A 72,089-nucleotide genomic window follows, 5' to 3' on the forward strand; every position below is an offset into this window, starting at 1 on the left:
AATTTAAAAGTGAAATATACATTATTATATTATTAAAAAAAGTGTCATATTTTTATGGTAGTGGCAAATAAACTTTTTTCTATTTTAATATCATCTCATCGTGTTAAAAGTTAAAAAAAAAGCGATCCACACGACTCTTCAATTTATTAAAGTTTGATCTTTACCAAAATCAAACTAAATATTACTAGGCCCAAATCTAATAAAATAAGATTTAAACAAAATTATTAATAAATCCCTAAAATTTAAGTTTATCCTAACAAAACTCACCATAAACTTAAATTTTTCATCGTTTATTTGGCTTTCCATGTGCATCATTCCACATAGGGCTTGTTTCATTCAATCATATTTGACTTCTTCTTTTTCCTTAGGACCTTCCTATCTTTTACATTGGTTATCCTCTCTAATGTTTTGACCGACTTTGTTATCACTAGTACAAAACGTGGAAAAGAAGGCGGGTAATACGTTGCGGTTTTTAGAAAACCGAAGTATATGTAAAGGCGGTGGCATTTTTGCAATTTAAACCTAGGAATAAATGCCAAATTACCTCGGTTAATGATTAAAAACGAGGCATAATCCTTTTTCAAATTGACCTACAACATCGGTTGAATTGGATAGAGACAGTAAAATGAGTATAGACATCGGCTTTAATAAAGAACCGAGTCAGTATTATTTTTTTAGACATCGGGTTTGATAAAGAACCGAGTCAGTATAATTTTTTTATCTTCAACCACGAAGTGCAGTACCCTAATCTCTAGTTCGTCTTTCTCTGCTCCGTGCAGTTCTTCTTCCTCTGCTCCCCCTCAGTTCTTCTTCCGCCGCTCCGTTATTGCCGCGCATCCAACCTGCTCCCGCGGCCCATGGCCGCATCGTCGTTGTCCCACCCCCAAACTTGTCACGCCTACCACCCCCGCAACCCTAACCCCACCACCAATCAGAACCGCCACTGGACGCGATCCCGCTCCGCCACGGGAAGCGATCTGGATGCGATCTTTCTCCGCCACCGGACGCGATCACGCTCCGCCACCGGACGAGATCTGGACGCGATCTCGCAACGCCACCGGACGAGATCTGGACGCGATCTCGCAACGCCACCGGACGAGATCCGGACGCGATCTCGCAACCCCACCGGACGAGATCTGGACGCGATCTCGCAACGCCACTGGACGCAATCTGGACACGATCTGGCTCCGCCACCAGACGCGATCTCGCTCTACCACCGGACGCGATCTGGCTCTGCCACCGGACGCGATCTGGACGCGATCTGGCTCTGCCATTTGTATTTCACAGAAATTGGGCAATGCCATTTCGTGATGAGTCGTGATAGTCTAGGAGGATATCTTTTGCATCTTGGTGATTTGTCTGATGTCTTGATTGAGAAGATTAACCTTGTTTCTTCTGTTTGAAGAGGTTGGCAACATTTGATATTATGATGATTATTGCACTACTAAGTGAAAACTGACAAATTTTAGATTACAGTATATGTTATATTAATTTTAGATTATATGATATTGATGTTTTATTGTTTCATTGTTACAGTATATGTTATATTAATTTATTTAAGATATAAAGTAGAGCACTGAAAGAAGGACTTTGTTTTATAGGATGAATGTAAATAGCATTTTTTTTATTGAATTTCTCAAGATATTACCCCGGTTCAAAAGAGAACCGAGGCAAAATCCTACTATTTTTGTTTCGGTCCACAACCGAGGCAAAAGGAGTAGACTTTTTACCTCGTTCGTATATGCTTCGGTTACAGAACCGCTGCCTATAGGCAAAAACAACCGATGTTGTATCTCTTTACTGCACTAGTGTATGCTCGACTTCTCAATAACCTTGACTAACTCGTTTCTGAACTTAGGCGATTTCTTAACAATCTTGGCTGACTTCTTCATCTGGTTCTTCTCAACATCTTCATCTTCCTCTTCGTCTGGTTCAAGAACACTAGATGTTTACTCTTTCTTTCCAAGAGCCATTTTCTTGAACTCTTCAACTCAACCCTTTGTTAATTCATAATTGCATTAGCTTCATCTATAAGTCTCCCTATCCGCTGAATCTCTTCATCTTTTTGTTTGATTTCCTTCTCCACATTTTTGGCATCATTTACCGAGATCATTTCATCCATTATTGGGACTGAACTCTCCATGTCTACTAATTCCACATTCTTCTTCATAATCTTCTTCCATGAGAAGGTTTCTCTCACTTTTCTTCTCAGTTTGACAAAATTTAGCATTGTGACTGGACTTACCACAATTGTAGCACTTGCTCGATCTGAATTCATTTGCATAGTGACCGTGCTTGCCACACTTAAAACACTCCATTCCTGACCGATCTCCTCGACCTTTCCCTTGTCCTCGGTCACGATAATTTTTATGACCTATTTTCTCTTTACTATCATTCTCAAAATTACCTCAACCACATCCACCTCGTGCTCGGCTTCCTCATCCTCTGCCTCTAGGACCTCGACTTTGAGTAATCTGAATTTCATTCAAGTCAAACTATGCTTGTAGTGCTTGGTCGAGAGGTTCAACCCTATTATCCAGACTTCTTCTCCTTTATTTATGGGTTTATAATGACCCAACAAGTTCATGTGTAAAATATCAACCATATTCGTTGTGAAGGTTATTTTGTTTATACTAATCGGTTTATAGTTAACTTTTTGCTAAACTCTTATTAACTTTTTGAAATAAAGTATTCTTTTAGATTTGTGACAAATATTTTAATGCGCGGTGATACTTTCACGGTGTCAAAATATTCATTTTACACTAAAAAAATAATATTTTGATTATATTTATCAACATCGAATTTTGTTGGAGTAAATAAAAAAATTAATAAAAGTATTTTTCATTTTATAAATATTATTTTTTCTCTATTTTTATAATAATTCTCTTATAATTACATGGTGTTCGATCTATTCATCATAATTTTATTTTATTTTTGTATGCTATTACAGTTTGTTCGCTGTCTAGTATATTATTTTTTAATGTGAATATGGTTGATATTTTGTTTAATGTTAATTTTAATTTGATTATAATATGAATTTGAAACTTACTTTTATTTGGATAATTAAAATTAAAAAAATAAAAATAAAATATATGTACATATATATAATAATAAAAAATAGAAAACATAAAAATAAAATTAAAGGCTCATCACCATGGCTCTTCCTTTCTCCTTTTCAGAAAAATAATAGTAATAATAACAAGTAAATATTAATTTTTATAGTTTTGTTATATATTTGTAAAATGAATGTATATATAACTCAAACTCATCAATAATTTACCTCATAAAAATAATAATAACAAAAAAAAAAACATAAACAAAAGAAAATAATTTTAAAATTAAATTATTCTCCCAGCTGTCTTCCACTTACCAATAATTTTGCCAACATTATTTATTGATTATTATTTTTGTTTTTTGAAAGAAAAGATACAATGAGAAAAAAATAAAAATAAAATATATGTACATATATATAATAATAAAAAATAGAAAACATAAAAATAAAATTAAAGGCTCATCACCATGGCTCTTCCTTTCTCCTTTTCAGAAAAATAATAGTAATAATAACAAGTAAATATTAATTTTTATAGTTTTGTTATATATTTGTAAAATGAATGTATATATAACTCAAACTCATCAATCATTTACCTCATAAAAATAATAATAACAAAAAAAAAAACATAAACAAAAGAAAATAATTTTAAAATTAAATTATTCTCCCAGCTGTCTTCCACTTACCAATAATTTTGCCAACATTATTTATTGATTATTATTTTTGTTTTTTGAAAGAAAAGATACAATGAGAAAAAAATAAAAATAAAATATATGTACATATATATAATAATAAAAAATAGAAAACATAAAAATAAAATTAAAGGCTCATCACCATGGCTCTTCCTTTCTCCTTTTCAGAAAAATAATAGTAATAATAACAAGTAAATATTAATTTTTATAGTTTTGTTATTATTTGTAAAATGAATGTATATATAACTCAAACTCATCAATCATTTACCTCATAAAAATAATAATAACAAAAAAAAAAAACATAAACAAAAGAAAATAATTTTAAAATTAAATTATTCTCCCAGCTGTCTTCCACTTACCAATAATTTTGCCAACATTATTTATTGATTATTATTTTTGTTTTTTGAAAGAAAAGATACAATGAGAACGGGCTGGATAAGGGATTATGGTGTTTGAAAACTTCTTTTTAACAACTTTTTATTCACAATATTTTAACAATAGTCTAAATGGAAACTTTTGATTGGTGCATTTAAAATATTTTTTTGAAAAAATTTAAAATGTGTCAATAAATATTTAACATGTAGTTATTATTATAAAGTTGTTAACTTTTAGTAGTTATCATAATATCATGATCCTCGTACATCTTCTTCCCATCAACAAATTCATAATCTTTAATCTGTACATGATTCATTCAAAATTTACAAAGATAAATTGTTTATCTGGAAATTCGTTATAAAACATGTATCCCATGAGCCCATACTTCGTCATGACACTAGTAAAAATACAGTTTTTTAACGTGCCTAAAACGCTTCAGTTTTTACAAAACTGAAGCATATTGAAATGCGATGCTAATTTTGTAATTAAGACGAACTTATATGCCCCAGTTCAGTGAGAACTGAAGTCTATACACTCTACTGTCTCGGTTATTTTATGAACCGATGTCATTTGGCATTTATGTTTTCGATCTGCCTTCTAACCGAGGCATATAGGTGAATTTGAATTTTTTTAGCTCTTTAGGCATCGTTTAGTAGATGAACCGAGTTAGTACCTCTGGTTCAAATTACCGAAATCTGAGAAAAAGTTTACACATTTTTCTTCTTCCGCTATGACCTCCACCACCACTGGTGAAACCCTAGCCACCTTGCCATCAGCCACCTAGCGCCTCCGCTAAGCTCCATTAACACGCCACCAAAATCGCGTCCTTACCATCTTCATTGCGACAGAGAATCTTCCATGGTCATCTTCACGAAGCTCCGCCGTCAGCCTTGCAACCTCCATCTACATCGCAACTCGATTAAAGAAATATGCACAACGACGCAAGCAGAACGCGCCACCAATCATCTTCATCACCTACAAACCAGAAATCAGAAAATCCTAAATTCCATGGAACCCTAAATTGAGCCGTTGTTCAACCTCGCGAGTTCGTCTCCTCGCAACAAAAACCATAAATCGCGAACTCTTCTTAAATCATATGCATGAGCCAATAATACAGTCAGGAGAAATGACAGCGGTTGTTTTTCCTTATAGGCAGCGGTTCTCGAACCGAGGCATATTCAGGCGAGGCAAAAAGTGTAATACTTTTGGCCTCGGGTGTGAACCGAGGCATAAAGGGAGAGGATTTGGCATCAGTTCAGGGGAACCGAGGCCGTAGAGTTTTTGGTTTTTTTATTTTTTTTCGTAGGACTATATGCCTCGGTTCATGGGAACCGAGGCCGTATTTCCCACCCTACTGCCTCGAATGTAGCTTGAACCAAGGCAGTAAAGTCCTTTTTTTATCTCATTCGCAAAACTTTCTACTTCTGGTGTGGTTATAACCGAGACCATAAGGTGCTTTTCTACCTCGATTTTGACTTGAACCGAGGCATATATCCTTGTTTTTTTTAAAATGAGGTCTGTTTCTGCAACATTCCCAACAACATAAACAGACCTGCATATATATTTACAGCCAGAACAGTCCAAAATAATTCAAAAACGTATATTTGAATGAAAATTATAATAAAACATAAATACATTCAATTGAATCATAAATCAACTTCTTAGAAGCACAAATCAATCCAATGTAATCATAAATCAAGTTTGAAGCATAAATCAATGTAATGTACAAAGTTAAACGAATAATAATGTAGAAAAGCATCAAACAACTTAGAAACATAAACTAAGAACTTACTATATCCTAATATCTACTACATACTATTATATAAATGAATTACATATTTAGCCAGTGCTTTCCTTACAAGTTGAAGTGACTTCTCTAGAATTGGAGCAGTCCTATTGAATCTCTGCATAAAATACAATGATTTCAATTAGTATATTTGAAATCTAAACTATAGGGAAAATAAAATTCAAACCTAAATAATATTGTTTCCCATCCACTGGTGTAATGTGCACGAATAATGGTCATCATCCAAAACATGACGTAGTAACCACATTCATATGACCCCGTTTGTCTATTACACTACAATATATCATCATAATTATAAAATGTTAAGTAACATCTTTTGAATGGAACCAAATGTAACAAAGTATGGACTAAAATACCAAACCTTAAGGGCAACCCATGCAAGCTTTTTAGTTGTAGCAGTAGATCTCCCAGATAACATCATATGTGTTGCAAGGGAACTATTAAAAAAAATTCCTTTAGCATACATTTATATAAAAAAAAGTCGAAACATTGAGATTCTTACCAATCTACTACAAGTCTAAGAGGGTTGGGAGGAGACTTCTGCAATGAACAAAACCAGACAATAGTGTTCTCCGGTATGGAGATCACAAGTAGCTGCCAATGACACTTAAAATTGGTAATAACTTATGAATCATATACCAAAATTAATAAATGAATGTGTTGAAGTTAACAAACTTCACTTACCCATGTATATAAGGGAGAAAATATATCTCCTTCCCCATTCCAAAGCAGGTGGTGATGTATGTTTGGATATCATCAAATTTATTTCTTTCATGAGTCATAGAGGGGTCAATGAACCCATATACATCGTTGAACCCCTTCTTGTTACTAACATCAAACATATACCTAAAATGAAGAAATAATATGATATAAGTAAGTTGATAAAATAGAATTAGATAAAAAAGTTTTCATAAACTTACATGATCCACAGCTGAATGAGTGTAATATTAATTTCTTCTCTACCCGACGCAAGCTCCCTAACATCTTGATGATGCAAGTACAATGGGATCTGAGCTTCTCTTCCAAATGTAGTAGAATCCCAGTGTACATTCATCGGCACATCTGAAATGATTTTAGCAATCTCGTCTAACGCACCAAGAGGGTCATCCTCAGATAAATGAGTCTTCTTCGGTGTAGGACTTCCCTCTTGACCTATCTTCTGTTAAATGCAAAAATGGTTATGTTATAACGTCAATTAGAAGTAAATATTAAAATTGAGAAGTATATAGTATGAGTGTTTACTGGGGGATTAGATACATCACCAACCAAATGTCTAGGTCAGGCGACAAAGGACTTAAATGCTTCTTCCACAGTGAAGAACTCATCTGTAGGCACAGGAAGAACGACATCCGCTATGACAACTTCATCCACTGTGACCTTGAACTCATCTTCTGAAAGTTGTACACCATGCACTACAGTGGCTGTCTCATAAACTGTACCACGAGCCACTAGCATGGTCCCAGTATCAGAAAGAATATATAACTGACATGGACGAGTTTCATCCATGTCGTCCCCTGGGGCACCAGCAGTTGAACAACTTCCTTTACCGCTTCTACCTGTCAAATTAAATGTTAGGTTATGCAAAAAGTAAATTAGTAACCAAAAATAAATCAGTTTACCTGTAGGGGGCACAACATGTTCCGCTACAGGAGATGGCGGAGGACGATTGCCATAATCCTCATAATGCTACTGGAACTGGCGCGCAACCATTTCAGCAACTTCATCATACAACTCTGCCCGAACCTTCTTTGTGATCTCCTGCGTCATCTCTTTTCTTATGTCCTCCTTCATCTTTTCGTATGAATATGGACGCGAGGAAGACCCAAAAAACTATCGTATGCCTATGCCAGTCCTAGCACCACGTACCCGTCCTAGGTGCTCAGGTCGTCCAATAGCTGTGGCAAGAATATCCTGACGACCTTCTTGTGTGAAATGACGTTGGGAGCTTTGCTCAACCAAGGAGTCCTGTTACATAACAAAAGTTCAAAATCATTAGAAAGATCTATGTAATATATATAACAACATTAATGTAAAAATATAAGAAATGACATCTTACAATTCTTTCAGATATTTCTCTGGCAGACTCGGAAGTGTAGGAGCCCGATGGTCTTATACAGGCTAACTTCCACTTCTCGTGCCGAGATGGTGGTGAAGGAAGAGGAGGAGGGTCACACCCTCAGAAAGTGGAAGTCTACTATCTGACTTCTGCTTCATTATTTTTTCTTCAAGCTTCCTATATCCACCACGAGACAGTAGGTGTGGATTTTTATTCTGAGCGCTTATTCCATGTGCTTTTGACCTTTTTTCTTGTGACAAAATGAAACAATTGTCATAGTAGAGAATTATGAATGATGAATTTAATGATTTTACTGCACTTACCTGCCACGCCTCGGATGAACGAAGCTCTACAAACTGACGCCATGTTTCTTCGTCAATTGTTGAATATTTGGAACATGGATTTTCATTACTTTTTGGTCCAAATATATATCTAGACGTCAATTTTGTCTTAAACCCTCGAAATCTTTCTGCAATTGCAGATAAACACCTATTCCTTAAGCTTTCGACGTTTGGCATATCAAATGTTATCTGCAAAAAAGAAAGTAATAACTTTATATCAATACAGATTTATCAATATAATGAATATAGAATTTGGAGCAATATTGCTTAACTTACCAATAGATCTTGCCAGATGAGTAAGTATAGAGATACGATCACGTGCTAGTACTCCAAGGTAAGACCTAAATACATCTACATTTGGGCCAGATACAACTCCAGTGACCACGTCAGTAATGACAGGTGTCCTCTCACCTGCATTTCTTCTAAGTATAAGCTGTCGTAACCTCGTTGCTCCTCTCGTCCATCTAGAAGTGGTGGGGACTTCATCGCCTGACGAATGAGGTGACTCAGCCATATATCTGTCACGATAAATAAGATGAAAGATAAATAAAACACTTATAAAATAACATATTATTTAACAAAAGCCATAAATATTTACACAAACATGAAATTCATACATAATCATATGGATTGGTCATATATATATTCCCTCATTGTGATCTTCTCGTATTGCTTGTATATCATCAATTAGAGGGTCGTCATCCAAATTTATTGTCGTTTTAAATGGATGGTTGTCAGCGATATGAAGATTACTTAGATTCTCTTCTTTATCTTTAATTTTCCTTTTTCCTTGGAGAGCAACATACCAATGGTCAGACGCAGGATCTTTGACATAAAAAACCTGACTTGCTTGATATGCCATGATGAACGGTTCGTCTCCATAACCAACCTTTCGAAAATCAACAAGTGTCATACCAGATTCATCTATATTGACACCACTCTTATTGTCTACCCACTTACATTTGAAGAGTGCAACGGAAAACTTAGGGTAATCAACTTCCCATATCTCTTCAGTTCTACTGTAATATCTCATGGATCCAACTACAGGATTTTGATCTTTGGATGTGGAAAACTCTAGCGACTCAGCTTCTAGACTGACGCCACTATTTTGTATTGTGCTTTTATCATCCAAAGTCTTTGTATAGAATGTGCAATTATTAATTTCGTAGCCTGTACATACAACATCAAACTTCAAGCCATTTGCTAACCACAACAAAGTCTCAGAGGACCGTGATTCTTTCGAAACTTCATATTTGAAACAGGACAAGAATGTTCTGTTATGCTCCATCAACTGCCATTTCTCTGATTGTCGTGGATAGTTGTCCTTTACAACGGCTTTGTGTGCTTCCAAAAATGGGATCACTTCATCTGTGTTGTTTAATATGTACAGATGTGCTTATATCAATTCTTCACAACTTTTCGTCACCACATTCACACCTCGGATGCTTTTACTTGTAGAATATCTACTCAACCATGATGTCCGAGGGACTCCTATCGGATTTGCTTTAGTCATATACTCAGAGCAAAACTCAATACTTTCTTCAGCAATATATCTTTCAATCATTGAACCTTCTGGACGATATTGATTTTTGACGTACCCTTTCAAAATCTTCATATAACGCTTAATAGGGTACATCCATCTTAAGTATACTGGTCCATACAACTTTATTTCTCTGACCAAATGAACAAGTAAATGCACCATGATGTCAAAAAAGGATGGAGGGAAAAACATTTCTAGCTAACACAAGATGATAATTTCGCTTTGAAGTTCATCCAACTTTGTAGGATCAATGACTTTACTACAAATTGACAAGAAAAATGAGCACAATCGAGTTATGGTCTGCCTAACTTTTTTGGGAAAAATTCCACGAATTGTCACTAGTAACAACTGTTGCATTAAGACGTGGCAATCATGAGACTTCAGTCCAACAAGCTTTAAGTCCTGCATTGACACTAAGCTCTTGATATTTAATGAGTATCCTTATGGTACCTTGATACTCTTTAAACAAAGACAAAAACTTATCTTCTCTTGTTTGGACATTGTGTAACATGCATGGGGCAAATAAGTATGTTTACCAATCTCTCTTGGTCCCAACTCTTCTCGGATCTTCACGTCAACCAAATCCAAACGCGCATTCACTCCATCTTTTGTTTTTCCCTGAATGTTTAGTAGTGTACCAATCAAGCTATCACAAACATTTTTCTCAACATGCATGACATCTCTGCAATGTCTAACATCTAACTTTGACCAATATGGATGATCAAAGAATATTGATTTCTTCTTCCAAGGGGTCGTAACAGAAGACTTCTTCGACGTTTTCCCAAATATATGATGTACTCTATTAACTTTCTCAACAACTTCAAGTTCAGTAAGTGGACTGGGTGCATTGTCTTTCTCTTGTTCTCCATTCAATGCTTTCTTTAACCTTCGATATGGATGATTAGATTGTAAAAATCGTCGATGACGCATATACATTGTCTTCCTTCCGTGTTTTAATTGTTGAGCTGTAGTGTTTTCTTCACATATAGGACATGTTTTATGACCCTTCACACTATACCCCGACAAATTACCGTAAGCTGAGAAGTCATTAATGGTGCAAAATAACATGGCATGCATCAAGAAAGTTTCTGAAGCAAAGACATCAAATATTTCAACCCCATCAATCCACAACAACTTCAAGTCTTCAACTAGTGGCCTTAGATAAACATCGATGTCATGTCCAGGCTACTTTGGACCAGATATCAACATTGACAACATCATGTACTTTCTTTTCATGCACAATCTAGGAGATAAGTTGTAAATTATCAGTATAACGGGCCAACAACTGTGATTGGTACTTAAATTACCAAATGGATTCATTCCATCAGTAGCTAAGCCAAACCTAAGATTTCTACATTCTTCACCAAATTGGGGGAATTCTTGATCAATAATTTTCCATTGCTTTGAATCAGCTGAATGACGAAGCAGCCCATCAGTTGTTCTCTCATCTGCATGCCATCTTAGGTTTTTAGCGTCTTTGGTATTCGCGAACAAACGCTTAAGTCTGGAAACTAGTGGAAGGTACCAAACTACTTTCAAAGCAGAACCATTCTTTTCTGTGTGACCATCATCTTCACTGTTGTTTTTTTACTTGTATCGTGATAACCCACATTTTGGACACTTTATCAAAACTTCATTCTCATTCCCATATAATATGCAATCATTCGGACATGCATGTATCCGTTTATATTCCATACCCATCGGACAAAAAATTTTTTTTGCATCATAATTACGATTGGGTAACGTATTTCCATCTGGCAACATTTCATTCAACAACGACAACAATTATGTAAAACTCTTATCACTCCGTCCATTACTCGCCTTTAAATTCATGAGCCTTAACACCGTTGACAACCGTGTGAACTTAGTTGAACTCGCATACAAAGGAGTCTCCGTATCAGTGGATATCGTTTCATACACATGCGCTTGGGTAAAAGCTTCTGCGCCAACATCGCGGATCATGTCCTCTAAGTTTTCTTCTTCTGCTTGATCTTCCATATCCATTGTGGAATCATAAACATTTTCAGTTGGAGAGACAATTGGAAAGTCTGTTAATTCGCCGTGCCATATCCATGTTGTATAACTTCGTATGAAACCATCACAGATAACATGTTCCCTAATATCAGTTGCATTCAACTTCCTCCCATTCAAACAGTTCACACACAGACATTTGAACTTGACTTCATCATCACCACTTGTACTCGTATTACATTGCGCAAATTCTATAAATTCTTCTACCCCTCTCTCGTACTCAGTGCTAATGCGTAAATTAATCCACCCTCTATCTGTACGCATGTTTACTGAAATTGTTTACACAATTTCAATAATCTTGAATGATCACTTTGATCGTGTTTGTATTCAAGGTGTGACCCTATCCCATTCAAGAAGATTCACTTTTTTTAGTTTATTAAACATATCAATTTTAAACAACATATCTTAAATTTCACGAAATTTTGCCAGCATTTCGCATTGGTCTTCAGGTTACACGAAATGAAAGTGATTATAAATCACAATCAAATATGCTCCCAATAATCAATACAAAACACAACGGTAAATTTTCATGAAATTTAAGACATGCATATTAAAATTGATATGTTATAATAAACTATGAAAAAGTTATTACTTTCTTAAACTGTCCAACCAGACAATTCAAAATTCAATACTTGTAAATTATTATTACCATCTCCTCTATTTTCATTTGTAAAAAGTACATTTGTTCAAAAATTCTGGAGATAGTAAATAATTTTTGTATTGAATCTCAAACGGGAAACTAAGACTAAATCACAACAACAATATATATTCAAGCAAACAAATAATTACATATGCAACATGCAATATATTCAAGCAAACAATATATTCAACCAAGAGTAAATAACGTCAATTGGTCTCAAAATCTATCTATCTTGTTATTTTTTCATGTCTTATATTTTGTTAACTACCTTGAGTTACACTATTTGAATCAATTCCTTGAAAAATACTCAGTCTTTACTTTTTCAACTAACTTCACTTCCTTTCTTTGAATTCCTTTCTTCTAAAAGACTTATTCTTCTTTTTAAATTAAAAAATAAATAAAAACCTAAATACATTTTCAATAACTCTAAGTGTTAGGCTCAACACCAATTAATCATCCCAAATTCCCAGCCTTCAAAGTTTGTTCAAAAAAACAACTCAGCTTAAATTTTATTAGGTAACAATGCTACAATTCAACGTGTCAATCACTACACTGTACATTTCTAGATATATAATTAAGATTTCACCGTTTTCCCCTATCAATTGTTTATGTTCTTTATGTCTTAATCCAACTCCCAAACCCCCAATACACAAACTGCCGAAAAAACTAACAAAGGAAAACTGCCAAAATTCCAAGCAGGCACCAATTTTATTATCAAACACAGCAAATGAAGACTACCCAAACATTACCAAATGAAAACAACCCAAACATAAAATTTATATATGAGCTTCTACCTCCACCAATTAATATCAGCAAGAACACAATCAACCAACCTCAATGCAGGTAGCAAGATTCAAACAGCTTTGGAGGCAGCACCGATAGAGGCAGCAGGGGCGGAGGCAGCAACAGCGGGGCCAAAAACAGCAACGAGCAGGGCCTTCCGCGAACACTGACAAGAGAAAGGCAGGCGAGACCAAGCAGCACAGTGGTGGCGGCGCAGCGAGCCAAGGAGTGGCAATGGTGGTGGTGATGGATGCAAAGAGGAAGAACATGTACGCAGAGGAAGACGACGACGCAAATGAAAGGTTTGGTTTAAAATATAAATTGGAGCTTATACCTCGGTTACTCAAAAAAACGAGGTAATAACATCATATAACACTGGTTAAAGACAAACTCGAAGTATAAAGTGCTCGTATGCGTGACTAACGACCTCGGTTCCTTGCTGAACCGATGCCTTATCTCTGGCGTAGCAGGCAAAGTACCTGGCAACGTAGCAGGTGCAGTTGTAGCAGACATTTAGGACTCGGTTGCCTGGCAGAACCGAGGCAATAGAGCCTTCTCAAAAAGTTGTCAGACAGAACTGTCTATTCTACAGTGCACTGTTCAGAGGTATAGGCTTCGGCTCTTGTTTTAACCGAAGCAATATGGTCATTCCGCCATGGGCCCTATTGCAACCGAGGTATACACTCTTATATGCTTCGGTTTTCCCATGACCGAAGCGTATATGGCGCGTTTAAAACCAAAATTTGTACTAGTGAGCCTCGCGCCGATATGAACCCTAGATTGCATCAGTTGAAATAGATCTTGGTCGGTTGTGACAACGTCCTCTGCTTTTCACTGTGACTGAAGCCACAAAGTAATCTCTTTTAGAAGTGGAGATGAGCCACGAGTTGAAGGAGACGTACGCGTGCATGCCTACGACGGAGCGTGGCAGCAGGAATCTGATCTCCGGCGACGCCAAGTCCACCTCCATCGTCTACACCAACGCCAGATCCGTGGTCTTCGTGAGCCTCGATAATTCCCTTCATGTCTCTTTCTACGGGGAACATGCCTATCCGGCCACCGTTGCACGTTTCTCCCCCAACGACAAGTGGGTCGCCTTTGTCGACGCCTTCGGTACTGAGTTGAAGAGTTAATAGAAGGTTGTTATGATTCAACCGAGTTGTCGCAAGTTCTTGGGGCACAATCAGACACTGTTGCTATATTTTACTCTTCAGGGACCACGAGAATAAGCAAAGGTGTGGTTTTAACTGATGCAAATCTAATTTCCATAATGAGATTGATTTTCTGGTTTGCTGATGTGAGTGGATCCTAAGATGATATTTTTTTGGCCTTTATTCCAATGTTTCACATATATGGATTTGCATTCTTTGGATTAGGATTGTTGTGTGCTGGTATAACAACAGTTTTGGTGCAGAATTTTGACTCCCAAGATATGCTTGATGCAATCTGGAAGTACAAGGTTAACAACGTGTCAATAGTGCCACCAGTGATCCTTGCGCTAGTGAAGTATTTAAGGAAAGTTAGGTGTGACTTTCCAGTGTTAGAAGAATGGGGACAGGTGCTGAACCTTTGAGCAAGGAAGTGTCACTTGAGTTCATTTCCATGGGTTGAACTAAGGCAAGGTTATGGACTAACGGAAAGTAGTGGTGGAGCAACATTTTTTGTCTTAGATAAAGATGCTAAAGCTTATCCAGATTCATGTGGGAAGTTGATTCCAACATTTTCTGCAAAAGTTATAGACACTGAAACGGGGAAGTCTTTGCCCCCTAACAAAGAAGGAGAGTTGTGGTTAAAAAGTCCTGTTACTAGGCTTTGAGTCATTTAGTTGGCTCAATTCTTGATTGTTGGAAGATCTACAAGCAGAAATTGTTCTTGATTTGTATTGGGAGATACTGCCTCGGTTCAATAGGCACCGAGGCGAAACGTTCTTCGAAAAAAAATATAAAAAAATTGTACTGTTTCGGTTATCGGTGAACCGAGGCAAAATCCTACCTCTTTTTGCCTCGGTTCACAACCGAGGCAAAAATCCTACCCCTTTTTACCTCGTCTATATATGCCTCGGTTGCGTAACGGCTGCCTATAGGTGAAAATAACTCCTGTCATTTCCCACGATTGCACTAGTGTGACCATCAAAGCTCTAAGCTGCATCTCACACAGTGTTAATACAAATCTTAGAAACTAAAATTTATAGAAAATGAAAGATCATTGTTCATATATGCACAATCTTCTTAAGAGAATGATACTATGACACCAAAATTTGACAATTGTAAATGAAATGTTTTAGGGGTTTGAAGTGGCGGGTTTTATTTTGAATAACAGAACATACATTTGGGTTTAAGAAAAACCTAGAGAGAAGCAGCACCCAACAGAAGCGTGACATGAAGAGATCTTTCATTTGAGTGACTTTTCATCGTTCAGCGAACTCACTCTCATTCACCAGAGTACTTTTCGTCGATGTTCCGCCGTTTGGAAGCAACAAAGCCTACCAAAACCCTCTTTGTTTCGCCGTTTTGTCGTTCCTTTCACCAATCCTTTGCTTTTATTCGGTGGATATGAGTTGTTTTTTAATTTTTTTTATCATTTAGGGATTGTTGTGTTGTATGGGTGTTATTCAGTTTTTTTTTTGCGTTGCAGCAACCGTGAGAAACACATGTTATAGGAAAGTGTTAGTTTCATTCTTAAAGGAATGGAATAAAGTGTCTGAGAAGTTTTATAATTTCAACTGACAAATATGTTGCTGAAATCAATAATTAAAATTTAAGTAAGGTTAAATTAATTTTGAGGAATTCAATTTCCTTGTATTTGTCCTCCCAAAACTAAGTATATTTGTTTATTTAGTTTTTATTCATTTATGTAACATCCCAAAAATATAGCATAAAACTATATACAGGTGTCATCATTTAATAATATGATAGAACAGTTACTGAAAAATAAAGTTAACCTTACAGTTATTACAAAATAACCATAAAATTTAAAACTTTACACAATTCCTATACTACTACAAAACTATACACAAAACCGACCAGAATATCTAGAAATATTACTATGACCGAACGATTCACCCAAAACTATAGACAATAATATGACCGAACGATCATAATTTAAATAGTAGGATTCTCGCCGTCCAACTCCTGCTCCAACGTACACTCCTCCCCCTCTGCTCAAACCCAAAAGGATGATCATCGCAAGAGAAAACCGAACGGAAAGATGGACAAAACAGGAAATAAGGGTAACCTAATGTAATTTAATTGTGCAAACATACATACATTTCATACAAGTACAAGCAATGCAGAACCGAACACTACAACATACCAAAACAAATAAAAGTAAGCATATACAAACTGAATACTATACTTCATGCATAAAACGAACACCTAACTTGACCATCTTCATTGTATGAATATGTAGCTTGAGGTCGTTCATGCACTCGGATGGTGTAGTAACTGGAAAACCATCACCCGAGGTTAGTTCGTTATAACTCACCCAAGAACCTATGGGCTAGGACCTCCTGTCATTCTCACACAATGCATTACCCATCTCTACTTGAGAATTGGTAATCATCAGAATATCAGGATGAACTCCGTGAATTTCACTGTCCATATTCATACTTTACCACTTCAATACACTTTTCACTGAGACATTCCTCCTTGGAATTCTCTTCCACGTTACCTGAAACATATTCCTTATTGGAATATCAATAAAATTTCTCATATGCAATATATCAATACAACTATCTCAAGCAATCAGAGTCAAACAGTGAAATTAGCATTTAAAATCCAAATAATCATTCATAGAAGGATAAAACCGAACGACAACGACATAACCCCTGAGTACGACCGAACGGAAACTCACTATTTCAGACAAAACCGAACACTACCAAGAATGAGTGCTAGTAGGAGACCGAGCACTACCAAGAACGAGTGCTAGTAAGAGACCGAGCGCTAACAATAGCATTACTGTCAGTATAAGACCGAGCACTAACACTAGCATAATTGCTAGTACACGACCGAGCGCTAACACTAGCATAACTGCTAGTACACGATCGAGCGCTTAAGAAGAAACCATCCACACACCTAAAGTCGAACGGTAATAAACAGGTAAGACTAAAAAGACCAAACCCAGTTAATGACCGAGTACCTGAACATGGTCGAGCTACCAATCAACATATGACTGAGCGAGTCGATCGCTATGACTACCGAATACTAGTGTATGACCGAACGTTATAATCCATCGATTACTATCAAAACCAAACACTAATACATAGTACTACTAATAACAAACTCTACCAAGAACAGTACATGACCGAACGCTATCAAGAACAGTATTTTTAAAACTGAACGTCAATATTAACCAAACAACACTAAGACAGAATATCACTACAAAACCGAATTACCGCTAAGCTTAATTAACTGACATGATCGAGCGTTCAACAACGAGCGCTCAACTTTCTACATAACTCTATAGAACTACTCAACCAGTTCACAGGTTTCGGTAATACACATAACTCAAGCCAACATCAAATTATCTACACATGCACACGTCCAACAATGTCGAATACCAATTCATTCACTTTTACACACATACATAATCATCAAACAACATTTTCATACATAGTAAATCATTATTAAATTAACTAGCTTCCCTTACCTCTTAATTGGACAAAAAACTCTCAGTTGCAGAAACTCTCTTACCACCAACAATCTTAGAAACGTAAGGTTCACTGATTGAAGAAAATAGACTAACCACAAGACTAGAAATGTGATCAGAATTTTAAGAGAAGAATATGATAAACACATGCAACCAGAAACTTGGCTTGCATGTGCTAGAAAACAGAATTTCTAAGAAGAAGAAGAACTTACCAGCTCAAACAACCACTTGATCGGTTCGAAAGAAAGCTCTTGATACTAGAAAAACTCAAGCACCACCTGATTGTTGATCAGATGAAGAGAACGTGTGAGGTTCTAGGGAGAGAGTTTAGAGATAAGGAGGACAAAAGAAGATTTTAGAAGGTTGGAGAAGAGATAGTGCATGCAGAAAGTGGAGCATGATTTGAAATTTTCATTTAAATACTACCGTCAAAACCGAACGGTCCACTCTCTTACAGCCACCTGTCTTGCACTAACCTACTTAAATTTTCTCACTCCTCACAATTTCCTTCTTTCATATTTGTTTCTTTAATAATTATTTCCTCTTTATTTTGTGCTAAATTGTAAGAAATTAGAAATAAAAATTAAACGGTTAAATTTTTGAAGAGAACAAATTAAGGTTAAAATACATTCAAGTAATTAAATATATATTTGATTATCAGATTTTAACAAATTCAAATTAAACGGTGAAATGATATAACCTGAACAAGGATGGGAAATTTGCCTCCTGAAATATAACCATAATATTTGACATTTTCTTTTTATTTCTAGTATGAAAAGTTCATTAAGTTCATTTTTTTAATATTGATAGGTTTTAAATATTGATTGGACTAGTTCTCACCATCATTTTTCTAATATTGATAAATGTGGAAAGATTATTTCCAAAAAATAGAGTTTCTTTTTTCTTTTTATAAATATGAAAAGTTTATTTTAACTTTAATAAGATATCAAAATATCATTTCTTAAATTTTTTAATATTGGTGAATGTGAAAAGACTATTTAAAAAAAATATATTGAGAACCTACATATTAATAATCGCGTCTCAAAAAAATATTTCTTAAACATTTTTATTGATGGATGTATTTCTCAAATATATGGAGAGCCTACATCATTGTCAGTTAACCTCTATGACACTAGTGCAATCAGGAGAAACGACAACGGTTATTTTTGTCCATAGGCAGCGGTTTTCGAACAGAGGCATATTCAGGCGCGGTAAATCTACTACTTTTTGTTTCGGGTGCGAACCGAGGCATAAAAGGGTAGGATTTTGCCTCGGTTATAGCCTTAACCAAAGCAGTAGATGTTTCTATTTTTTTTTACTTTTTATTTTTTGGTTAAATTATTGATAAAAGAAAGCCAAAGATTAGTGTTTGGCCTAAAGACGAGATCGGTGGTCGTCATCTTTTGTCTATTACATAGCACAGTGGTTGCAGCAACACCCCCCATCACTTACTATGAAGTTGTCCTTGAAGTTCCAGGGTGATGAAAACCACCACGAACACAGCGAACAAATCATGACGGCGAAGGTACCCATGACTACACTGAACAAGCCCTTTCTTTCAACTGTCACCGCCACCAACTCCGTTTCCGAGTTTTCCTTCTCACTCTCTTCAAACTTCACACAGGCCCATCCCTCAAAGTCTCTTACACGCCCACCGCCTCTCAACCCTTCTCCCTCTCTCTCAAGTCGTGCCTGGGCCTCTTGGGCTCACGGGCCCACTCCCCTCTTGTCTTCTCCGCTAACTTCTCCCTATCCCCAACCCTGACCCCTTTTTTTCTCTCTGCAATTCAAACCCCAATTCGGTCACTTCTCTCTCCACAAAATCGTTTTCTCCGATACCCCACCACCCCGTTCTCCTCTCCCTCCCACACCTCAAATTGTGTCCAACGAATCTTCCTCGGGTTGGCAGAATCTGAAATTGGAAGATAATAGAGACCAATCACACCCTAACATTTTGGAAAACTCTAAGAACGATGCAAAGCACAATCTCTCTCCTGTCATTAGGGTTATGGCTTGGAAGAAGCGACAATGGCGGCACCGACTAAACGCGAGCAATGGAAGCGAGAGCGAGGGAGCGAGAGCGAGAGAGCGAGGGAGTGACGAAACGAGAGCAAGAGAGCGACGGAGCGAGAGATCGACGAAACGAGAGAGTGACGGAGCGAGAGAGCGAGGGAGTGAGGAAAGTCAGATCTCGAGGAAGAAGGAAATGAACAGTAGGTTACGTTTTTTTGGTTAAGATACGTGCATATATGTCTCGATTCTATGCTCGGCTGAAACAAAACATGCATATATGTCTCAGTTCTACACCCCACCGAGACATATAGTCCTCAGAAAAAAATAAAAAAAAATGAAATGCTTATATACCTCGGTTCCCGCCTAACCCAAGGTATAAACACTGTTTCGCACCGGTTCTAAACGAACCGAATTCATAGGCTCTACACATAATTCAAATTTCAGAGACCTGTGAGGGGGCAGGTGGGCTTTTAGGCTTCGATTGTTGCTTTAACCGAGGTAATATGCCTTATATGCTTTGGTTGATTTTGAACCGAGACGTATAAGTTCGCTTAAACTATAAAAATGTCACCACATTTTGATAGGCTTCAATTTTAACCTAAATCGAAGCTTATAACGCACTAGTGTGAGTGTCGAACATCTCAGTAAATATGAGAACATTCTTCAATCATATAATAATATATTTAAATTTTAAAATAAAAGAAAATAAATAACATTAAAATACTAACTTTTTTAATAATATAATAATTTAGGGTGAGAGTTATTTATTTTAGTTTTTTGTTACCCAGCAGCAACCCATCAAATTAGGTTAGCAGAAAACAAAGTTAACATAAAACACAAGCATCATTTATATGCTTATGGAAAATGTTTTTTTTTTACACTTTAATTAATTGTTAATCCATTTTGGTCATTAAAAGTTTTTATTTTTGAAAGATATGTCGGTTATTAAAAATTTCAACTTTGTATTTATAAAGAAAAGGAATATATAAAAATAATTAAACCCTTTGATTATTCATTCAAGTGAGGTGGAGCTCATTTATTGTTACATGGCCGATACATATTTCCACGTTCTCTATATATATGAGCTCTTCCACCATACATTCATTTCACTTCATATTTATTGCTCAGGCTGTGCATCCACAAAGTGGGAATCGCTCTGCTTCTTTACCAGCTTCACAACCTTCTCACCAGATGCAGGGAATGTCACATCCAACACCTCTGTAGGTATCTCGCCGATCACATTGTCTTTCTCACCTTCAAATTTTCAATCACGAATTAACAATAGTAAATAAACAAAATCATCATGTGGCATAAAACAAACAACAACATATATTCAAATTTGAGGGAGATATATCATATAATCTACCTGCAAGGAAGTTCCTCTGGTTGTTCTCAGCATTGATACCGAAAGCAAAGAAATTGAGATTGGAGGTAGCGTTGATGGCAACCGGATATGTTGCTGGAATTACAAATACATCGTCTTCAGACAACTCAGCTCTATACCTCTGCACTTCCCAGCTTTCCTCTTGTTCTGCTTGCAGCTTGTTCTGTTGTTGTTCTCTTTGGCCAACAAGTTCAATGTTTGCTTCTCCTTCATTAATCACCAGAATCACTATGGCCTTAGAATTGTAGTGTGGCAGAAGAAGGCCTCCCTAATAAAGTTTTAAAAAAGAAACCATTATTTAATTATGGCCTCGGTACTAAGATTTTATAATTAAGACAACAGGGAATAATAGAACTCAATTGCTGATATCGTTTTCCTTCGTTTTACCTCTTTGATATCCACAGAACTGATGAACAGGTCCAAGTCCCTAAGTTGGGGGTTTTTCTCCGGGGTGATCTCATACCACCTTCCAAATTTGTTGGAGTAGATGGGTTTGCGGTTTCTCAGGTTGAATGGTTCATCTTGGGAGGAAAGGGCTCTCCTTGAACTAGATTTCGCATGTTTGATCAGTTCGCGAATCTGTTCTCTTTCAAGTTCCACAATCACTCCCTCTTGCTGACTCTCCTCGCCTTGCTGTTGCTGTCCCTCCTCTCCAAACAGAACCCTGTTTATCTCCTTGAACTCACTCTACAAAAACCGTGCAAATATATATATCATTCAAGAAGACTGACATTTTGACAAGCTAAATGGAAATAAATGTGTAATTAGATGCTGTGTTCTTGTTTACATCGAAGGAGGCCTCTAGAACATTCTTGCTGAACCCTTGCAAGTAGGATTGTTGGGCTTCTGTGCTAGATAAGAAAAAGTCCTACAGGACAAACATTCATCGTCACATTTAGAGAGAAAATGCAAGTTAGAATTTAAAAAGTTAGTTGGGAATCACAAAAGGTAGTACTTGAAATCTGTGAGGGTTGTTAACGGGTATGGCGATTTTGATTATTCTGAGATTCTCGTTGTCGTTAGGGTTAACCAAAAAGAAAATGGTTCCTGCAGGGATTTTCTGGGCATGGCCTTGCTCAAGAATGTAGGAGTCTCTACCGTCAGGGTTCACCAAGGTTAGTACGGCTCTCCCTGTAATTAACAAATTGATTACTATCATTCGTGCAGGAGAAGCTAGTATGATGAATTTCAGTCAGTAGCAATTAGTTGATTACTTACCGTTAAGGACCACTAGGAGAAAATCGGCATCAGCATGGTGAGGAAGAAGGAGGGTGTTGGGTTTGGACTTGAACTCTACAAGACGGTAGTTTTCAAGATTCTGAATTTGTTTGGAGCGTTGGTCAAACCTCTGGAGCACACGAAGGTGGCCATATTCGTTTCTGAATAGAGTATGAAACCTGTCAGAGTTGAAGTAGAAGGGGTTGTTTGTTCCTCTTGAATCCGACTCGTCCTGGCTCTGTTGGTGCTCCCGGTAAACAATGCCGAAGGAGACAGAAAGTGATGCCAGGAAGAGAATTCCCAACAACAGTAGCAGTGGAACCCTTGCTCTCATCATAGTATAGTATTGCAGAATATCGGCAGAGTTATAATAATACTTAATGATGGGAAAACACGGAGTGATTATGGGTATTTATATGCAAGAGAGAGGGCTCTTGATAACACGTATGGACATCTGGCATCGGGATTGCATGCAGATTGACGTGTGTTGAATTGAAAATAAGTGTGATGGTGGAAGAGATAGAACGAGGCATTGCGTTTGTGTGTGGGTTGAGATGGTGAGCGATTTGAAGTGCATGTTGACCACGTGTTGCTGTGCATGGCATTTAGACGTACATGGACGCGGCGAACGCGATCAGCCAGTGAATAAGTTGAGTGGGGTAGTGTGATTGAGTTTTGTTTCTTTGTTTTGTCTTTTCTATGTGTTCATTGGATTTTTCTTGCTCTATGCGTGCATGATCCAAGAGACTACGCAGTGCTACAGCAGCGAAGAGTCATTGTAGTCACGGACTTACATCAGAAAAGGTAAAGCAACAAGAAATATGAAAATAAAGCAAATGACGAACATAAAATTACACTTCTAGATAACAAAAATAACCCATAGAAGAACTCAGAAAATCAAAGTTAAAAGAAGTCACAAGATAAGTCAAATTCATTACAAAGAATTCAACTTTGATAAAACTAAGAGTTTCTAATACAATAATTAAGAAAATCTTTTTTCAATAGAAAACAAATATTCATGATCAGTGTCTACAAATCTACAATATTTGATGTTCTGAAGTAAATATTTAAGTCATTAAGAAGCCGCAAAAATAACCCAAACATGTCGAATCCATAAATAAATTAAAAATTCAAAAACAAACTACAAAATTAGAGATAGGTAGTTGAGCTTACAAAATTAAAATAAATTAGAAACACTTTAATTGTTTAAAATTTATTTTATAATTGTGTTCTAAGTCATATGAATTCATGTCTTTTGAATTACGATACTTCATGTTGTATTTATCCTTTATTATTCTTCTTTTTGAAGAGAATTTATCTTCAAATTCATACCTCTTGAAGATTTTTTCTCTTTTATATTGGATTAAGAGATAGTCATATATCATATCCTCCTTCTTGTATTGAATGTGTCGCGTATCACTTGAAGATTCCTTTTCCTTAGGTTCGGTAGTGGTATAAGTAGTTTTCTCTTTCTTAAATTTCTCCTCATCCTTTCATAGGATGGATGATTTCTTGTAGAAGCAACTTCTAAGTTTTTGTTCCTATAAAGATTATTAGTTTATCATTATTTTTTCATTCTTAGAGAGAATTCGTCCACAAATTATAGAAGATTATGTATGCAAACATAAATCAAAGATACAAATATAAAATAATCCAAAATATAAAATAATCCAAAATATAAATTATACTAAAATGAGATTTGGAATTTGAAAAGAAACAAATCTCCTATTATTAGAGGGTTAGAGGTTTGCCTCCAAGATTAAATATCAATCTACAATAAATATCAAACAATTTCAAATTACGGATGTTATGCTCAAAGAAAAGCAAAAGAATATTGTCTAGTCAAACAATCAAACTAGGTATTACTTTGAGTGCCCATAGGTTTATTTGGGATGGATAAACAAACAAACTCAAATGCATATATTTCCAAGCTTGTGTCCTTGCTCATAGATTTTTTGGAAATGAACAAAAAAGCTAATTTATGTACATATATTTCCAAGCTTGAGTATTCATTCTTGACCATACTTTTTTCTTTTCATTGTTGATGCATTGATAAATAAGTCTTTCCTAGGTATTATCATTCTTTCTTCTCCACATTGTTGATGTCATTGGTTCTTGGTGAACAATTCCTTGCCAACAAATTAATATTTCTTTCAATGACAAATCAGGATGTTTTTTCTTTCTCTTTTTCTCTCTCTTTTTGTTCTCCTTTATTTTTTCTTCCTCATTTTCTCTCTTTTCTTTATCTCCCTGTTCTTTCTTTTCTTTCTCTTCTCTCTATTGCTTTTCTTTCCCTTCTCTTTCTCTCTTTTCTTTTTGTTCACTCTCTTTTCTTGTTCCTCTTTTTTCTTGTAACACCTTTTCTTTAATTTCTTTCTCTTTCAACTCCTCTTCAATTTCTTTCTCTCTCAACTCCATCTTTCAAAATCTTTCTCTCTACTAACTTTAGTTTCTATCTTTTCATTTTTCTCTATCTCTCTCTCTTTCATCATAGTTTGAGTATGTCTTTTCCAATATTCATGAAACATTTTCTCTTTATCTCTCTTAGGTGTATGGTTTTTCATCTCCTCATAAAATCTTTTACCTCTCTTTGGTGTAAAACCATGCTTCATCATGAATGGGCTAACTTATCATGTCTTGCTCTACTTCTCTCCATGCCCTTCACCCTCATGCTCACATCTTCATGATACCTTTGGAGCCTTTCAAACTATCACTAGTGTAGTCAAGAGAAACGACAACGGTTATTTTCACCCATAGGTAGTGGTTCCGCAACCGAGGTATATACTAGCGAGGTAAAAAGTCTACCCCATTTTGCCTTGGTTCTAAACCGAGGCCAAAAGGTGTATCCTTTTGCCTCGGTTCGAATACAACCGAGATAGCAAAGGATATTCCTTTTTTGCAGTAGAGGGGTCTTATGCCCCGGTTTGTAGTTGAATCAAGGTACTAGAAGGTTTTTTTTTTCAACAGAGGCTGCAATAAAGGGGGTTTAAGACCTAATTAATCATAGAAATTATAATATGCTGCGTTTCCATTACTCATTACAAAGTTCTTCTGCACAATACGAATATGACAGTGTTTATACATTAAGAACCCAAAATCACTAATAACAAGCCATGTTATATTAGTAACTATATAATTCACACGTTCGTCACTTAGCAGAAAACCAATACTGAAGCTTATACTGCAAACAGATCCTTACCACTTACCGGTGCTTGCATGTTTGAAAAGAAAAACGCTTAAACGTGGTTTCTACCTTCTAACATCTTTCCAAACACACTTCAAATATTCACACCTAAGAACCATGATGAACGGACAAGATTAGTTCCCAGAATTGGCGCAAGGCTTCCCCGTGACGCTATCAGCGAGGCGACTCATGAGGTAAATCGCGTTGTTGGTGAACATGGAAACGTCGATGACTCTTTACTTGAGCTCCAACTTGATATTCCCGGCAGTGGCGATGACAACGTTAAAGCCGGATATGCAAGTATCGTCGTTGGTGAGGGCGACGATGGTCTAGATCTGGACGTTGCTCATCTGCCACTGGAAGGTTTCGTCGCGGAGGTGCCGCAACTTGTTCAATGTCTTGCTCAACTCTCTCACCGAGTCGGATATCTGCTGCACGTAGTCACTCACTGCAACTCACTACCTCAGTATGAAACCCTGTGATGCAGCTTTTAGTGCCCCATGGTAGGTGAAGAGACCACGCGTATGGGCCATACTAGCTCTGACGGCGGCCTAGGCCAGGTCGAGGGGCTTGGCAACGGTGTTGGAAAGGTTGGAGAGTGTTTGCATGCATAGAGCGGGGTACCTGGCCTGTGCGCATGATGTACGAAGTGGATCTGGTGGCAGCCTCGCGGCCAACATTGAGTCTGTCGTAGTGAAGAAAAGTTGCAGAAGCCTCAAGCTTCTGGATTTCGCATGATGAAGAGAGAAAAAAATGGATGATACCCAAGGGTCGTGAGAAAGGATACCTAAGGCCAAGTGTTTTCGAAATGAAATATGATTAGGGAAACCTTTCTGCCTTGGTTGGTCAGAGAACCAAGGCAGTAGGATAATTTCAAAAAATTGTCGGAAAGTCGCAGAACATTACGCCTCGGTTTAGCTTTTAACCAAGGTAATTTGGCTTTTATGCTTCGGTTCCCCTGCAACCGAGGAGTATAAGTTCGTTGAAATTGCAGAAATGCCACTACCTTTACATATGCTTCGATTTTCTAGAAACCGAGACGTATGACCCGCGTTCTTAACCCGTTTGCACTAGTGTATAGTTGAGTGTGTTGTTGCAGTTGAGCCATTTGTAAGTTGAGATTCTCAACCATAATTTTCGTAGTCTCAAATAATGGAGGATCACTATCCGGTGAAGAAGTCATGTCCTATAAGATAAGGTTAGTGGTTACTAATAATAAAAATAGATTTAGGATCTAATCACTCTTCTAGACTTTTTCTCAAATGTACTTTATTGCATGTTACCTCTCAAAATATATTTATCACTAAGAAAACCTCCAGTAGCTTAAGCAAAGAGTGAACAAATAATGTGAAAAACATTGCAAGATCTAAATCTTGACTCAAAAGGTCAAAGGTAAAAAGAAAACTTCAAGAAATTTTAAAAGACATAAAACAATAAAATTAAAAAAAAAGTACTACCAAAAATATTGAAATGAGACAACGTGGAAACTCTAAGAAAAAGACTTATTTCAATTCAATAGATCAATAAACCACAATAAAAAAATTGTAGCAAAAAATTATGTTTAATTCTTCATTTTTTTTCGTTTGAATCCTCACTTTTTCTTCTTTTCATTTCATATATATTTGTTTCCTTTTGACTTGGATCCACTATTCTTTCTTTTCTTTTCAATTTTTTCATTTAAAACAAACAAAGAAAATTAAACAGATTATCCTTCAAACACAAAAACGCATGCAAAATTAAAGTAAAGAGTTAATTGGAACTACAGTTAATAGAAAAACAAAACAAAAAACAGGTAATTTCCACACATCAAATGCAAAATTGAAAAATTATAAACGAAGAACACAAATAATTTAAAAACTCAAAGGACTTGGATAAACCTTTATGGGGTTTAATACTTACAAAATTTCAAAACTAAGCACAAAATAGAACATTCAATTTTTTTGGGTTTTCTTTGTAGGAAAGAAAAATTAAGATAGAAGTGGAAATTCAAATTAGAACCTTGCTCTAGATACTAGATAATAGAATCTGGACAACACATGATACGCTTTGATACTAGATGATACACTTTGATACCAGATGATACAATCATATCCAAGAAAGAGTATAATCGCTTTTAAATTTGAATCTCAATGTTTCGATCCCAAGTTCGTTGAGTGAAATATAGGATCAATCACCCCTTATCCAAGATATTGTTGACTTTGGAGTCTATACTCTATCGTAGTTGAAGTTTCAATTCATATAAATTATTAGTACTACATCCTTTTTATTTAAACTTAAAAGTATACAAATTTTCCAAAATATAAAAGGCAATACATAATTTTCGTATTGATTCTCAAATGGGAATTAAGGCTCATTCAATGCAACAATTATTTCGAGCAAACTAAATTTAAGCTTACAACAAATCATGCTTAAATGAAACATATATTAAATAACATATTAAAATATATATTATATATTCAAATAACAAAAAAATATAACTAAATATACAAATTTTAAAACATGTTTAAACCAATAGTAAAATAGAAAAACGAAAAAAAAACTTGGGAGTGTGCTTCAAAAATTGGAAGCAAGAAGCTTATGGTGTGGGCAACAAAGATTAATGTGAATAATTTGCATGTTGAACTGCACAATGCGAGGATGAAGGAAGGAGAAAGCGAGAGCAATGTAACAAGGCTTCCGCTATGAAGCAAGTCATATTCTTGATTGTAAACAACATTAAACAAACCAATAGAATTGCATGGAAGAGGAAAATGAACCACCAAGACTGTTGGACAAGCTCAAAATTGAAGAATATTTGAAGAAAATGGAGCTCAGAGTGTTATTGAAGAAAAATCACAACAACGCGACATACAAGTAAAAATTTGCATAATTTACCCTAGAAAAAGGGTATAGACTATGGTTATTAGATAAAATGTAGTTTATACTCTGCTAGCCTATACTTTGGTATCTAAACATTGATATGGTTGGCAAATGGACTAGAGTTAGATGTTCAATGTTACACACATTATGACATCAATAATTTTTCATTCTATATTTCGATGAGAAAAATATAGTAAAAAAACTATAGTTACTCTTCAAGTCAAGTTGCTACAATTTTTCACATAAAAGACCAAAATCTTATAGTTGGACCATGTCATACTATGGTTATACTAAGTTTTTTGTTCTAGTTGTCAAATGTAAGTGGATTAACAATAACAATGGCTTTAGAATAGATGAATTACGAATGTCATTAGTTCATTTTTAGAAGGTGGGTTATCGAGACAAGTCGTTCACCATGGCACTTCAACAATCTCAAGTTTTTTATATCAAATATCCTATGTCAACACATTGATCTATTGTTCTTCACAAGGTTATTGAAGATGATCTGAGTAATCTTCATATTGCTAACATTCATCCATTTAAAATGATGATAAATTATAATGACAATGATGTAGTCGATGATTTACTTGCAACATCTTGAATATTGTGAGAAGAAAATATACATATTACCATTGCATAACTTATGTATATGAATTTTATATTTTTGTATGAATTTATATGATTATTAAGTTATATGTTAGTTTTATGTCTATTATTAATGTTTTCAACATTATACTTTGAGCAGAGACATGACTGACGATGAACATGCATTTAACTCAGATATGCATACTTCTATATGAAAATGATGGAATTTCAACAAATCATCTTTAAAAATGAGTTTGAATTCATGGAAATGAGATATTAACACCTAAAATACATGATAAGATGCCAAACTGCAAAGATTTCACAATTATAATGTTTTGAAGTTGAAGTGTAGATATTTCTCAATCATAGCATTGTTCTAAAGAACTAAATTGACTCCTATTCATTGTTGATCTCTTCAGCAAGGGCGATGTTAACTACATCCTTTATGGCCGATATGTACACCAAGTGGGGTCTCGTTGTGTCTAATTTACACAAGATATGTGGGGATGTTAGAATTTTCATTAGTTTCCCAAAAATTAATTGGCATTGGTCATCCCACACAACCTTTGCTGACTTCTTCAATAGCTTGATCGTGGGTCGAGTCCATTATGCACTAGTGCAGAAAAGGCCTTTAACGTCACCCTTTAGACATCCGACCCTCGAATATCCAACGTAAAAAATGACTGATGGCATTTTTCGTAAATTAAACTGTATAGTCAGACGTCTGACTACGAGTCCGACGTCCCATTAACGTCACCCGTATAGACGTCAGGTCGGGATCAAATGTAAAAAGCCCACAATAACAGATGTCTAAAGCCTTTTCTGCACTAGTGCTATATGGTCTTGGTCAAACTTCCTTCTCCCAAGTTTATGTGAAGGTCGATGTATCCCCTAGCGGGTAATCTCTCCCAGGAGAATTCGTCCACCAGCTCCTCATATGACATGATCACCTCTTTTGGAAGCTTCAGCTTCTAGTAGGTTTTCCCATAGAGAATATCTACTAAACTATCTTGGTAGACCAACACCTTCCTAATCGCAAAGTTTTCATCCTCCATTGTAATCACCATGGGATCATCCTAGTTCGGGTCCATCCCCTAAAAAGCTGCATTAGTGAACGTAATGGGTGGCATCTAATAATATTATTGTTGATGCAATCAAATTAGTACTACTGAACTATAAAAACTTCAGCATTACTAAGATAGTAGCCAACAAAATAAAAAGGGTAAAGTCAATCCTAAGTCATCTTCCAACGAATACGAAATTGATTATTAAGAAATTAGTTCTAATAAAAACTACACAAAAGGGTTAGTAGAATAAAAATAATAAAGAAGATAAAGATAAATAAAATAAATAAAAGATTAAATGATAAAATAAAAAAGATATAAAGAAATAAAATTATAAAAAAATTTGAAAAGATAAAAACCATGATAGAGAATATAGGTTGATTTCACTACTTTTTCAAAATAAGATTCATCATTGGTTATCTAAAAATTATTATTGAGTTAATTATTGTCTTAGATTTTCAAATTAATCAATGTAAATTCTCAATTAATTTTTTGGCCTATTAACCAAACTACATTCTTAATTAAAAGCAAGAACTTTGTAAATTAGTCATAGTAAATTTAACCAAAGTATGACTGATCATGTCTATTCTTTTTACCTCTTATATCAAGTAAGAAAAATTCTTGTTAAAGTTTTCACCTTTAATCAAAGTACATTATCAATTATTGGCAAAAACACATTCAATCACATGAAAGTTTTTAACTTTAATCAAATTAAATTCACAATTAAAATTAAAAACCCTTGGACTCATATGATTGATATGTTATGTAGATTTAACACTAAGCTAAGTTGCTACAATGTAAAAATCATTACTTTTACTTGATTAAGAAGTAAAAGACATAGATAAAAATAAATCACAACAATAACCAAAAGAGCAAACAAATTTATTCATCTAATCTCAAAATCCAATTAAGAAATTATAGTAAAATCAATCTCAAAGGCTTAACACTCCATGGAATGTATAAATAATAAAGAAATATAAGAAGAGAGGGTTGAGAACATGAGAGAAGAGAGAGGACAAAATTAGAACCACCCAAAAGGGTTCCTATGCTCCAACTAATGTGTTTCACTTAGTCTCTTTATAAAGAAAATAGACTGAGCTTTGTTTTGGGATATTTTGTTATTACAATCTCCTTTCTTATAATGTAATCTCCCCCAATTATCTTCTAAATAATTCAATATCTTCAAGATAGATTTTATTATTGTGGAGATCTAAACATATTTGAGAAGATCTTTTCTAGACTAAAAAAGATTTAGCAAATATTATCTTTTGGTGTTTACTTATATTGTTAAAAAAGATAATTATTTAAAAATATCTAATAAAATATCTAAAGACATATATTCCCTAAATTATCTTTTATAAAAACATTTATCAATTATTAAAGTGTTTTTTATAGAAAAAATAGAACCACAATATCCAATTTTTGTTGCTTATTCCTTCTTCTTGGCTTGTATTTTTTAATTATTTTCTATTCTTAGATTTATCTTTAAGGTTTCATGAAACTTTAACCAATTTATTTCCACACCTCCATCAACTCAACCTAGTTGCAACTCCACTAACACACCTCAAAATATTCAAAGAATATTTATGCAACTAAAAAATTATTTTTAACATTTTTTTTCTATATCATGCTCAATAACCCCATTTATAATAAATACTAACTAAAACATTCTTATAAAGAACAAAAACAATTAAGAATCCAATATTAAAGGCTAAATAAGGACATAAGTATGCACTCATCAACATTCTTTTGCAATGAAGATTTCAAGACATCGTGTTCACCAATTGAATCACCCTTAAATGCTTCTTTCTTGTTCAGGATGATGGTCCCCCTTTTGTAACTCCTCCATATATAGTATTGATGGTGCCCTTCAAGGGAGGCTTGGCATTGGAACGCCTATCTTCATCCCAGGTCAACTCTTTTTGTTTTCATCCTTCTCCTTGTCTCTCCTTCCATTCCTTCGATCATCGTACCTCCAATATCTGGAGTGAGAGCTCTTCTGCTCATCACGATGTACAAAATGTTTCAAGTTCCTAACATGAATAAACACTTCCACTTTGTCCTAGAGAACGACGCACTCATTAGTGGTATGGTTGCTCTTATGGTGTTACTTACAGTATTTGGTCATGTCCACATTTGGCAGGTTCTAAGACTTGTTGGGTGGGGGGATGAGGTCCTCCAAAAGTGTTTTGTTCAACACTTCCAACCTTAGGGCGCTGAAAGGAGTATAACGTCAGAATTGGGCTAACTTGGGTTCTCTTGGCTAGGGGCTGCTCTTCCTACTCAAGTCCTAGTCACTACCCTTCCTTTCGGTGACTTACATGTTCTTGGTGTCAGGATAAGACAAGCTCGTCTAATAGAAACCTTGGTTTTGTAGTTTAACTAAATAACATGAGATGAAGAAGTCTTTATGTATGGAAAGTTAACTCCAAACTAGAAAAACACTTAGGAAATCAAATAGGATAAAACATATACGCTAAGGAAACAAACGACCTTAGGATAAAAAATACTAAGCTACAAAACCCCAAACCTAAATTAGGAAACACTAGTGCATAAAGGGCATTTAACATCTGTTATTTTGGCCTTTTAACGTCAGCTCCAGAACTGACGTCTTTGTGAGTGACGTTAATCAAACGTTGGACTCAAACAGGTTCGACGTCTTTATAGATGTCGGTTACTGCATGACACTGACGTCTAAGAGGCTCCATAGACGTCGTTTAATGCAATGTCCGATGTCTAAAGGGCTCCATACACGTCGGACAATGCAATCTCCGACGTCTATGTAGCCCCTTAGACGTCGGACATTACATTAACCGACGTCTACTACAGCTCGTGTCTTTGAGTAGCGTAGTAGCACCTTCTTTCTTTGCTAGTTTCGTCATAGAAAAGGTTGCGTCTTTTGGATCTCTTATGGCATTTCAACCGAAAACCGAATTTGGGTCCTTGCCTAGTTCCATTAAAACCGCTAATGAAAACGAACGGTGACAATAGAACTACACAAGGACCGAAGTTCGCTTTTGGGTTGAAATGCTATAAGACACCAAAAGACACAAGCTTTTCTTACGATGAAACTAGCAAAGAGAGAATGCGGTACAACGCTACCCAAAGACACAAGAAAAACTGCACCAAAACACAACAAAAACTCATTTTAATCCGTTCAAGTGAAACATAATTAAGCAAACACTAATATAATCGGAATAAAAGTACGTTTAAACGGTTCAAAAGAGACAAAAACGCACCTGGAAAAGCAATGTCGCGGAGAGAAAAGGCGAGAAGGAAGACGATGAACTGGTGCTCGTAACAGCGGGTTTGATTTAACAACAAACTAGACGTCGGCTCCCCATGTGAACTAACGTCTATTCTGGCCTAGACGTCGGGGCCCTCACTAATATGACGTCCAAAACAACTTTTCATCAGGCCATTTAGACGTCGGATGGCGTGATCTGACGTTTGTACGACAAAAAAAATTACTTTTCATCTACCTGTGTGACATATACACGTCCGTTGGGAGGGGCATCGACGTCTATAATTGAATATAGATGTGATGGTGGCAGGATCAAACGTCTCTAAGCCTGAAAAAAATGACTTTTCACCTACCTGTCAAGCATATATACGTCTGTTAAGGGGGGACCCGACGTCTATCATATTATAGACGTCGGGGCCCCGCCTAACAGACGTCTATATGCCCACTTATTTATGAAAATACCACCGGTCAATAATTTACGTTGGTTATTTTGTGGTTCGTCATCTACGGGGTGACGTTAAAGCCCAATTCTACACTAGTGAAACCAACCTTCAATTAGACACTAGGATAGAAAAACCTCAAGTTAGAAACCTTAAGATAGAAAACACTAAGTTAGAAAATCCCAAACCTAAATTAGGAAACCAACCTTCAATTACACACTATGATAGAAAAACCGAAGTTAGAAGACGAATCTTAAGATAGAAAACAATCATCAAATACTAAGATAGAACATCTTAATCCTAAGATAGAAACAAATCACTGAGGTAGAACATCCTAGAAAACTAACTCTAAGCTAGAAGAAATATGATATTAGAAAACCCTAGATTAGGATAGAAGAACACAAAGCCATGAGCCAAGAAAGGGAAATGAAACTACAATGGATCATGAAATAGAGTAGAAAATAAAAGGTCTGAAACAATAGGATAGAACTCTAACAAGAAAGAACATACCCAAAAATCTATAAATAACCATTTAGGAGAAAGGATTAAACAACTTAAGACTATAGAAAATAAGAAAACAACTTCGGATAGTAATCAGAAAAAACTTAGGATGAAAACAAAAGACTTTGAACCTGAAATCCAAAATACATAACTAGCATCCACAATATAGAAAAACCCAGGAAAACACTTAGGCTCACAAAACTTAGGAGTCCTCAAAAACAAAGAAGTTACACAAAACTTATAATCCAAAATACTCAACATAGAAAAACTCTAGGTAAACACTTAGGTCTTAGAAAATAGAAAAACATTTAGACACTCAAACGCATGACTAAACGTTATAGTGCCTAAAGTGTCTAAAGAGAGATTGAGTGAAACACTTAATGCATATAATACCTGGGGTAAGTATTCAGCTGCTCTAACAAAGAAAATAGGTCGACACAATGTCTCTTACCACTAGGAAAAATATGCTTTTTATAGCTATTTTTTATACTTGTTAAAATCCATCGGGTATAGAAACTGACACGGTAGAAATTTTGTAAATATAAAAAAAAATTCTACGCCGGTTACAATGAAAATAGGTATAAAATGTGGTGCAGTGATAAAATACAAATATTTTTATACCCATTACCATCAAAACAGCTATAGAAAGTCTTTTTTTATATACCAAATAATCCTAGAATAGGTATGAATTATTGGGTATGTGTTTTGCAACTAAAGGAATGTTTGGATTTGGGTTTGGGTTTTGCGAATGAATGAATAAACATTTGTAGAATTCGAAATTTGATTAGGAAAATTGAAACAGAGCCCTCCGAAAACCCCAAAACCCTATCTGGCTTTGAGTTTTGTTGTGGCCATGGATTTTCAAGTGGTGGTTCTCGGCGGTGGCGTCTCCAAGAAGTTCCTTCCCCTCATTTCCTAGGTTTCCGAACGGAAATGCTTATTACCAAACAATTTGTGACGCTACTATGTTATATAAAAAAGACTTATTTCTGACTGCAGGAGCTTCCAAACTCATTGTTTCCGGTGGCAAATCGCCTCGTTATCTCTTACGTTCTTAGACGTCATTGGAAAGGGTAAATAGTGAAATTGGTGAGGAAATTTAACTGGAGGTGGTTGAAGGCGAAGAAACTGCTCTTCGTGTCGGGGCTTGGATTTCAGGGGCTTATGCTGATCGCCTCCATGTTGAGGTAATCGGTTTTTTGGTATTACCTTTCATTTACCAATCATGATTCATTGTCGCTATGTATCTTGATAGTGACCGTAAGCATAAGCATAAGGGTGCCTAGGTCTTACGTTTTGTTTGGATGAACTTTTAAATAGTTATAGAGGGAAAAATTGAGATAGTAAAATGGGTAGACTGTTTTTTGGGGAAATTTCTCATTAATCACGTATGTTAGAAGAAAACAAAAGATATAATGAATTAATTTTTTGTGCAAATTAAAATCGTCATCTTCGAAGAAGTGAAATGGAACAGTTTTTGATAAATTAGCTTAAGTATAAGTCAATTTTGATTCTTCGGAGATGCTGCCTTAATTTGTTTTACCTTCTTATTATATTCTCTTATTAGTGCTTATTAAGAAGCTTATTTAAACGGGGTCTTACACTTCTTTAATAAGTTCAAAGTAACCTATGCACTTTATTTTTTATTGAAGCTCTCTCATCTTACTTCTTCAAAAGCTGAGGTGCACAAGTTGATTTTAACTTATGGAAGAAGTTTGATTAATTTTTGCTTTTTATTTTCTTCTTTTGTGATTGCTTGTTAAGAAAATGATCTAAATGATCTTATATATGTAGTTTTTTCCTAAAAGATTGATAATGCATAGACACATGTGATGATTTTTTTCTTTAACAATTGTTCAGGTTGCTTCAGTTCCTGTACAACAACTGCAATTCGGGCTATTTCTTATCACCTAACTACTAAAGACATTTTGGTGGAATATCCCTCCCTCCCTTGCCTGTGAACTCTGTTGATTTTCTACAAGTTGTCAGTGGTGATCTTATTACGGATATGGCACTTGGTGCTGTTGCAACTACTTATAGTAAAGTGGAAGATTGTTAGCAATTTAGTCACTTATATATATATATATATATATATATATATATATATATATATATATATATATATATATATAACAATTATTAAATGTATTAGGGTCATTATATTTTATTAGTCAACTTTATAAAGTGATCTAATTAAGATGAATATGGCTAAGGGTATATTTGTCATGAAAGGTATATTGTGTAGAGACCAGTAATAATTTTAATTTGTTGAAGGGGCCAAATTATAATTATTGAAATTAATGAATATTAATCGTCAAAGGTTATTTAAAGGGTCATGGTCCCCATGAACACATCGTATCATTCCTGTTTCTTTCTCTTAATCCCCATCAGAAGAGAAAATCCAGAGGGAACTAAAGGTCCTCTACATAGGGAACATCAGAGACCAACTCAGGTTATTTTATCATTGTTCTCAATGTCTAATTCAGGTACGCTTCCACTTTATTATTCTAAGGTATTGGGAACTGTTTTGATTATAGGGTTTATTGCTCATTAATTATTATCTGTCAATCACAAATTCTAACAAGCACGTGATAGGCTATAAAGTGTAGGTAGGTGTTGAACAAGGGGTAGAGGTGGAAAGCTGGGTTAGTCGCGTGTGAAACCAGCTTTGGGGATAGGGGCTTTCTCTAGCATGTGATCATTATGTGTTTCAAAATGATGATAAATTTTATGGGCAAGGGAGAATATTGTTCTTTGATAGGTTTTTATGTGAAAACAAATTAGCTTTTGAACTATGGGCCTTAGGGGTGCCAAATGGTTAGTAGTATAGCTAAAATGTCTAAGTGAGAATAAATTGTGTTGTTGAGAGTGAACAACATGTAATGCAGAAAGTGGCTTTTGGAAGGGGTGTAAGGTTCATGGTAGTTAACGTGAGAATTGGAAGCATTTGGAAATTGACTTTGGAGTGGAGCTTTGGTTTCACATAAAGGTAGCTTAAGTCTTGGAAAAATATGACTTTTAATGGTTGTGAGACCCGTGTGTGTAGGAGTGCATGGAAGGGTATATGGTGCTACGTAAAAATAAGGAGGAAAAAGTGTAAGGCCATGATGTTGTTGTGGATATTGGTGGAGAAAGATGGGTCCACATGGGAGGTGATATTTTCATGGTATATAAAATGAAACATGACTTACATAAATGAAGAAATTGAGTGCAAAAAATGGGTCCAGTTGAAAAAGGTGATGGATTTTAATAGTGTTATTTGTTCTAATTAGAAATTGACTATTGTATGATTTTTTGGTTGATTTTATATTTTGATATTTGTTTAATTATTGTCTTGTGATTTCTACTATGTGAGGGATGATGATTTTAATTGGGTAAGGAGACAACATGTTTTGTGTGTGAGGTTACCAATAGGTGAGTTTGTCGTTTGGTTGTAGGTATATGAGTATATGACAGGTTGTTATGTGGTCGTCTCGCTGTACCTAGTTGTACCTAGTAATTCCAAAGATGACTTTTTCGGTCGTGCAATCTGGGAAAGAGATTCTCTTTAGCTATGGATGTGGGAAGAAGATGGGCTCGAGTTCTGATGACTTTTTCGGTTGTGCGATGAGGGAAAACATTCTCTTTGGTCGTTCAATGCGGGAAGAGGATGTGTTCGAGTGTCGATGACTTTTTTAGCCATGCGATGCGGGAAAGAAGTTCTCTTCGACCACGTGATGCTGGAAGAGGGTGTTGAATGACTCAAACTGAATTGGTTATGATGAACAGGTGGTATTTAGGGTACGAGGAGATAGATTGTTGGTTGTGTTAACGTTGAGTAGTCGTGTATGAGTTACTAGTAACGGTATAATGTTAATATTGTGATGACTATTTAGCACTTGTGAGTTCTGTTATTTTGCTTATGTTTGACTCTCTGTTGAGGTCATCTAATCGTAGAATTAATCTTTTGAAAAATAAAGCAATCAGAGTTCAAAATGATGTGTGGCCTTCTTTCTTTATCCAAAAAGCAAAAACTATAACCATTGTTACCCCGTTTGAGCCAAAAATAAATTCTTTTTCAAAATTATTCCCAAGCAAGGGTTATCATCAGTATGAGTCAACTCGAGAAGCAGACGAAGAGCACTGAATGATCAAACGAGAGAATCCTTCAAAAGGGTAAACAAACAAAAACGAAAAACAAAAATAAAAAAACAAAAAATCACAAAGTGGTGATAAATGAAAAGAATGAAAAAACGAAGTTTAAGAAAAAAGAAGAGTGCTCAAAAGATCAAATAGTTGACACAATGCCAGATGATAACCCTTGTTTCAAAAAAAAAATAACCGACAAGCATTCATTTGGGCCTTTAACCCTTTCTTTCGATACCTTCTAGCCCTAGCCACATTACAAGCCTAATAAAGTCCACACAGATTGAATAATTTTTGCTCAAATTTTCATAAAACTTAATTTTGCCATATGACGAAATGACTTTCAATGTGTCAAAAAAAAAACAAAACAAAAAACAAAACAAAAAAAAACAAAACAAAAAAAAAAGTAATGTCTCAGGAAGAAAGGATCTCTTTGCCAACTAGGCAAAAGCATGCAAAAGAAAATCAGACCAATTGGGGTCATCCTTTTAACCGATCCTTTTCATGCCCACTACCTCTTCCAAACATAACCCCGTGCCAAAAACTGAGGCAACTTTGTGAGTCTCATACGAGTTTTTCATCAACCCATACCACAATAAATAAAGAAAAAAACCTGGGGCAGCTTTGTGAGTCTCCCAAGAGTTTTTTATCAACCCATAATTTCAAGACTGGGGCAGCTTTGCGAATCTCACTTAAATTTTTCATTCGAATTGTCAAAGATCCATACCCCATGTTCATATTCCCAACCACCAAACTGGGGCAACTTTCGGGATATCCCGTTTCACTTTGACATTCACATATCACATCTCCGGCGAGGAGTGTATGGGGAATGATGTGCCCTTGTGGTTGTCCTAGTCTTCTCCAAAACATCCTAAACATCTGTCATTTTTCTCACTTGCCAGTGAATTCAAGCACACGTGCATTGATGTCACGAAAGAAAAGTCAAAATGTAATTATATATCTCAAACTTTAAACCTCAGATGTATGACATTCCTAACTTTCACGAAACATTGAAAATAATGACCAGTTTGATGATTGCATGTAAGACAATTGACTAAAAAAAAAAAAAAAAAAAAACAAAACAATTGTTTTTCATATGTGAATAACATACATGTGTATCAATCCATCAAAAAGAAAATCTTTCAGATCGAAACCCTCTTCATTCATATGAATGGTTGTCGAATCCTTCTTCAAAAATACAAAAAAGAATAACATTATGGTTGTCTCTTCGAGTCATGTTGTTTCTTGTTGATCATGTTTTTTTTTCTCTCATCTTTACACCTTGTTCACCGCTTGTAAGTTAGGGTTTCAACATTCTACCATGGTCTTTACACCTTGTTTCTCTTATCCTCATATCACGACCCTCTCTCGGGGAATAGTCACTGATGTCTTTTCAAAAATCAAATTTCTGTCAAAAAAAAAACAAAAAAAAACATTTCACAAAATTACAAATTTCAAGAATTCCAAAATTTGAAAGCCCAGTTTTACCTGGCCCCACCAAGCCCAGTTTTACCTGGCCCCACCAAGCCCAGCTCACTTGGCCCCAAAGCCCAGTTTTACTTGGCCCTCGAAGCCCAGTTTTCACACTGGCCCCCAAAACCCAATTTTCACATTGGCCCCTAAGCCCAGTTTCCACACTGGCCCCCAAAGCCCAGTTTCCACACTGGCCATAAAGCCCAGTTTCCACACTGGCCCCCCAAAGCCTAGTTTTGTCTGGCACCCTAAGCCCAGTTTTATCTAGCACCCTTAGTTTTCTTCTTTGATATCGGCCCTCTGCATGGCAATGGTCGGATTTAAATTTCTGTTCTGTGAGTTTGGCCCTCTGCGAGGCAATGGTCAAATCCAGGTATTAGTTTTCTGTTATCGGCCCTTTGCATGGCAATGGTCGGATTTAAATTTTTGTTCTGTGAGTTTGGCCCTCTGCGAGGCAATGGTCAAATCCAGGTTTTAGTTTTCTGTTATCGGCCCTCTGCATGGCAATGGTCGGATTTAAATTTCTGTTCTGTGAGTTTGGCCCTCTGCGAGGCAATGGTCAAATCCAGGTTTTAGTTTTCTGTTATCGGTCCTCTGCATGGCAATGGTCGGATTTAAATTTCTGTTCTGTGAGTTTGGCCCTCTGCGAGGCAATGGTCAAATCCAGGTTTTTGTTTTCTGTTATCGGCCCTCTGCATGGCAATGGTCGGATTTAAATTTCTGTTCTGTGAGTTTGGCTCTCTGCGAGGCAATGGTCAAATCCAGGTTGTTGTTCTGCGATATTGGCCCTCTGCAAAGCAATGGTCAAGTCGAGATTTTAGTTTTTCTAACGGCCATCTGCTTGGCAATGGTCGAACCCAATGATCACGCTCACTACATTCATCAATAGGGTTCTTACACCCTCCACGAGGTTGTTACGCCTCATTCATTTATCCATAGGGTTATGATACCCTCCATGAGGTTTGCACACCTCAATTCTCTTAGCCATGCTCATTTTTGTTTAAAATTCCCTGTTGTTCCTTGTTTCATTTTGAAATCCGGACGAAATTAGTGTTTCTTTCTTTACTTAGTCTTTACTCAGATAATACGAAAATATCAAATTTTCATATTATCTAGTAAAATCTAAGTAAAGAGGGGCAGCTGTCAACACCCAATTTCGTCCGGATAACTAAATAATATAGGTTTTTCTTTTTTATTGTATCTTATTTTATTTTGTTTTTTTATATAATTTTAATTCTGTTTTTATTATTATTTTATTTTGTTTTTTTTTATTATTTGATTTGATTTTCTATATTATTATTTAAAAAAAAAAAGAAAACAAAAGAAAAAGAAAAAAAAGGAAGCAGGACACGCCCAGGTACACTCGCACCCAATTCTGAAAAAGAAAAAAAGAGAAAATGTTCCTCCCTCACACACACTGACACACGCTCCCTAGCTCTCCACCCCTCTACTCCTCTGACCCGTAACCACCCTAACAAACATCACACACATCCACTGATTTTTCTTGGTCCCTTAAGCCAAAAGAGATCACTCGTCCATTCTCTCATCAACACCTACTAACCAACGCAACTCGACCCTCCCAACCAATTCATTTTCGCTCCTCCTCTCACGTCTCACTCTCTCCAATTACACCACCGCACTGCGTCGCTGTTTAGGTTTTCTTCTCTCAACCGAGCTCCTCTCTAGATTTTACTCACTCCGACGACAACCACCACTTCCCGACCAACCACCACTTCCCGACCAATCACCACCTCAACCCATCCTCCATATTCACACACTTCCTCACACTACCTTCTATTTCTTCCTCAGATCTAATCTTATCAGGATTTTGAATCCTCTCCAAGCAAACACCATCTCCAATATCATCATCTTCATCTCCAACACCACGGCAGCACCCACCATCATATCCAACACCCGAGATCAATCATACCTCCCTTCCATCACTTCACAGGCATTTTTGTTTATCCACACCAAACCTGCAAGAAATATAAGAAGCAACCCAATGAATCCATTTTTCAACTTTAATCATCATTTTCTCATAATCCAATCAACCCACAGAACATAACAAATCCAGCCCCTCACACTCATATGCGCACACCACGGGCTTACTGTTTCCCAGTAGACAAAATATCAAACGAAAAAAGATGATGAAGAGGAAGTGTGATGCTGGCGGCACCAATCAGGAACCGAAGTCCGGCGAGGACAACGGTGGCCAGCTTTTCATCGACGGTGGCTGTTTTTTGCTCATGACGCTGGCAGTGTCTTGGTTCAAGACGTCTGGACTCGCTCTTGCGGTGTTCGACGGGGAAGGGAAAGAGCTCCAGTGACGGTCAGCGATGGTCTTGACGGTGGGCGGCCGAGCTAGCGATGGTCTCGGCGGTGGACGGCTGCGCTCGCAACACCTTGGGCCACAACTTGCAGTGTTTGATTTCAATGGAAGGGAAGAAGATAATCATCTCCTCGCGCGTAAAGGGGAGAAGCAGGTAGGAGGACCCGATACGGCGGCTAGCAATCCCTCCGGTAGTGAGCATCGGCGCTGGCAGTGGTGGCATCCTAGGTTGTTTGGTGGTGGAGCTGAGGCGGTTGCTGGCATGGATCGCGTGCACCGACAGCGAATCTGGGCCGTGCGAGAATAAGACTGGAAGAAGTGGTGGCGCAGTGGTTGGTTTCGGTGGAAGTGGTGGCCGGCGATGAATGGGAGCGCTTTTCTCTCACGCGCGAAGAGAAGAAGAAGAAGGGGAACCTTGTGTTGTGGCCGGCGATGGCTCCGGTGGCGAATGTCGTCGTTGACGACGTCGCGAACTACGGCTAGCGGCGGCCGGTTTGTGTGGAGGCTGAGTCATGGCCGTGGGTGGCAGAGGTGAGTGTCTCTGTTTTCTTTCATTCAGAGGAGAGGACCCTGGGTCTCAGCGTTGCTTACACAAATGAGGCGAAGCTAGTAGAACCCCTAATGGGTTTCTGGTTGGGGATGAATGGCTTTGGGCTTAGCATGGGCTGCCTCCTTTCTTCCTGTTGAGATACAATTCCTAATCACACCCCGTGCCATATGGGCTGAAACCCATTTTGTTTCTACAAGTAAAAAAGAATTGGACCTGGACACACATTTCAGGATGCACCTCCATTTTCATCTTTACACCTTGGCAGATTCAAAGTTGGAAAAAAAGGACTTTGACCCAAACCAAAGGAGCCTCAACTTTACTCCGCACCTCTGGTTTTTAATCTCTACACCCCTATTCTTGTTGGGCTGTTTCTCTTGCTTCATTTTTATGCTTTTGTTTCTTTATTTTTATTAGTATTTGTTTGGTTATTAGTTTTTACTGTATGTAACCCCTTTGTATGATAACCCCACTCCTAGATCTTGTCTTTTATTTTTATTTTGGTTTATTTGCTGCACTTTAAACACGAAAAAAGACGATAATAAAAAAATAATAATAAATAATAATAATAACAAAAAATACGTTTTGAAGGTTAAGCACACGTGTGACCGCTCGCGTCGTCCTTGTGCTAAAAACCTTTTCTTCTTTCTTAAATAAAAATTACAAAAAATATGTTTTAAAGGTTAAGCACACGTGTGACCGCCCGCGTCGTCCTTGTGCTAGAAACCTTTTCTTCTTTCCTAATAAAGGTAAAAATAATGTTTTAAAGGTTAAGCACACGTGTGACCGCTCGCGTCATCCTTGTGCTAGAGACTTTTTCTCTTTCTTTTAAAATAAAATAAAAACATTTTAAAGGTTTAAGCACACGTGTGATCGCGCGCATCGTTCTTGTGCTAAAAACATCTTCTTCTTTCTTACAAAAAATTACAAAAAATATGTATTTTAAAGGTTTAAGCACACGTGTGACCGCTCGCGTCGTCTTTGAGCTAAAAATCTCTTCTTCTTTCTTATAAAAAATTACAAAAATATATTTTAAAGGTTAAGCACACGTGTGACTGCTCGCGTCGTCCTTGTGCTAAAAACCTCTTCTCCTTTCTTATATAAAAATTACAAAAATACGTTTAAAGGTTGAACACTCGTGTGATCGTCCGCATCGTCCTAGTGTTCAATACCTTTCTTTCTTATTTACGTATTATTAAATGAGGATATGGGTGCTCGTGCGATCGTTCGCATCATCCTAGTACTTAATATCCTCGATATCAAAAGTTTTAAATAATGGTATGAGTACTCGTGTGACCGTCCGCGTCGGCCTAGTGCTCATTACTTTCTTTTTTCACAAAAATACCAAAAACATAAAATCTTTAAAAATTAAAAACATCTGGCTTTTTCAAACAACAAACAATCTCTCAGCTAGAACTACGTGATCCTTGATTCTTCATCAAAAGTGGAGATACGTAGGAGCAAGGCTAGTACTTGTCAGGTTCACTTCCCAAAAATCCAAAATCATTTCAAAACAAATTTTCCAACAATTTCCAAACAAACTTCTCAAACAGTTTCAAAAGAACTATGTAACCCTGATTTCTCATTTTGAATGAGAATACGTAGGAGCAAGGTCAATCCTTGTCGGGCCCAAAAAACTAAAAAATATATATTTTGTTTATTTAGAATTTTATTTTAGGGGATAGTTAAACATTTTGAAAACCACATCATATTCGTGCATTTAGTTGAAGGTACTGCCTTAGGGCAGGCGTTGTAGGGTGCTAACACCTTCCCTACACGTAACCGACTCCCGAACCCAAAATCTGGTTTTTCGTGGACCGTGTCTTATCATTTTATGGCTTTTCCGTAGTTTTCTAGAATAAACTATGGTGGCGACTCCAAATCTCATTTCGAAACCCGTTTCTTTGGATCGCCGTCCCGTCGCGATATCGGTTGCGACATCTACGAAAACTAGATTTTGGGTTTGGGAATTGGTTACGCGTAAGGAAGATGTTAGCACCCTACTGCGTCTACCCAAAGGCAGTACCTTTAATTAAATGTATAAAGTTGACGTGCTTTATCAAAATATTTAATTTTCCCTAAAAATAATTATATAACGAAACTAATAAGAAACAAAAATATTTTTTGTTTTATGAACCCGACAAGGATTGACCTTGCTCCTACATATATCCATTTATGATGGACAATCAGAAATCACGTAGTTCTTTATCTAGAAAAAGGTTTGTGAAGTTTGTTTAAAAATCATTATGGATTGTTTCGGATTTTTGAAAAGCAAACCCCAACAAGGATTGACATTGTTTTTCTTTAAGAGTTTTGTATTCTATTTCAAAAATTATGGTGGGAAAAAAAAGGAAAAGGAAAGAGCCCGACCATAAGCCGACGCGTACTCATACCCTTTATTTTATGATTTGATATTTTTTATAGGAAAATACGTGATAAGAAATATTTTCTTTTTTTTTAATTATTTATTTATTATTTATTTTTTAAGTAAAATTAAAAAAAAATCATGCGGGAGATATAACCAATACCAAAAGAAACACGAAAAGATATTCTTTTTTATGAAAAAAACATTATTGTTGCAGAGTAAAAAAACATTATTATTGCAAAGTAAAAACATTCAAAGTACAATAAAAAGAGAAGGAGAATAGTGTAGAGATGACATACCTTCTTGGCTTTAAGTATTCCCCAGTTCTTCCTTGGTAGTTTTTTTTTGGTAGAGTTCCTCTAGTGTGAGAACTTACTTTCCTCTATACTCTCTCCCACTCTCTATCTCTATTATTTCAGAATGTATCTCTCTCTCTTTTTCCGTCCCCTTTTTTCCACGACAAGGTGCGTATTTATATACACACAATTTAATATTATGGTAATGTTGCCTTAATTGTAAATTAATTGACAGTGAACAAAATAAGGAAAGAAAATGTTTTGGTTCCAAGAAAAAGAAATCACATAAAATTCAAGACATTGACTATAATTATTGTCAGAAAATTTGACCATTTTTAAAATCATTTTTTCCTCTTTAAAAGCAACTAATGGAGCAAATTATATTAATATACTATTTTAATTAATGCTCATAATTATTGGCATAATGTTGATTCAAATTATTACCATATAAAAATATTTTCTAGTGACGTGTCATGCATTAAGGAAATTTATTTTATTATTTTATTTTTTCCTTTTTTTTTACCCATCATTAATTATTATTCTTGTATTCTTTATTTTTAATTATTTACTTACCCAGACGAAATTGGGTGTTGACAGCTATCCCTCTTTATTTAGATTTTGCTAGATAACATGAACCTTAGAGTTTTTGTGTTATCATAGTAAAAGCTAAATAAAGATAAAGACACTAATTTCGTTTAGGTCTAAAGAGAAGTAAAAAGATTACCTCGAAGCGTACCTGGTACAAAGTGTAGCAACCTGGTGGATTTTGCTGAAGAACCGCGACACCTCGTGATATTCTCTAGAGAGGTGTATAAACTTTATGAATTTCTCTGGAGAGGTGTGTGAACCTCCTTTTTTTTGTGCCAGGATGAAAACTAGGCTTTGGTGCCAGGATGAAAACTAGACTTTGGTGTCAGTGTGAAAACTAGGCTTAAACAAGCTCGAAACCGATGTTTTATTTTGTGTCAGGATGAAAATTGGGCTTTGGTGCCAGGATAAAAACTGGGCTTTAGTGCTAGGATGAAAATTCGGCTTAGGTTCCAGGATGAAAATTAGGCTTTGGTGCTAGGATGAAAAATGGGCTTGGGTGCCAGGATGAAAACTGGGCTTGGGTGCCAGGATGAAAACTGGGCTTGAGTGACAGGATGAAAACTAGGCTTGGGTGCAAGGATGAAGACTGGGCTTGGGTGCCAGGATGAAAACTGGGCTTTGGTGCCAGGATGAAAAGTGGGCTTGGGTGACACGATGAAAACTAGGCTTGGGTGCCAGGATGAACACTAGGCTTGGGTGCCAGGATGAAAACTGGGCTTTGGTGCCAGGATGAAAACTGGGCTTTGGTGCCAAGATGAAAACTAGGCTTTGACAATCTCGAAACAAATGTTTTTTTTGTTTTTTTTTTGTAAATCCTCAATTTTTCATTGATTTATTTTTTTAAACTGATTTCCTTTTGGACATTAGTGATGCATAGTGTGTTATGCTTTTGTTCTTTGAACCCCTATGATGATGCATGTCTGATGCTGAATGCATGATCGTTTGAGTGAAAATTAATGTGAGACCCAAATATTTTATTATATTTCTCAGTGCGTTTTAACTAATTCCACAACATCCCTTAAGAACAAACTTGCACCCCGTGAACCTACATGTGATGCTTATTATTTTCGGGAGGCAATTCGATACTTAAGAGCGACCTTATGAGGAAAAGAGAAAAATAAATATATTGAAGAAAAAAAATACAATAATGTCAATTCCACTTTAAAAGCATTCCCTATCATGGAATCATTATGCCTATAAAATTTTTTTTACTACGTCAGAATTAACTAGCAAAGGTAACTCCTTCCCATCCATTCTTGTGAGAATAAGTGCCCCACCATCAAATGCCTTCCTAATATGGGCCTTCATAACTTGGAGTCTACTTGCCCCTGTGCTCCTTTTGTATTGGCAAAATCTTTTTTTTAGGACCAGTTTGTCTTCCTGGAATTCTCTAGGGCATACCTTCTTATCGAATGCATCCTTCATTCTTCATTGGTATAATTGTCCATGGCATGTTGCGGTCAATCTTTTCTCCTCAATGAGATTGAGTTGATCAAACTGGGTTTGAACCCAATCTGGTTCTTCTAACTGGGTTTCCATTAACACTCATAGGGATGGGATTTCTACCTCGAAGGGTAGTACTGCTTCCCTCCCATATACCAAAGAAAAAGGTGTTGCCCTAGTTGACATGCGTACCGATGTGCGGTAACTGTGTAAAGCGAAGGTACAATCTTCTTGATATTTTTTATTAGCAGCCTCGGCTGCCCCATTCATATTTGGACGCCGATGTGAAATTTGATTATTCAGGTTTGCGACAATGAGAAATCACGGTAGTCAACACGCATTTGCTCATTATCGTCCTTCTTTGACACGATAGTTGTCACCCATTGGGGGTACTTTGCCATCGGCTAAAAATCTCGTATCAAACTGCTTTCATCTTTGATCCTGAAGACAATTTGGCTTGAGTAGTAACTTATGTTGAACTTCTTTTTTCATGTTGGTGCCGATTTTTTATCTCTTTTCTTTCCTTAGAGTCCTTCTTCACAAATCTCATTAACTTTGGAGAGGGTTCTGGGTCAATCATAATCATCTTCCATGTTATTGATAGGGTGCTCAAAATTAGGAAAATCAACATTATTTTTTTCAAAACATTCATTGTCATGTCTGTATTAATTTTTTTTAAGACAAATGATAAACACAAGATGATGAAAAAAAAAACAAACATGATTTAATGTTAAACCGAATGCAAAACAAAGTGTCAACCCGTAACGTATGAACCCCAAGGCTCCGGGCCAAGCAGTGAGGTTAATTAAAAAACGATTACATTTCAATAAGCATCACAGGCAAATTCTTTATCTTCCAGTTCTTGAGTTGCGCCTCCAGAGTGCAAGTCCACAAAAAATTCGGGTCTTCAAACGCACCATCGGCTCCTTTTTCTTTCATTCGGGTCTGGCTACGCTCTTTCTTTTCCCCCTTCAACCTTCTTTTGTCATCTCTAGTATGCTTGTATCCCAAACCATATTTATTCTTGTTTTCAACAAGTTTCAGTGGGAGGGTTTCTCCTGACTCTGGTAGAGCCATATTAGGTTCTTCACCAACTTGTGCGAATACTTCTTCTTCTTTATCCTCATAGTATATTTGTAGGAAACTTTTGTTAATCAGATCTTGGAGAATGCTCCCAAACCTGGTACACTCGCTAATGACATGTTCGGCTTTTGGACGGATTCCACATGCTTCTTGAAGGTCACATTTTCCCCTTAACAAACCCAATATTACCAGTTTCAAAAATAACCCTTTCAGAACTCCGAATTCCATTTACATCCCTTACTAGCTTGTGTCGTCCAACCTCGATGGCATTTATTGAGGTATTTCAATGCTCGTCAAAGGGATTGACTTCAACACTAGGTTTGTTGGAACTTCAACCATAAGGAGGGTAACTCGGGCTTAGTTGAAAGTTATGAGTGGGCGCATGACCTCCCCACATGGGTATTGCTGATGTTGCCAACACTCCCCCCTCTTTCTCTTTTTTAGGATTAAAAACAAATTTTTTTGGAATAGTGGCTGAAGATGTAATCTTCCCATTCTTGAGCCCGATCTCGATCCTTTCGCCTATGATGATGATATCAGCAAAATTGGAAGTCACATTTCCGATCATATGCTCATAAAAAGGAGGTTGTAGCGTGTTTACAAACATTGCAACCAAACTTGCGCTGCCAACTCTCTCCATCGTTGCGCATATTCCTTAAAAGACTCTTTCTCTTTCTTCGCCATGTGGTGGTGTAATTATAATATGTCTGGCACGACATGCATGTTGTATTTGTACTTCCTTAATAAAGCATCTGCCAAATCTGCCCAAGAACGTATATGAGAGGACTCTAGATGCGTATACCAACTCAACGCTACTTCAGCCAAGCTGTCTTAAAAGAAATGGATAAGTAATTTTTCATCATGAGCGTAAGCAGCCATTTTTCGGCAATACATGGTCAAGTGGTTCTTACAGCATGTGTTACCCTTGTATTTCTCGAATTCTGGCACTTTGAACTTGTGTGGAATTGTCACTCCTGGGCGAGACTCAACCTCGCCACGTCACCAAACCCGTAACTTTCAAAACCCTTTATGGATTTTAGCCTGTCTTCCAGTACTTCAAGTTTACTTTTCTCTTCTTCTGTGTCCGTGTGCATGGTGGCCTTAGTCGAAACATCATGTGCAACAATTATGTGAGGAGACTTGGATGTTTCATTCATCTTTGTCTCTGTCGTGAGGATAGGCCCTTGAGTACTAATGGGAAGTACGCTATTAGTTGTGGGAAATGCCAAAGAAGTGTGGTCTGCCTCTGAATGATCTCCAATGGGCGGTGTGTAACCTGGTGGCAAACCATACATTGGAAACATGAATTGTGTGCCACAGTATTATATTGTTTTTTTACTTAATTTTATATTGTTTTGTTAATTTGAATTAGATGAAATTGAATATGCAAAAATTATGCATGCTGATAGCTGGCGGAACTCACTAGTTCTTGATATCGATATGATGGAAATTGAAAATGATGAAAGTTGTATGTTTATTCTATTAATTCATTAGACTAAGTAGTTTTGCCTTATTCATTTATTCATTAAAGCATGAGAAAAATGTGACACATTTATTGTTATCTATAAAGAAAATGAAGGGAAAATAATAAAATGTTGTTAATGCATATGATGCATGAAGATGTATATGCCAAATAATAATTAAAAGCCATTTTTTTCATATCTTTAAGATAAGTCCAATGTTTTAAAGTCTAAGCACTGTATATGCAATCTCACAAGGATGACTTCCTAAACCTAAAATCAAGGCCACCGGAGTTATGGTCCTTTTCATAGCATTTTCCACAATAGTTGAGACGCAACTAGGTGTGAAATTGCACGTGAAGAGAACAGACACAGGTCGGGATTCTCACGATAGCCAAACTGGAAGTAGTCCAAACGTGACACCGCTACGGAACCCCTCTAATTCTATGTTGCACTCAGACCCGGGTATAGGGTCCCACTCAAGATATGCAGAACAATAATAATAAAAGAATATAAATAAATTACCAAAATAAACAAAGATAGACATATAAATATAAATAAAGAGAAAATAAAATAAAGAAAAACCACATCAATTTTGCACATTTAATTAACAAGGCCTGATTCTCTAGCATCCCTAGTGGAGTCAACATCTGTCGCAACTAGGATCGCGACGGTATGGCGAGCTGAAAACAAACGGGTTTGAGAAAAAGATTTTGGGAGTCGCCTCCATAATTTATTATGGAAAAACTATGGAAAACCATAAAATAAGATACGGTCTACGAAAACTAGATGTTAGGTTCGGGAATCGGTTACGCATAAGGAAGGTGTTTGCACCCTATTGCGCCTGCCCAAAGACAGTACGTTTAATTAAATGTACAAAGTTGACGTGCTTTTTCAAAATATTTAATTTTCCCCAAAAATAAATATATAACGAAACCAATAAGAAACAAAAATAATTTTTGTTTTATGAACCCGACAAGGATTGACCTTGCTCCTACGGATATCCATTTATGATGGACAATCAGGGATCATGCAGGAGATATAACCAATACCAAAAGAAACGCGAAAATATATTCTTTTTTATAAAAAAAAAACATTATTGTTGTTGAGTAAAAAAAATAAAATCTTTTAAAAAGCTACAATAAAAAGAGAAGGAGAATAGTGCAAATATGACGTACCTTTTTGACTTTAAGTATTCCCTAGTTCTTCCTGTAGTTTTTTTTTCGCAAAGTTCCTCTAACGTGAGAACTTACTTCCTCTATACTCTCTCCCACTCTTTCTATCTCTATTATTTCACAGTGTATCTCTCTCCTTTTTTTTTCGTCCCCTTTTTTCCACGACAGGGTGCGTATTTATATACACACATTGTAATATTATGGTAATCTTGCCTTAATTGTAAATTAATTGACAATGAACAAAATAGGGAAAGAAAATGTCTTGGTTCCAACAAAATAGGGAAATATAATATTGTAAAAAATTATGCCTATAATTGTCCATTTTTAAAATCATTTTTTCCTCTTTAAAAGCAACTGACGCTGCAAATTATATTAATATTCTATTTTAATTCATGCTTATAATTATTCGCATAATGTTAATTCAAATTATTACCATATAAAAATATTTTCTAGTGATGTGTCTTGCATTAAGGAATTTTATTTTATTATTTTCTGTTTTCCTATTTTTTTACCCACCATTAATTATTATTCTTGTATTCTTTATTTTTAATTATTTACTTACCCAGACGAAATTGGGTGTTGACAAAATGGATACAAAAGTAATCAAGGTTTGTAGCACGCGAATGGCATGTCGATGAATGGTAATTAATCCACCTATATGCAAGGTCACACCCTTTTCTAAAGCTCAACTCTTTTGGCAGTAGCACATTTGGTTGTGGTAAATAGTTTCAGTTGGACAAACTTAAGTTGAAAACTTATGGCCTAGGGCATAAGTTTGGATGGTTTAATTAGTTAAACAACATTGTACACTAGTTGAATGGTTATAGCTAGTTGTTAGAGCGGTGCAACAAAATGGTTAGCGTGTAGAACAAACTAAGAGGGGGTGAATTGGTTTCTTATCACAAATAATACCTTTAATAATTTTCTCGTAAAATATATATTCTTTAACAACAAATTAAAGAATAATGAAGAGAGAAAATTGTAGAGGTGATTTTTACATGCTTCACTATCACAAACCAACAAACTGTTACAATCACAAAAGAAAATAAAATAATTTAAGGTTAGAACACATCTCTTGTTACCCCAATATGAAACTCACTTCCCCTTAAACTCACATGGGATGAACACCTCCTCTGAATGCTTCACGAAGGATGAACACCTCCTTTGAATATTCACAAAGGATGACAGATTTTAACTCAGCAACAACAATAACACTCGATCACACTCCCAGTGAAAGTTCTCGCTCTTTGCCAACACCAAGTTCTCAAAGCCAAAAGCACAAGGGTTACACAAATCCTATAACACACTTATCAAAGCACACAACAAAACAGATAAGTTTTTTTAAATAAACGTATTTCGTATCTTAGAATGAGAGTCCCCATCTAATTTATAGAGATCTCACTCAAGGATACCTCCAAAAATTTGTTGTCGGCTATTTAACGTGTGATAATCGATTATCCACTTTTGGTAATCGATTATGCATTTAATGAATGCATAATGGTAAATAACTTGCTTAAGAATTCTCCTAACTACTCATGATAATCGAGTATAAAATGAAGTTTTCTGATTCAAAACGAATTTTAGCGCAACCTAAGTCAAACAATACATAGAATCAAAGATAAACTACATCCTATACATAAATCTACTAAATTACAAAAAGCTTTAACACAAGACAAATCTTCATGAAGATCTTCTTGCAACAAGAGCAATTGAGACTTGACTTTGAGACATCATCAAAACTTCTACTCTTCAAATTTATGCTAACAATCTCTCCCTTTTTGATGATGATAAAAAACTCTTTGATTTACTTTGATTTAAAACCTTTTGTAACCTATATTCATTTGTACCTCATACATAACTTAAAGAAAAGAAATTAGTAGACAAGAGATAAATATAATTAAGTATTTAAGCATATTTCTCACCCTTTTTGATCATTATTAAAAAGTGTTATGTATGAGTACAAAATTTCTCCCCATTAATATAAAACTCCCTCTATAAGGCAAAAAAAAGTTACAATACAAATAATTAATAGTTATCATAATTTTTTAAAAGGGAAACATGAGGCATAATTTCAAAGGTATTAAATACAAGAAATTTAGAAATAATAACAAATAAATAAAAAAAAAGTGTAAAGAAGTACTCCTCCTTATTCAATAACTTAAACAAAATTAAATTGCCCCTAAATTTTGATAACTTAAGGAAGAAAGAGAAATAATTATCAAATTTTTCTTTTCATTTTATAACCTCTCCCTTAATTTGACAAACCATACTTTACCAAGTTTTGGTGCACACGCAAAAGCTTCTTCCATAATTTTGAAATAACCTACAAAACAGAAAAGTAATATTTTGGTCCCCAAAAGAAATACTTATTTGGGTCCTTTGAAGTTAGAGACAGGTTATTTTATAATAAGAATCCATTCATATATTTCATTTGGAATCCCATAATGTCTTGTTCTACATTGATTTGATGTATGACTATTTTTCATGCAATAGAAAGAAGTAACAACGTTTAGGTTCCTATAAGTGGTTCTTTTTTCTACCCAAACTCTACAAGTTCTTTTAGTTCTATTTTTATATTGAGGAACATACCTATTTTTAACAACCTTTTCCTTTTTTGTAGAGCTTTTACTACATTTTCCTTTGGTTGTTTCTTGTAATTTCTTCTAATTTATGCAAGATGTATATTCATCACTACAACTAAATTTTTCTTTTTCTAAATAAAAAATTTTATTTTTCAAATTTTCATTTTCTTCATTCATATTTTCAATTTTGGATTTTAGTTCTTTAATCAATTTTTAATTTCTTATGAGCAAGATTTAATTTTTCTGATTCTAGCAATAATTCCCTAAAAGCATCATGCAATTCATCTTCATCAAGATCTACATCATCAGAATTATCAGAATCACTACAGGTACTCACTTGGCTTCCAACTATATCGTCGTCCATTAAACATATATTTGCTTGTTCATTAAAGTCGTTAATGATTGATGTGGAGCTTGATGAAGAGCTTGAATTATACTCTTCCCACTCCTTTATTTTGGAGAATTTTCTTTCTTTATTTGGACAATTTGATTTGATATGTCGTAATTCTCCACAACCATAACACCTAAATTTTGAGGAGGATCCTTGATTCTTCTTTTTGCGATCTTTGTATTTTTTATGAGCATTTTAATCAATTTGTCTGTATTTTTGCAATTAAAATCATCATCGTCTTTGAAGCTTTTTCTATTAACAACCTCAAATTTAAAAGCAATATTTCTTTTTATTCCTCGATCCTATTCTTCTTTCAACCCTTCAAGTTTAATCTTGTGATCTCGTAATTTACCAAACAAAGCCGCCATAGACATGGTTGCAAGATTTTTTCACTTTGTGATGGCCGTGACTTTAGTCAAAGATTTTAGAATTTTAATATTTAACTCTTCAATGTCAAAATTCTTACATAAACCGGTTAGTTGATTGACGATGTGTGTAAAATGATTCTACAAATTGTGGATTGTTTCCCAATGTTTCATTTGAAACGTCTCATATTCTTTGACTAAAGAGTTTTTTCGAGCACGCTTAACTTCATCTTTGCCTTCATGAGTTACTCATAAAATTTCCTACATTTCCTGAGCGCTTCAACAAATAAAAATCCTGTAAAAGTCATCAAGGGTTAAATTAGATGAGATAATATTTTTTCCCTAACATCATATTGAGCCCTTATTTCTCATCAACAGTCCATTAGGCATAGGGCTTAGGTTCATCAACTTTATTAAAAGTAATAGTAGGAACAAAAGAACCATTTTCAACAACATCCTAAATACCAATATCGACAAACTCTAAAAATATTTGCATTCTTGTTTTCCAAAAAGAATAATTTTTTCCAACAAAAAGAGGGGGTTTGTCAATTGAAGCACCATGTGAAAACGTTTAATATTGTCTAGACATTTTCAAAGAAAACAATTGAATAACTATCACAACAAGCTCTGATACCAATTGTCAGTGGTTTCTTAAATCAAATAATACCTTTAATAATTTTCTCATAAAATATAAATTCCTTAACAATAATTTAAACAAATTAAAGAATAAGGAAGAGAGAAAATTGCACAGGTGATTTTTATACTAGTTTGGATCACACGGATCCTACGTCCAATTTTTAATCTCAAACGAGAATTAACGCTTCACTATTACAAACCAACAAACTGTTACAATCACAAAGAAAATAAAACAGTTTAGAGTTTGAAAACCACTCTTGTTACTCTAAGAGATGAAACTCAGTTCCCCTGAAACCCGCAAGGGATAAACACCTCCTCTGAATGTTTCACGAAGGATGAACACCTCCTTTGAATCTTCACAAAGGATGACAGGCTTTAACTCAGAAACAACAACAACACTCGATCACACTCCTAGTGAAAGTTCTCACTCTATGCCAACACTAATTTCTCAAAGCCAAAGCACAAGGTTACACAAACCCTAGAACACAGTTATAAAACCACAACAAAAAAGATAAGTTTTTTGAAATAAATGTATTTCGTATCTTAGAATGAGAGTCACAAAGGATACCTCCAAAAATTCGTTATCAACTATTTAATGTGTGATAATCGATTATTCACTTATGGTAATCGATTATGTATTTAATGAATGCACAACGGTAAAAAAAATGGCTTAAAAATTATCATAATTGCTCGTGATAATCGATTATGGCAAATCATAATTGATTACTGATAATCAATTATTATAATTTGATAATCGATTATCTTGAGTATAAAATGAGATTTTCTTATTCAAAACGAATTTTAAGTCAACCTAAGGCAAACAATACATAGAATCAAAGATGAATCACATCCTATACATAAATCTACTAAATTACAAAAGGTTTAACACAAGACAAGTCTTAATGAAGATCTTCTTGCAACAAGAGCACTTGAGACTTGACTATGAGACATCATCACAACTTCTACTCTTCAGCTTTATGCTAATCACAGTCAAAGTGAGTTGTAATTACCTATTTTTCCATCTTTTAGGTTTGTTAGATGCCAACAATACTCCAGGATGCAAGATAGATTTCATATGCTACAAGATCTTATGCACAATATAGTGTTGTGGCTGGAACCATATAATATGGATGCTAAGGTTTGTAGATGCCATAGAAACAAGACAACTACTTAGAACTCAATGAACCATGTTTAATGAATCAAAACAGTTGCTAACTTCAATTTCCTGACTTAGGTACTAATCAATGTTCTGAATGCATTAAAGATGGAACAATGACAAATTTCAGCAAAATAAGATATTTGTCACTTTAGAGATTCTAAAAATTTGCATAGTTAACCTTAGGGTTGACTTTCAAATTGGAGGTTCAAAAGCATGCACAAGCTCTTGTAAACCTTTGGAGACAATTAAATCTACTTGTACATGGTTGATTGAAGGAGAATTAAGGGGAATTTTCAACAGTGTTAGGAATAGAGTAACAACATTTCGATTTTCTCTTTTGCGTAGAGGGAAAATGATGACATCCAAAAAAAGTTATTCTAATTTACTAATACACTTGTCAATGGTCAAGATCTTTCAATAATAAATCACATCATTTATCAAAGAAATTACTGATCATGGTTCTTTAATAAATCTATCCATAAATGTGTCTTATCGAATGATTAACATTTATCAATAATTATGCTTTGAAAATAAGCGTTTTACCAATGAGGTGTTCAATAAACAACATTCGATAGGTATTCTATTAGAGGAATTAGTCCTTCAAACAAATATTAATTTGTGAATAGTTATTAACCTTTGTTATACTCCTCGACAATCAGTGTATAAAATGTGTTGTACATCCAATTATCATTAAAAGCCACGGTTGACAACATCGAAGATCTTCTATCAGTGTAGTTATAATCACTAAAATTTTGAGTTACAACATAAACACAATATTATTAATTTTAATATCTCACAATAATATGAAATATATTTTTAATATACTATATATTATGTGATTAAAAAAATGGAAAGATGGAAAGACAATCTGACCGTAAATATATTTATCGTATAATATATATGAAAGTATTAAATCAATTCTTAAATTTATGGTTCAAAACCCTTGGATCTTTCTCGTTTTTTAAACTGTCTCAATTGGGTCCCTATATTTGTAAAATTGAGTCAATTTTTCCCTGTCCGTTAAGTTTTGACAAACGGCATTGAGAGATGCTGAGGTGTATTTTTTTTTAAATAATGTGGCATTATGTATTAATTTGAATGAGTTATGTGTTGTAGAATGAACAATTCCACGTGGAAAAGTAAATTTTTTATGGTTGGTAGCCCTAACACTTAAAGGGAACCTGTGACATCCAAAAGTGTTATACATCTTCGTCTTGGGGAAGAAGAGCTTACGGAAGCACTATTTAATTGAGGAATGTCTCGTTCATCTTCGTCTTTCAAATGCACGGGTTGGGGCTTTCAACCGAGTAGTGGCAGTGGTAGTAGGTTGGGTGTAAAACCCACTTGCTTCTCTGGTCACAATGTAGTGTTCCGCATTGTGAGAACCCCTAAAAACAATGGCAAAAAATTTTGGGGTTGCCCTAACTTCAAGGTAAGTTTAATGGAAGCAGAAATGTTAGTTTTATTCTAGGTTTTGACGAGAGAGTGTTTTTTCTTCTTGAACAGGGTGGGAGTGAAGATTTGTTTAGCTGCAACTTCTTTCAGTGGTGTAGTGAAGAAGGAATTCATGAAGTAAATGTGGTGAATGTAGAATCAAGGAGTGCAAGTACAAGAAATGAAGAAGTGGTTGGAAGTTCCATGAAGATGGAAGAAACAGATGTTGAAAAGATGAAATTAGCTTGTTTAGAGAAAAGTGTTGTTATGTTGGGAAAGTGGTTAAAGGTTTTAATGGCGATGGTCTTCGTTATATGTGTTTGTAATGTAATTGTAATATCAATGTTGATGAAACTTGGTTCATTTGTTAGTACAAGTTTATGTATTGTAATTTGGTATTTGTAATGTTATTGTCTATTTTATTTATAAAGGTGAGTGATTATTGTTTAATACTCTCTGATTTGATTTATTTCATTATAATGGTCATTTAATACAGGAATGATCACTTGTAGTGAAAAGGTAAAGAAAGTGCAAAAGAAACATCATAAAGCAATGGTCAATAAACATCATACAGGAATGGTCACCTCATCAATACACAATGGTCAATAAACATGATAAAACATTGTCTTATAATCAAAAGAAACCGGATAGCAACATTGTCTTACATTATCAAAATACACCAGAAAAAACTGACAAAACATTGTTCCTTGATCATTAAACATTACATTATATTTAAAAGACTGTCTTCAAAATGAAAGTGCAAACATTTTCTACAAATTAAAGATGAGTTCATTCATTAGAAAGAAGCACAGTAGATTCCTGAGTAATAGGCACATTTGTTGGTGGAGGTATTGTGACTTGTGTTTCTTGAGTAGATTGGTCGTAGGCACATGTGTTGGTGGAGGTATTGTGACTTCTGTTTGTTGAGTAGATTGGTTAGTAGGAAGCACAACTGTTGGAGGTCTTTGTGGACAAGATCTTTCGTTGTGTCCAAGTTCTTTATAGAGAGCACATGTTTTTATGCTCCCACCCTCTCTTAATTCAGTGTCATTCTTCTTCAACTCCCAAGCCTCTAGTCTTCGTTTCTTCTTGGGCCTTCCTGGCATTGTCCTCTTCTTTGGGGGTAAGACATATGGATATGATGTAATTTCCCAAACATGTTGACCATTAATAGCATAAATGATTGTGTTGTAGGTCTCTTCATAAGTAGACTTCCTAAACTAATGCCCAATGTAGTCTTCTACATTTAAATTCAAGAATTTCATTACAGTAATGGCGTGAGTGCAAGGAATGTCACTAATTGTCGATTTTCTACAACTGCAGTCCTTGTTGTCAACATTGACAATAAATTGCTCCCCAAATTGAGAAATGTGTATGACTTCAAATAATTTATCTGATGACCACCTGTCATGAATAGAAAATGACAACACAGTTAGCAACAAAATAGGGCTAATATCAACAAAAGTTAATTGTATGATTAAAGTTACCTCGGTAACCAATATCTGGTTAACCATGACTCCTTTTGAAATCTGTTCAGAACCTTAGGGCAGATAGAACCTTGATAAGATGTCATTTTTGTCCTATTGGTAGCTCATCTCTTCATAATGTAAACCCTAATGACATGGTAATAATTGGCTTAGACTTAGTATGAACTAGCACAGTATTGAAGCCCTCACACATGTTGTTGACAAGAGTGTCAAACTACGATGTTGGGGTGAATCTAGATCTTGACCAAAACCTGGGAGAAGTAAATGTCAGTAAATATAACTGTCAAATGTGAGTATATAAACTATTTATAACAGTGAATACATACCTAGTTGGAATTGCAATCAATTATTTAAATGTCTCTAAATTGACCTCTTTAATTTTCCTCATTTTAGACTCCCATTGTTGTGGATATGTGGTTGTTGCTGGCCTCCACATGAGACGTTTAAGGTCTTTTGTAGGATACTTCTTTCTGAATTTTGAATACAAATGTCTAACACAAAATCTTTGTTCTACCCTAGGTAGAAGATCTTGAATAGTTGGCAAAAGACACTGACATTTTAAAATAGTCAAGTGAGTTGAGTTATATGTGCAATATATTGTAATTAATATTTGTTTTCACTGAAAAACAGTTTTGTTGGTCAACTGACCTTTTGTTGGTCTGAAATAAATGTGCATGATGCACAAATAGCTTCCCCACCAAGGTCCTGAATTAGAAGCTCCAAGAACCAAGTCCACAAGTCTTTGTTTTCTACCTCAAAATAGCATATGCTATGGGCAAAATTTGTTCATTTCCATCTCTTTCAACTGCTATTAGTAACTCCCCTCCATACTTACCTTTCAAAAAGCATCCATCCAACCCAATAATGGGTCTACAATGTTGAAAATAGAATGGCTTAATTTCTCACACCAAGAGGGCGCGTGAATTGGTGAAATATAAAAACAATGTTTTCTTTAAATCTTTTTCGCAAAGTGGATGCCTTTAAAAACTTTCTTGAAACGCAAGGAAAAAGATTTGTTGATGCAGCGGAAATATAATCGATTAAGTATAGTAAGAAGTCGACTGAATAAAAGAGTGCAGGGATAGAAAGATCAAACGCTGAGTTTTTATACTAGTTCAGCCAAGCCTACATGATCAAGGTTTTTATAGCGACTTCACGTCAAAAATATAAAACACCTCTCTAACCCTCTAATCAAAATATAGGCATATACAAACAGACTAGCAGCAAGAATCCCCTCTCCTATAGTCTACACCCTTTGAGTCACCCTCAAAGTCAACAATTTCGGTGGACATCTTTTTATGTTGTTTTGTCTTGCACAATTATGGTTCAAATTTGTCATAATAAGGTGCAGATTTTATTTACTCTTGTTATATTTAAATGCTTAAACCTGACCATAATGTCCATTGACTTCTGCACTTTGCGTAAGAATGTGAATGTTAACTACCATCACTTAAATTACTCTGTTGGTGCTTATAGCTAAATTAACTTTACCTTTTGATCCACATACTTAAAAACCATCACTTAAATCATATGTATAAAGACTAAAATAAATTATTTAATTGGTTTTTTACTTTTATGATTAATTTGTTAGATATTATTTTTCTTACCTTTTAAATAATTTTTTCTGTTACAAGTATCTTCAACATGGTCTATTGCCTTCACACTTTGCCACATTTCAACCATCACCGGTAATAATTGCTAAATTTATTTGTAAGATTTTTTTAATTAAATATATTACCAACTAACTATTATATTATATTGTAGGTATCCGATCAAGCGAGCATGTAATGAAGAAGAACAAAATTAGACATAGTTGTAAGATCATATTAATATGTTGAACAATGTAGTTTATTTTATATATAATATTTAGTTTTAGTTCATATTATTTCATTATTGTTTGTATGATTAATAAAATTAATTTTATCATAATTCATCCCATTTTACTATAATCGAAAACTAAAATAAATAATATGTATATATTTTCGACGCTTTTAAAATCCCGGTTAGGTAAACCCCTATTAGTATCGGCGGTTTTAACAAACCTCGGTTAGTTTCGGCAGTTTCAGCAAAACCCTCGCTAATTTCGACAGTTTCAACATAAGTCCCGTTAATTTTGGCGGCTTTTGTAAATCCCCCGCTATTTCTAGCGGTTTTTGCAAAATCCCCGCTATTTCCTGCGGTTTTAGCAAAACTCCCACTATTTCCGGCAGTTTCTCAAAAAATCGCTGGTAATTACTTAGCGACGCAGCTTTTCCCCGCGGTTTTTCTAACCGCGGGTAACGTACTTTCTGGAGGTTAAAACCGTCGGAAACGAAAAAAATAACCTCCGAAAAAAATCTAAAATTTTTTAATGTATGGACCCGATTGAGACAGTTTAAAAAACGAGAACTCACTTGAGATTCTCCAACAAATATGAGGACGATGTAAGAGTTTAAATCTAAATTTATTTAACAAATAGGTTCTCCCATACACTATACTAGTAAAAACACGTGTTACATGTGTTATGTACATGTATTCAGATCTTTTTACATAATTAAAAATAACAAAATTATTATTATTATTATAATTATAAAATTAAATATAAGTATTTTTGTTAATTTATTATAAATAGTTTTTATTTATTTTGTAACTATAACTAAAAGTATAATTAAGTTTAATAGATAAATTAAAAAACAAACGCAGTTACTTAAAAGATAAAATTTATAAAATATTTATTTTAATTATTTTTTATTTAATGAATAAAATTGAAAAATAAATGTTGTAAAAAAATCATTTTTTATATATAGTGTATAAATATTTTCAATATTACTTTTTAGATAAATAAAAAAACAATTCTGGTACATATGTCAATGCAGTTTTAATTCAGCATTAACAATGTAATTAGGGTTAAATATGTTTTTAGTCCCTAAACTATTGGTCGTTTCTGGTTTTCGTCCCTCTTTCAAAGTAAGGTACAATTTGGTCCTCATTCTTTAGAAAAACGTTCGTTTTAGTCCTCAAAACGTTCGTTTTTTCGACTAAAACGAACGTTTTTTAAAGATTGAAGACTAAATTGTACCTTACTTTGGAAGAGGGACGAAAACCAGAAACGGTCAATAGTTTAGGCACTAAAAACATATTTAACCCATGTAATTAAAGAAATTACACTATTTAAGAGTAAATAACTTTCTATGATTTATATAGTTAAATAAAATTTAATATTTCTTTACTTAAAAGTTGTCTATACAGTCTTTTAAGTTGTATGGGTTTAGATAATATAGATTAAAACATATGAAAAATTATATTTAAAAATGATAATAAAATAGTGTATATATATATATATATATATATATATATATATATATATATATATATATATATATATATATATATAAATTTAATAACTAATTAATTTTAGTTGTGTTTCTCATCATCAATGCGTGTCTTTATAATCAAAATATCATATCATTGTTGCAACAAGATTAAACAATGATATCATAATTTACCTATAACATACAATCAACTAACAAATGAACGCATATTTCTTAAAATTATGAAACTAAAATATCATAATTTAAAGAAAAACTCATATCACATAAGATATTGAAAGAAATTAAAAGTGTGCAACTAATCCTAGAAATTAACAATTAAAGGCAGGAATGTAGTAGCACTCTATTTTATTGATAATAATCGCGATAGGAAAGGCAGAAACAGAGTTTTCAATATCATTACGCATTCATAAACTAGGGTTTAGCTCATTCTTACTGATTAGGTTTCCAATCGAAGCAATTAGTTTTCCTTTCAGATAAAATCAAGCATGGTCCATCGTGTTTTACTATCCAACGACATGTCATACAGAAGTCGGCATCCCTCTCAGCATCGTATATGTCGAACTTGTGTGTCACAGTTTCCCATTGAAAGGAACAATGGAATAACGTTGTTGCAAAGAAGTTAACTCCAAACTTCCAAGAAAAAGAAGCATTTGGACGAAGATCTTGCACACCAAGATCGTTGTCTTTAGATTTGCAGTGAAGGAAAAGGTGGGATCCTCCTTCTAAATTATTTGTGACAGTTACAGTTGTTTCTGGTCCTAAAGCATTGCAGGTTGATAAAAACATAAACCAGAAAAGTAAGAGCACACTTCTAGCAATTCCAGACATTGCACCTTTTCCAATTATCATATCCTAAAGAGAGGTTTTAGGTAAAAATTAATACTCAAAATCAATTTATAGTCATTGAACCAAAATTAATATTAATTAATCATATATTTTAAAAATTTAAATTATGTTTTTTTATTTAGTTTAAACTTTAATAATCTAACATCTTAAATTGAATTTCAAATAAATATTCTTCTAAAATATTATTAAATAATTCGAACAATAAAAAATTAAGTGAAAAATTAAATCAATATTTAAAGAAGGTATAACACTAAAATAATAATATTAAAATCACAATTATGGATTTGAACATTAGAGTTTATTAACATTTAGTAATTAAAGATTAAGAAATCGTTTAATACAATATATAATTTTTTTTCAACAAAAAAAATATTTTAATTATTTAAAATAAGACTTAAAAATGTATATTAATAAAAGAAAATTAAACATGTCCAAATAACTAGTTAATGCTTAATAAGTTATCACTTTTAAAAGAAAAATTCAGAGTGTTTCACTGCACCTCTATGGTTTCATCTGCATCTCCAAAATTTTCTTAAATACCCATAATTTTCCTTATTAAGATGTCATTAATTTTAAAAAAACGAAAAGAATCTTTGACTCAGTTTTCTCCTTTTTCAAAAATATTTGTTGGATTTCTCTTTCTGTTTTGGATTTCTCCAGCTTTCTCCCCTCTTTTTCACTTTCTCCATCTTTTTTTCAAATAAATTCATAAATCATCTTCTTCTCATTTTATAGTTTAACTTTTCATAGCTTCTTAATAAACTTAAAAACTACCTAAAATATTATTTAAATTTTTCATATCCCATAATAAATACCAATTTATTTTTAATAAATTAAAAAACGTCATAAATTTATTTTTTCAAAAAGATAAAAACTAATAGAATAAATTAATAATTTATAATTAAATTATAAAATCACAGAAAAATGCAATAAATTAAACATTTATAAATAATCAAATATACTTAAAAAAACACCAAAATAAAAATACTTAAGACTAACTAAAAAATATTTTAAATTTTTTATATCAATTTTAAATAATTTTATCAATTTTTAATAAATTTAATTTCAATAAATTAAATAAATTCATAAAAATTATCTAAACAAACATTTAGAAGTAATATAATAAAATATTTTAAAATAATTTAATAAATATTTATTAATAATATAATTAAAAATTAAAAAACAAACTGTGAAAATCATATATAGATATCTATATGCAAAAAGAAGCATCGGATTTCAAAATCCTATGCTTATTTTGTAAATGTTTTGTTTCATAGTTTAAATTTTTATACTTTTCTTAATAAACTTAAAACTACGTAAAATATTATTTAAATTTTTCAAATCAATTTTAAATATCAATTTATTTTTAATAAATTAAAAAATATCATACAATTTATTTTATAAAATATTTTTAAAAAAATAAAAAAACTTATAGAATAAATTAATTATTTATAATCAAGTTAAAAAACCATAACTAATACAATAAATTAAAAATTTATAAATAATCTAATATACTTAAAAAAACCCAAAAATAATAATACTTAACACTTCCTAAAAGATATTTAAATTTTTTATATCAATTTAAATAAATTTATCAATTCAAAAAAATAATTTCTTAATAAATTAAATAAATTCATACAAATCATTTATTTAGTTAAACATTTAAGAAATAATAAAATATTTTAAAATAATCTAATATATATTTACAAATATATAATATAATTAAAAATTAAAAAAAAAACTGTGAAAAAGATATATCGAACATCTATATTCGAAAGGTGAAGTATAGGATGTTGAGATCCAATGCTTAGTCTGTAAATCTTTTTGTTTTATAGTTTAATTTTTATAACTTTTTAATAAATTTATAATTACTAAAATATTATTTAAATTTTTCATATCAATTTATTTTAATAAATTTAAAAAAAGTCATTCAATTCATTTTATTAAAAGAAATTAGAAAATCAAAAAATAATAAAATAAATTATTTATTTATAATTAAATTATAAAATCATAAATAAATACAATAAATTAAACATATATAAATAATTTAATATAAAAAAACACCAAAATAATAATAACTAAGTGTCGCAACCGAGGTTACGACAAGACGACGAATCAAAAACAAACACTTTTAAGAAAAAATTTTGGAAGTCACCACATAATTTATTATAGAAAAACTATGAAAAACCGTAGAATAAAAGCGTGGTCTACAAAAACTAGATTTTAGGTTAGGGAATCAGTTACGCGTAAGGAAGATATTAACACCCTAGTGTGCTTGTCTAGAAGCAGTACAAGTTCACGTGGTTTTTCAAAATATTTAATTTTCCCTAAAAATAATTATATAAAGAAACTAAGAAGAAATAAAAAAAAATATTTTTTGTTTTATGAACTCAACAAGTCATTTATGATGAACAATCAGAGAGATCATGTAGTTCTTTATGTAAAAAAAAGTCTTTGAATTTGTTTGAAATTATTATAGATTATTTAGATTTTTGAAAAGTGAACCTGACAAGGATTGATCTTGCTCCTAATCAAGGATCATGTAATTCTGGTAGAAAAGGGTTTGGTTTAACAAAATCGACATTTTTTGGTTTTAAGAATTTTGTATTTTTTTATTTCAAGAATGGTGGGAAAAAAGAAAGAAACCGGTCATACACCGCATACTTATACTCCAAAATTTATGATTTCAAAAAAACTTTATTTATGTGTAGTAAAAAAATAATAGTTTTTGAAAAACCTTCAAAGTACAATAAAAAGAGAAAAATAAGGATGTAGAGGTGACATACCTTTTGAGCTTTTAGCTAATTCTTCCTTGGTAGTTTTTGTTGGCAACTCTCTATTTTTTTCCGTCTCCCCTTTTCCATGACAATGTGCGTAATTATATACATAAATTTTAATATTATGGTAATCTTGCTTTTGTGAATTAATTGACAACGAATAAAATAGAGAAAGAAATGGTCTTGGTTGCAAGAAACAAATCAAATAAGAGTCATTCTCCCTGCACCTCACCACCCTCATCCTGCACCTCCAAAAAAAATTATAATTCCAAATGTGCCTTTCACAGTCAACGAGGAGAGAGAAAAAAATTGTTTAAAAAGGTTCACTCAATTTAAAACCCTAAAACTTTAACTCATCTTCTTCTTCCCCTGCCGCATCTCACTCCCTTGCCGCATCTCACTCCCTGCGCATCTCAGTAAAACCCTAGACCTACACCCCCTCCTTCCTCCCTCTTTTTCTCTCCGTCATCTGTCTCTGGCATCCGCTGCTTTGCTTGCATTCCTCGCTGGCGTCCAGGTTAGTAGCTTCCATCATGTAATATATTTGTTTCCTGTTACGTGCTTGGTTGGGTTCGTGGGTCGTGATTGGGTTCGTGGGTCGTGATTGGATCGAAGCTTGCTGGAGGTGCACGCTGCAGTTGGAAGTGCGGCAAGGATCAGAGCCGTAGTTGGAAGTGCGGCTCGCTGGAGGTGCACGCCGCATTTGGAAGTGCGACAAGGATCAGAGCCGCAGTTGGAAGTGCGGCTCGCTGGAGGTGCACGCCGCATTTGGAAGTGCGGCAAGAGGTGCATTTGGTATGTTACCAGATACCTCACAATCACCATTAACAAAACCTCTCGAAAAGCTATCCATGAAGGCATTTGGTATGTTCACTGTCAATATAAGTAGAACATATAACCTATGTAAGATTTATTCATTTCTTTTGTATCATTCTGTAGATTTTAATCTTTTCCTCAATCACCTTACACATTGTTTACACTTTTTATATAAGCTTACGTTTTTTTCTCCAACTTCTTTTTAACCTACTCTTTTAAAGTTCTCTTAAAGTTTATAATCTGTGAAATTAGTTTTACTATTAAGGATGTTTCCTAATTTCTGAAAAAATACTTTTGTGAAAGGATATAATTTTTTTTTCCTCTCTCGCTCACGCTCACAGTATATAAATCTCCCAAAACCCACCACTATGACCATCACCCCAGCATTGTACTAATATAATTAAAAAAACATTAAATAAAAAATTTGCATCAAATAAACAAAACAAGAAAAAATTAAACAAAAGCATGCAAAATAAAAAAAAAATATCACAACGCACTTCAAAGTGCGGCCCCATAATTGAAAACGCACTTCGAAGTGCGGCGGAGTCTTTCCGCACCTCGAAGTGCGGTTGCATACCTTCGCCGGCGCACAGTCTTCTTCCTCTTCCTCCTGCCGTCACGTCGCTGTATCTCCAAATCTTACAATTCAATCCAATTCCAAATCCAATTCCAATTACAATAGTAAACCAAAAATTACTTGCTACAGTGAAAAACCAACAATAGTGAACAGTGCACCTAAGGACCTCAGGGTTTATAAAGAAGGAATATTTTTGTGCTTGTGGTTGGGAGTTAGAAAAATGGTTGGGGGTTAAAAAAATTTAATTTATTATTTACCGTTTTGACTTTTTATTAAATGAAGGGTAAATAGGTAAATTTGGAGGTGCAGGATGAGGTGAGGGAGGTGTAGGAAGATTCACTCATCAAATAATATTCAAGACATTGATTCTAATTATTATGAGAAAATTTTGTTCATCTTTAAAATCATATTTTTCGTATCAAATTATATCAATATATTATTTTTAATTATTGCTTATAATTATTGGCATAATATTTATTCAAATTATTATCATATTAAACATTCCTTTAAAATTTCAAAAATATTTTCTAGTGATGTCTTCTGCATTAAAGTTACATTTTTTAAGGAAATTTTTTTTATTATTTTCTTCTTCTTCTCTTTTCTTTACCCACCATTAATATTTATTCTCTTATTCTTTATTCTTTATTCTTTATTTATTTACAAATTAGGTGTTGACATTAAGACTACCTAAAAAATATTTTAAATATTTCATATCAATTTAAATAAACTTACCAATAATAGTTAAATAATTTGGTCAATCACTTTATTTAGTTTTCACCTCACCTCATTAATCACAACGGTAAATATGGAATTTGGAGTTGTAAGGTGAAACCCTTATATATGTAAGGTAAAACATCTAAAAACTCATGGGTTTGTTTTAGCCTAGAGGGCTTTTGTAGATATTTTTTTGTGAGCTTCATGGGTGTTTCACCCTACACCTTCAACACACCTCAATTTTTTCAAGAAATTCTTCTTTAACTTTAATAAATATTTTTTAACTTTTACTTTTGCTTATTAAAGTAACTCATTATTCCTTTAACTCTACATCCTTTTAAAAAAAAATTTAAAACTTTATTTCTTATTTATAATTTAATAACTATTTAATTTAATTTAATTTAAAATTTTAATATTATTTAATATATTTTCATATTTTAATAATTATTAAAATATAATTTGTATTATTATAATAGTTATACTAAAAAAATTAAAATTAAAATAATTAAAAAGTAATAATAAAAATAAAAATAAAAAACAAAAATAATAAAAATAATAATATAAAATCTAATTTAATATAAATATATTAAATTATATTAAAATATTAAATTAATGAAATAGAATCTCGAAATTTTTAGATTTTTAATTAATATTATTTTTTTTAATTTTTTCAATATTACTATTATAATAGTATAAATTATATTTTAATAATTATTTAAATATAAAATGTATAAAATAATATTAAAATTTTAAATTAAATTATAAATAAAAAAAAAGTTTTAAAAACCGTTCGGAATTGAAAATCCGATAACACAGTTAACGGATAACCTATCCGATGAATGACTCTTTTTTTTTAATTATATTTTAACAATTATTAAAATATAAAATTATATTAAATAATATTATATATTAAATTAAATTAAATAATTATTAAATTATAAATAAAAAACAAAGTTTAAAAAATTTTTGTTAAAGGGGTTCATGGTTAAAGGGGTGTAGTGTTATTTTAATAACAGAGTTTAAAAATATTTACTAAGGTTTTCTGAAAAAGTTAAAGGTGCATATAAAGGGTTAGAGGTGGAGGATGAAATACCGAACTTTTTTTATAGGAGGTTTTTTGAGCTTGTGAGTTTTTTTTGGCCTCAATCAATGTGAATCAGGTTAAACCATGTAGGGTGTTTTACTCTACACTCTCAAGCTTTTCACTCTGCACTTCAAAGTATATTGCATGCGTATCTCCACATGATGAATTACAACTTTTTGAATGGATAAGGTTGAAGAAATATGGGCAGATTTGAAGAGTAGATTTTTCCAAGGAAACCATTTGAGAATTTCGAAGTTGCATATGGAAGCATCATCGTTAAAGCAAAGAGATGTTATTGTCACAAATTTCTTTACAAAATTAAGAACCGTTTTGGATTAATTAGACAATTGTAGACCTGACCCTACATGCAACTGTTCGACCAATTACTCCTATCAAATGACATCTCAGATTGCTCAAAATAAAATTGGAGATCAGTTTATGCAACTTTTAAGGGGATTGAACGATCAATATAGAAACATAAGGTCTCATGTTCTCCTTATGGAACCCATTCCACCAGAAAGGTATATCATTGGAAATAGTTTCTTTACATCTCCATGCATTTGAAAATCAATATTGCTACTAGAAATAGTTGTACTTTCTGTGGCCATGGTCACTCTGAAGCCAATTGCTACCTGAAAAATGTTGACAAAAAGAATGCAAGGAATTTTTAATAGCAGGAAAGTTTGCACCCACTGTGGAAGAAATGGCCACAAATGGTCGATATTTGCTACAAAAGCATGGTTATCCACTTAGGTTCTTCATTAAAAATAACTCTAATAATAATGTTGCGACTAATACTGATAAATTTCTTTAATACTTAAGGAATTTTTCATCAAACAAGTTGTGTTGAAACACCCGAGAAAAATAGGATTGTTTAAAGAAATTATCAACACATTTTAAATATTACTCAGACTTTGATTTTTCAGGCTAATCTGCATGAGTGTTTGGAATTATGTTGTCACATATGTTGTCGTTTTAATAAACCACATCCCTACTCCTTTTCTAAATAATTCCTCTCTATATGAAAAACTATACAATAAAACAGTTGACTTAAATCCTGTGCGTGTTTTTGGATGTTTGTGCTACATATCCACTTTCTGTGCTAACAGGAAGAAACTTGATCCTGGTGGTGCCAAACCTGGTATTTATCTTGGATTTAAGTGTAATGTGAAAGGTTACACTGTTTATAATCTCCATACATGTGATATTAGCATGTCTAGAAAAGTTGTTTCTGTGAAAATCAATTTTCTAACATCAACAATGAAAATGGAAATCCTACTCAACCTGTTCAAACTGTTTCATGAGTGACTTTCCTGTTATTGACAACAATATTATAGATGAGAGTAATACTGTTGAGGATGATATACAGACTAATAGCCAAGCCTTAGAGCCTATTGTTGAGCAAACTACTGTTCGCAGGTCTACTCCATCCAGAGTTTCCCCTGCATACACTTAATGATTTCCATGTTAATAGTGCCTTTTGTACCAATTACAAAGTTAGGCATCCCATAGAATCCTTTATTTCCCTTGCAAGACTTTCGCCCACTTTTAAGCAGGATGTCCTTTCTATTGATGACAATCATGAACCAGAATCATACGAGTTAGCATCTCAAAGTGAGCACTGGAAAAAGGCCATGCAAGATTAACTTACACCTTTGGAAAAAACAATACATGGATCGTTACCACTCTTCTAGAAAACAAAACTGATATTGGATGTAAATGGGTATGTAATGTCAAATACAATGCTGATGTAACTATAGAAAGATACAAAGTCAGGCTTGTTGCAAAGGGATACACACAACTAGAAGGTTTCGATTATACTGAAACCTTTTCTCCAATTGCTGAAATAACCATTGTTGGATTGTTATTGTCTCTTGCTGACATAAATAATTGGCCTCGTAAGCAATTTAATGTAAATAATGCCTTTCTACATGGATATTCACATGAGAAAATTGTATATGAAACATTCGCCTAGCCTTAGTTGTGACAAAGACAATCAGGTTTGTCAAACATGATTACAAACATGCCACAACTAATCACTCATTATTCATAAGAACCTCTAAACTCGAAAATTACTGCATTACTTGTTTATGTTGATGATGTGATCCTCACAGAAAATGACAATTCTGAAATCATCATTATCACTTCACTTCTTGATCAAGCTTTTAAAACTAAAAATCTTGGTGATATGATAGAAATTGCCACATTATTAGAGAAAAGATCCAACAAGGTGTCATCAAGCTTCTTCCAATCTCTTTAGATTTTCAACAAGCTGATATCCTCACCAAAGCCCTACCTCTCGATGCTTTTTATAAGTTTCGTTCCAAGCTGGGAATGATGAACATCTATTCCTATCTTGAGGCGCTCAAAAACCACTTTACTGAATAAGCCACTATACGCAGCGTTCTCTTGTACCTTAGCGTATCTTAGGTGTTTGTTTCTTTTCCTGATCGGTTCTCCCTTCTATATATATATATATATATCCCTTTCCTCTCCTTTTTTATTGATATGAATGCTCTCATTTCATATCAATAATTCACGTTTTCCCTTTCAAGTTCTTTGTTTCCTCT

General features: G+C 34.3%; 1 protein-coding gene and 3 pseudogenes across 1 annotated transcript; 1 reads left to right on the forward strand and 3 right to left on the reverse strand.

Annotated features, from left to right (window-relative positions):
- Positions 1-8,954: 8,954 nt before the first annotated feature.
- LOC148197033 (uncharacterized) lies at positions 8,955-11,309 on the reverse strand (annotated as a pseudogene).
- A 7,853-nt stretch (positions 11,310-19,162) lies between these two features.
- Positions 19,163-20,197, forward strand: LOC148197034 (uncharacterized; annotated as a pseudogene).
- A 761-nt stretch (positions 20,198-20,958) lies between these two features.
- Positions 20,959-22,962, reverse strand: LOC124821939 (beta-conglycinin beta subunit 1-like). Its single transcript, XM_088092770.1, has 6 exons — positions 22,577-22,962; positions 22,314-22,489; positions 22,146-22,226; positions 21,746-22,045; positions 21,341-21,626; positions 20,959-21,228 (listed from the first exon to the last, which is right to left on the reverse strand). Exons 1-6 carry the CDS (start codon positions 22,911-22,913, stop codon positions 21,092-21,094), a joined length of 1,317 nt encoding a protein of 438 aa, XP_087948896.1. The 5' UTR covers positions 22,914-22,962; the 3' UTR covers positions 20,959-21,091.
- A 2,932-nt stretch (positions 22,963-25,894) lies between these two features.
- On the reverse strand, positions 25,895-26,440 carry LOC148197035 (pectinesterase inhibitor 3 pseudogene; annotated as a pseudogene).
- Between the last annotated feature and the right edge of the window lie 45,649 nt (positions 26,441-72,089).

The sequence above is a fragment of the Vigna umbellata genome, chromosome 6 (genome assembly GCF_029865625.1).
Source record: "Vigna umbellata cultivar VRB3 chromosome 6, Vumbellata_1.0, whole genome shotgun sequence".
NCBI classification, from domain to species: domain Eukaryota; kingdom Viridiplantae; phylum Streptophyta; class Magnoliopsida; order Fabales; family Fabaceae; genus Vigna; species Vigna umbellata.

What these genes read in the sequence shown, in the direction of transcription:
- LOC124821939 (XM_088092770.1), bottom strand. Translation starts at nt 22,913, where the DNA reads ATGATGAGAGCAAGGGTTCCACTGCTACTGTTGTTGGGAATTCTCTTC. An exon ending in ACAACCCTCACAGATTTCAA is followed by an intron (nt 22,227 to 22,313) that starts GTACTACCTTTT and finishes TTTGTCCTGTAG; the next exon opens with GACTTTTTCTTATCTAGCAC. An exon ending in CCAGAGGAACTTCCTTGCAG is followed by an intron (nt 21,229 to 21,340) that starts GTAGATTATATG and finishes GAAAATTTGAAG; the next exon opens with GTGAGAAAGACAATGTGATC.